Source organism: Lathyrus oleraceus, chromosome 4, assembly GCF_024323335.1.
Source record: "Lathyrus oleraceus cultivar Zhongwan6 chromosome 4, CAAS_Psat_ZW6_1.0, whole genome shotgun sequence".
Taxonomy (NCBI): domain Eukaryota; kingdom Viridiplantae; phylum Streptophyta; class Magnoliopsida; order Fabales; family Fabaceae; genus Lathyrus; species Lathyrus oleraceus.
This window is the reverse complement of record NC_066582.1, coordinates 55,356,690-55,422,039: the sequence shown is the minus strand read 5'-3', so window position 1 is coordinate 55,422,039 and position 65,350 is coordinate 55,356,690. Positions and strand designations below refer to the sequence as shown.

Below are 65,350 nucleotides of genomic sequence, written 5' to 3'. Positions count from 1 at the left end.
TAACCATTTTCACAAACAGGAGCACCACTTACACTCACTTGGTATATTTGGAGTATTTTAAAGATCTAGCCATGGTTCAAAACTACGTTTGGGAATATGTTGTATTTTCTTACTTTTATAAGGAATTGAATATTACAACGAAGACTATGATGCATGTTATATGACATTATTTAATATAAGATGCTCAGCTAATTATTTAATTAGCTATTAAAATAGGTTTAATAGTATTTTGACTATGATGCATGTTATATGACATTATTTAAGATAAGATGCTCAGATAATTATTTAATTAGCTATTAAAATAGGTTTAATAGTATTTTTTCACTACCATATGGGCAAATTTTGCTTTATCCCCCCTAAAAAAAAGAAGTTGAGATTTCAACCTTATAATTTGAAGATTACGATGCTTTAGACCTTAATGACATATGACTTAGCAAATACGCCTAGGTGGCATGTTAACCTTCATAACATGACTATTATTTAATAATTAGAAGTATTAAGTTAATACAAATTTCGTTTGCAAAACAAAGATTTTGTTATCATGGGTGTTAAACAATGGACATTGGAGCAACTACAACCAATAGTTGAAGATTAAGAAGACCCCATAGATCCTCAACCTTTAGCGTAGAGATTTGGGACACACAAGTCCCAGGAAATTTTAAACCACACTCCATGGCTATGTTTGATAACAAAAGTGATCCTCAAGAACACATCATTGATATCAACATATAAATGTCCATTATCGGGGCAACCGACTCCCTTAAATGCAAACTGATTAAAGAAATGTTGAAAGAAACAACTTTATGCTAGTATATGAGCCTCATGAGGTTCTCCATAACTAGCTACCAGGACGTGGCGAAGATGATCCACTGATTCCCGACCAACAAACATGAGAAGGTTTCCACCATAAGCCTTTTCAATGTCCTTCAAAGCTATTCTAAGTCGTTAAGAGAATATTTGACATATTTCAACAAAGAAACCCTCAAGGTCGCTCATCATAGGATAAGAAAGTAATGCATAGAAAAGAACTAATGTTGTGAAGAAGCATGGTGGTTACCTGGAGCCAACCAGACACCGGAAAAATCAGAATGCAATACTGATTTGCGAGAAAGTTACTTTCAAGCCCTCTCAGAATCTCTTTGAATGCTTCACTCATCTAAATACTGGGAGGGTGCGGATCCTACAAGAAGTCTACCACACCAAAATCAATCTTAGGCCTCACACTCTTAATTGAAATTCCATGGGGAATGATCCGAATAAATTACGCAAGTACAATATGATACGAGGTCATCATACTGACCTATGTCATCATCTAAAACGAGAGATTGAAAATCTAATTCAAGGAGGTTTCATCCCGAGGTACATACATGGAAATGCTCAGAAGTCATAGAGGAGGACCATACCATGAACATAAGTCGGTCAAAGAACTCCCCAACCTCGAAGAGGCAAGAATACAAAGGAATGACACAAACTTGGATGACCATGCCACACTTTGAACATGATTGCTGAAGACTTCGTATGAGGCGTGTAATCCCGCTTATCCAAGAAAAAGTATGTCAGACAAATGATGCAAATCTCCAAGGTACCAACCTTAGAGATAACCATTTCAACACTATAAATTATTTTCTCTAGCAGGGACATAGAAGGAATCATCCCCATGAGGTTGATCCCATAGTAACCTACCTCCAAAGTCATGATTGGTGCTAGATCCCAACAGTTCATACGGCGTTCTCTATTTGGTTGCTTTCGAAGGAAGGTTTTAAGATAAACCCCAAACTCTTCTAGCCTTTTAGAGAGTATTTTTGTCAGTTTTCCTGGAGAGCAGGCGTAGGTCATAGGGTATGTCACCGTTCGTACTACTTTTGGAAGAGAGAGAAGCACAAACGATAAAAGTTAGAGAAATGGATTAGATTTAAAATTTTGCGACAAAGAAAAAAGAGGCAAGGAGATACAACACTAAGGTGAGACCTAAAAAAATAGAGGAAGGCAATATGGTGCTAAAACAAGTAGTAAAGACAAGCTATATCTCAATTGGAAAGGATCCTACCGAGTACGTCAAAAACTATCTCATAGAGCATACAAATATGAAAACTTGGATGGCGAGGAGGTTCTAGGCACTTGTAATATTATAAATTTGAGACATTATTATAGTTTAGGCTTAGGGCTGAATAATATGTGAACATTAAATATTACCAATAAAAATAGTTTCATAAGGTAACACTTTTTTTTCTCTGCAAGCACTATAAAAAGAACTTTCGATAACGATTATTTGTGTGTTTTGTGGCAGTTTCAATTGTCGCTAACTTTGAGTTGTGACGGTTTGTAAACTATTGCAAAACCATGTGCTGCTAATCTATTCTGCGACAGTTTGAAAACCAATCGACCCTTTTATTTTTGCGACAATTCTAAAACTATCTTAGCAACATAATTGTCACGGTTTTAACAATCATCAATTTTATTTGATATGTTGTTTTTAAGATTTATTGCGAAAGTTTCTAACCGTCTCAAAATATAAAATTGTGATAGTTTTAACTTTCAATAGTCATTTTAATCATCACCACTCTTTTTAAAAATTTTAAAAATATTTTTAGCAATAATTTTAACTTTAAATAAAAATATTATGTTTTTTCTATATTTTTATATTCAATTTATTTTTTGATTTTACTGTATATCAAATATAAATAACATTTAAATAATTAAATAAAACTATTATTTATTTAAAATAATAAATATTCATACATAAAACTTAAATACAAGTTTTAAAATTTAAAAGTAAAGTATTAGTTGGATTTTTTTTTTCAAAAATAATATTAAAATAATCCATTTTTTAAATTAATTATCAATATTTTCATTTTTCAAAAAAAAAATCACCCATATAAAATATGCATCATTTGATATTATTAGAAGTATTTCATATTTATTAGTTTTACTATTTTCTTAGCCCCTAAGTTTGTTAGAGGGTATTTTAGTATTTTATTATATTCTAGTAACCCTAGTTTTAGCTTATAAATAGGGTGACAATCATTGTAACTTTTATCATGTTTTGTAGCCGTCATTCTCTTAATAGAATATTCATCTTTCATTCTACCTTTGCACCAACAATTGGTATCTAGAGCTCCGGTTCGGATTCATTGGGAAACACGGGAAACACGAGTGAACGTGAGGTCTTGTGTGTTTGATTTTGATTCTTAGATTCGTGTTGAATCTTGAACAAAATCTGATCAGAATTTTAATTCTGTGGGTTGGGAAACACTGTGTGAGAAATCTGAGTGTACTGTGCAAGGTAGAAAGATGAACGGAAACGGCAACATGAACACCAAACTTCCAGTATTTGACGGTAAAAACTGGAATCGTTGGATGATCCAAATGCGTGTACTGTTCGGTGCTCAAGATGTTCTAGATCTTGTCACTGATGGTTATGTTCCGGTAGCAGCAGATGCGACGGATGAACAGAAAAACGCGTAGAAGGAAGTAAGGAAGAAGGATCAGAAAGCATTGTTCTTCATTCATCAATGTGTTGATGTAAATGTGTTTGAGAAGATTGCAGATTCAACGACAGCAAAGGCTGCGTGGGACACACTGGTTAGATGTTATGGTGGTGACGCATCAGTGAAAAAGGTGAAGCTTCAGTCCTTGAGAAAACAATATGAGAATCTCAACATGAAGAATAATGAGAAAGTTTCTGAATACATCTCCAGAGTGATTCTGATCACTAATGAGATGAAAGCGTGTGGAGAAACTCTTTCTGAAGAAACAATCATGGAGAAGGTATTGAGATCCCTTACCTCTCAATTTGATTACATTGTGGTAGCAATAGAACATTCCAAGGATCTGAGCACAATGAGAATTGAAGAGCTGCAGAGCAGTCTAGAAGCGCAAGAGTTGTGTTTGACTGAAAGAACTTCTGAAAGGGAAGTAGAGCAGCAGGCTCTGAAAGCAACTTCTGATAGGAGGTATCAGAAGCAGTCAGAAGCCAGGAGAAGATCTGATGGTGGTCAGAAGTCAGAAAGCTCAACCTCTGATAGACAAAAGAATGCTCAGAAGGGAAAAGAGAAGTATGACAAGAAGAAAATCCAATGTTACTGCTGTAAGAAGTTTGGTCACTTTGCTAGAGACTGTTGGTTAAACAAGGAGAGAAAATCAGAAGAAGCAAATATAGCCAGAAGTTCTGATGACGAATCTGTGCTATTGATGGCCTCTGAATCTGATGATTTGGATCTGATAGACTGGTGGTATATGGACACTGGCTGTTCAAATCATCTTACTGGAAACAAGAAATGGATGGTTGACTTTGACTCTGAAAAGAGGACAAAGATCAGATGTGCTGATGACAAATATCTTAATGCAGAAGGTATGGGAAACGTCAGAGTGATTCTGAACAATGGGAAAACAGCATTGATTCAGAACGTGTGGTATGTACCTGGCATCAGAAGCAATCTGATGAGTGTGGGACAATTAATTGAGAAAGGCTTTTCAGTTACCATGAAGGACAATCTTCTGAAGCTGTATGACTGCAATCAGAAGTTGATTATGGAGTCAGAACAGGGAAGGAATAGAACATTCAAAGTGAATGTCAGAACTGCAGACTCAGAATGTCTGAGTGCAACAAGTGCTGAGAAGGAGAGTGAGCTGTGGCACAGAAGATTTGGTCATTTGAATTTCAGAAGCTTAAAACATCTGAATTCAAAGAAGTTGGTACATGGAATTCCTGCAATTAAGAAGCCTGAAAAGTCATGCAAAGTTTGCATGGAAGGAAAACAACCACGATTGCCATTTGCGTCAGAAACTGCTCCAAGAGCAAAACATGCCTTGGGAGTTGTACATTCTGATGTGTGTGGTCCATTTCCAGTAGCATCGATTGGAGGGAATAAATACTTTGTGTTATTTGTTGATGAATTCACAAGAATGACATGGGTATCCCTTATTAAGTTTAAACACGAGGTGTTTGATGAATTCAAGAAGTTCAGAATGAAGGCTGAGAATCAGAGTGGTCAGAAGTTGAAGATTCTTAGAACTGACGGTGGAGGTGAGTATAACTCCAAAGAGTTCTAGAAGTTCTGTGAGGAGAATGGAATTGAGCATGAGGTTACTGCTCCTTATACCCCTCAACACAATGGTCTTGCTGAAAGAAGAAACCGCACTTTGCTTGATATGGTGAGAAGCATGCTAAAGGAGAAGAAGCTTCCTCAGAAGCTCTGGGGAGAAGCTGTTGCCACTGCAACGTATGTACTCAACCGATGTCCTACGAAGAAGTTGAAGGAAATAGTTCCAATACAGAAGTGGACTGGAGATAAGCAAAGTGTTAGTCATCTGAAGGTGTTTGGTTCTGTTTGCTATAAACATGTTCCATAAGCCAGAAGACAGAAGCTGGATGATAGAAGCAAAGTGATGATTCTGATAGGGTACCACAGTACAGGTGCATACAAGCTCTTTTGTCCAGAAACCAATAAAATTGAATTCAGTAGAGATGTGATTGTGAAGGAATCAGAAGTTTGGAATTGGGATAAGTCTCAATCTGATTCTGATGTTAGAACTTCTGAAGAAAGGTCAGAGTTAAGAATTTCTGAAGTTGGAGTAAACTCTGACATTAATTCTGATTCTGATAGTGATTCTGACTCTGAAGAAGACTCAGAAGATGAAGGTGACTCTGATGATCCAGACTCTGATGACCCAGACTCTGATGGTAATCCAGATTCTGGTGGCAATTCAGACTCTGGAAATATGCCAGCCCCTGAAGATGGTCAAAGCTCTGGAGGAAGTCAACCATCTGAAGCTAGAAACTCTGAAGCTCAAGACTCTGGACAAGTTCAGAGACCACAAAGAATCAGAAACATCCCCAGAAGATATGCAGAATTTGACATGCTGCAAGACACTGAAGTAGACTCTGAAGGAGAAGTTATTCAGTGTGCCATGTTAGTAGACTCTGAACCCATAAGTACAGAAGAGGCTCTTAAGCAGAAGCTCTGGTTGAAGGCCATGAAAGAAGAACTTGATGCTATAGAGAGAAACAAGACTTGGAAGCTGACAAAACTTCCAAAAGACAAGAAAGCCATCAGCGTCAGATGGGTTTTCAAACAGAAGTTAAAGCCAGATGGTTCAATTGGCAAACATAAAGCAAGGTTGGTAGCCAGAGGATTTCTACAGAAACCTGGGCTGGATTACTCTGAAGTGTTTGCACCTGTAGCAAGACATGAAACAATCAGAATGGTGATTGCAATAGCTGCTAACAGGAATTGGCCTCTGATGCATTTAGATGTAAAATCTGCATTTCTGAACGGTCCATTAGAAGAAGAAGTTTACGTGTCACAACCTCCTGGATTTGTGAAAAAGAATCAGGAAGGGATGGTGTACAGATTATACAAAGCTCTATATGGATTGAAACAAGCGCCCAGAGCTTGGAATCTGAAGATTGATTCATTTTTCAAGAGGCAAGGCTTTCAGAAATGTGAGATGGAGTAGGGTGTCTATGTTCAGCATACTTCTGAAGGAAATATGACTCTGGTATGTTTATATGTTGATGATATACTGCTGACTGGAAGTTCTGAACAGGAGATAGCCAAGTTCAAGAAAGTTCTGATGAATGAATTCGAAATGACTGATCTAGGCAAAATGACATACTTTCTAGGGATGGAATTCAGATACTCTGAGAAAGGTATTATTTTGCATCAGCTCAAGTATGAATTAGAACTTCTGAAGAGATTTGAACTGGAGAATTGTAAGATTGCTGTCACACCTTCTGATACAAATCAGAAACTGGATTCTGACTCTGATGGAAAGGATGTGGACGCTACAACCTTCAAACAGTTGGTTGGTTCTCTGAGGTATTTGTGCAATACCAGACCTGATATTTGCTATTCAGTTGGGATGGTTAGTAGGTTCATGAGTAAACCTAAGTGGTCCCATTACCAAGCTGCTGTCAGGATTCTGAGGTATATCAAGGGAACTCTGAAGTATGGAGTATTATTTCCTTCTGGAAGAAAGGATGAGTCAGAACTTCTGAGTTATTCAGATTCTGATTGGTGTGGAGACAGAGTTGACAGAAGAAGTACGTCTGGGTACTTATTCAAATTTCTGGGAAGTCTCATTTCTTGGTGTTCCAAGAAGCAACCTGTTGTGGCATTGTCAACTTGTGAAGCTGAATACATTGCAGGTGCTGTTACTGCATGCCAAGCTGTGTGGATTCTGAATCTATTGCAGGATCTGAAGATTAAAGTAAACAAACCTCTGAAGCTGATGATTGACAACAAGTCTGCAATCAATCTTGCCAGAAACCCAGTGTTGCATGGGAGAAGCAAGCACATTGAGACCAAGTATCATTTTCTGAGACATCAAGTTCAGAGGGGAGTGTTAGAAGTTGTACACTGCAACACTCAGAAACAGTTGGCAGATGTTCTGACGAAAGCTATCAAGACTGATCAATTCCTCAGATTAAGGGATGGAATTGGTGTTACAAGTTTTGATGGAATATGAATTAAGGGATGGTATTAGAAGTAATTCATATTTATTAGTTTTACTATTTTCTTAGCCCCTAAGTTTGTTAGAGGGTATTTTAGTATTTTATTATATTCTACTAACCCTAGTTTTAGCTTATAAATAGGGTGACAACCATTGTAACTTTTATCATGTTTTGTAGCCGTCATTCTCTTAATAGAATATTCATCTTTCATTCTACCTTTGCACCAACAGATATAATGCATGCAGTTGATAGTTGCACTTAGGCGTTAGGCGCCATTAGTGACTCCGGTATCTATGATACAATTGACGCATGTTTTGGGATGTTCTATTATAACGTCATTGCATCGTATAATGCATGCGCCGCTCCACGTAACTACTGTTTTACTTATCATTATTTTTTTGTCACATATCTTTTTTCCTTTCATTTTTCTTCGATCTTTTTAATTTTTTTTCAAAATTCAGTGAAGTATATAAAACAATTATATGAAATTTAACCATTCTTATCCATTGAAATAATAAGAGGATGTAGTGAAATATATTAAACAATTATATGAAATTTAACAAATCTTATCCATTGAGATGATAAGAGGATTTAATATAAATGACGCATCCATGAGACATTTAGAAGTGGTACACTTTAGACCTCACCATAATATAATTAGTAAATAAAAACATGACCTATAATATTTAAATATAGATAAAAGATTTTAGGTCAACTCTTTTTTAACCTATTTACCACTCACATGCAATAAAAATAATACATGAAATTAAATAAAAAATAACTGTAGTACATTACTTCTTTTTTAGGCAACCACACTACATAATGTACTAGTATATTCATAAGGGTTAATGAGAGGCGGCGGGGGGAGACAAATGACACATTGACTCTCCGTAATGCTCTTTTTATCATCCGTTTACGAGATCAATCATATGTATATTGGAGTTGAGAAAGAACAATTTCATATTCACACATAAAATTACATACATAGATTTTTTTATCTTCATAACCGATGGATCTTTAATCTCTCGAGAATTTTTAGAATTTTTTTAAAATAATTATTATTTTCAAATTTAATTTTAAAATAATTTTTTCAAAAAAATATATATTTAAATAATCATTATTTTTCCGTTGAATTGGTCCATCCAATTCAAGTACATAAGAGACACCAAGTTCTTAGGCGCATGCGTGCAAAACTAATGCATGTAGGCGTCATATGCATTGACGCATGCATGCCTTGGTACCACATGCATTAGCGCATGCATATATTACATAGTGTAAGCGTCAATGCATATGGCGCCTGCATCTTTAAATTTTATTTTTAAAAAAAAATAAATTTAAATTTTACAAATAAATAAAAAATACTGAAAATAGAAATTATATTTATATTATAATAAAAAATATACGGAATTAACAAGAAATTCAATGATCCACCCGATTGAAACGCCCCCATGTTCCACATCCAGGTGCGTTAGTCTGCCTTCGAGGTCTCCCACGATTTTCCTGAGGTGTTTGGGGTCTTTGAGTGCTGACATGATCCAATGGTGGCTGGTGTGAAGGTCCGGTGGAAGGTCCAGCGGTATTTGATAGATATGTCATCATTTGTTCCCAATAGTTAGGGGGGATTCTCGCCAACGACGCTTTCATAACTGAGTTTGGTGTCCATATTCTCGTTGTTGGGTCGTTGTGGTTGGGTGAATTGTGGACGATATGGTTGTCCGAATTAAGATATTAAATCCGTTTGGAAATAAATCAATGGTTCCTGGGGTGTACTAAAGTCAAACAATGGTTGGGTGTTATGACGATGAGATGTTTGGGTGGTCATTGGTGGGGGGGGGGGGGGGGGGGGGGGCTACGATGGCGTGAATTGTATGAATCATTTGGGCTATAGACTGTTGTGGTGGTTGTGTATAGTTGTTGGTGGGTAGAATTTGATTCTTGGTTTTTAGGTTGGATGTGTGGCATGAATGGGTTGCGAGGTTGAGTATTTGGTTGTTGGGTGTATGTGGTAGGGTGATGATGTGAGGTTGGTCGTTGGGTTTGGGTGGTTTGACATTGTTCTTGGATTGGGACTTGTTGTTGAGCGTATGATGACGAAGCTAGTTGACGTGGATCAATCAAATACCTTGGCTCAGACACAAATTGTGGCGTTGTAACCGACCTAAACCATGCCATATACTGTTGAGTTGGTATAGCATCCTGTATGACTAGTTCGTTTAAGATGTGTTGTCGTCGATTCCTCCAATGACGACACATCTCTTTTGCGAAGTCCCTCCAATCGGAATAATCCCATTGGGCATCGACTATTTGTTGATGTCAATCTCCCAAACACGTCAGAGGTTCTGGAATTTGTTCCTGCATGCCGAACTGCAGTTTTACCTGGTCACTCTGGTGTATCTCCGCAGTAGTGAATCGGATAATTGGTGTTTTTTCTGTCCAAACTACAACATCATCATGGTTAACCTGGTGACCAAGACCTAGATATGACCTCCAGATAAACTGTACAAGAATATGACCTGATTAGATGATAAATAATTTCATAATTATTTTTTAATCAAAATAGAGTTGGGTCGGAGTATTACATCATCTGGTCCAATGTGGTCCAAAAGATTGCGATAGACTACTACAACGTGTTTCAGACACCTGTTGTAGTTCATCCCTTTAACTAACCACCTAAATCAAAAACATTTGAAAAAATATTAGTTAGAGTTAGTCCTAATATAAAGTCTAATAATTAGATGCTTCTCGTTTTAAACTTACTATGTTGCAAAGGGGAATATGAATGACTTCTCGTTTATCGGGGCGAGTGACGACATTCTTGACCAACCCCATGCTTGTAGTAAATATGCGCATGAATAAAATGTATAATTTTTTTTTTGCATTTTTACACAAACGCACTATATAGATGAGCCAAAACAGCTGAACCCCAACTATATGTGCTTACTTTATTTATATTTCGTAACAACGATAAATACATAATATTTACCGTATTACTTGTACTTTCGAGAAATAAAAAATTATCGAATAGAATCATAATATAACACAGAGCTTTAATTATTTTTTCATACTCGGTAGATTCTTCGATCAATGTTATACTCGCATAATATTGTTTGAGATATTTTAAGTTAATACCTTGACCCCTATCTTGACCAGAAGTCTCTCTTGTAGCTTGGTCGTCACACAAAGGGGCACCCAATAATTCATTGCAAATAGAGTTATCCTGGTTAACTCTACCATTTACATCCTTACCATCGATACGTAAACCCAACAACATGTAGACATCCTCAAGTGTGACGGTACACTCACCGAAAGGAAGGTGAAATGTGTGGGTCTCGGGTCTCCATCTCTCCAACAAAGCAAGAATAAATTTGTAGTCAACCGGGTACGAGACTATGTTGATGAGATTACCAAAACTGCATCCTCTAATGTATGGTTTTATCAAAGGATCGTGGGGTACATATTCATGTACACGACATCGAAATCATTTTGGGTCCTAATAAAACATAAGTAAGAAATAAAATAAGAAGAAATAATATACAATAAAAACATAAATAAGAAATAAATATGAAATAAGTAAGAAGAAGTAATAACATATAAATGTCGAGATATTATCAATTGTTCCTCGATGTTCATCATCCATAGTCAATAGAGATATAATGCTGCAGAGGTTGAGTGTTGCAGAGGTTAAGTGTGGTAAAGATGGAGTGTTGCAGAGGTTGATTGTTAGTGTTGCAAATGTGTTGAGTCTTGTAAGTAGCTACCATATTTATAGATGAGATAATGTTGTAGATGTGTTGAGTCTTGTAAGTAGCTGCCTTATTTATATATTGATTCCTTGCATTGCATTGTCTTGTCTTTGCAGATTAATTATGTGATCAGTACGTACACCGTCTCCCCTATTTAATTGCATACGAATAACAACTCAATGCATTCATCATCAGTACCCATACTGATTATTAGAAACACAAAATTTACATTTAAAAAAATGTCTTCCTCACCATATTACATGATCAGTGCCCATATCGAAGGTGAAATATTTGAGCATCAATTATTCGGTTTTTGTTTTTGCAACACAGAAGTAACTCGATTTACAATAAATCGATGATTAAATTTTTCACATCTGAAACAAGAGAATAGAAAAGAAGTTGCAGTGCAGTCCCGTTAGGCCAAATCATCTATAAAAATCCAGTGTGGTTTGTAGAAAACCAAGTAAAGTTTTATCAATTGAAGATTCGAGATGATGACGATGTTCATCATATGTTTGTCAGTCATGAACAATCTGGGTACAATGATATAGAGTTATATTATATATATTACCACCACAACAAAAAGTGTCTCAATTTGTTGATCAGTCACAAGTGTTTTGTGAAACTGATGACGACGAACAAGCTAAGGTCAATGTTGTAGATGAGGAAGAAGAAGAAGTCGAGTTATTGGTTGATTTAATGGTGAACGATGAAGAAGAAGAGGAGTCATTACCAGCTAGTCATGTATATTGTCCACCTCAACACATGACAAGCTTGAATTTGGGTGTCGATGAACCTTCATCAGATATATTTTACAATCCTTATGTGCAAATTCAAGGATCATTGAAAGAAGGAGACACATTTCGCATAAAAGAAGATTGTGTAAAAATTATTAAAAAGTATCACACGGATCTATCAGCTGATTACAGAGTTGATCGAACGAATGCAATGAGGTACACGATTTATTATCGAAATGAGCGCGACCTTTTCAGGTTGTCAGCTTCGTACCGGAAGAGGAGTGATTCTTGTCGAATGCCTTTTGATGTCCGTCATTCCATTCGAACTTCCCTTGTTTCAGGCGCAGAAGGGGAGAGAAGGCTTGAGTTCGGCCACTTAAATTCGAAATGAATCTTCTTAGGAAGTTTATCTTTCCTAATAATGATTGCAATTCTTTCTTGGTTGATGGTGCTTTGGTATCCATAATAGCCTTCGTCTTGTTCTGATTGATTTTTATCCCCTTTTTGTGGACCATAAAGCCCAAAAAATCTCCAGCCTGCACAAAGAATGCACACTTATGATTTATTTTTAAGCCATGTTTTCTCATTCTTTCGAATGATTGGCTGAGATGGGTTAGATGATCTTCATCTGACGTAGATTTTATCACAATGTCATCTATGTACACTTGCATAAACGTCTCTATATAATCATGGAATATAGAATTCATTGCTCGCTGGTATGTTGCCCCAGCGTTTTTTAGGCCAAAAGGCATAACTATTCACTCGTAAGTGCCTATTGCCCCTGGACATCGAAAAGCTGTTTTAGAAACATCCTCTTCTGCAATGAAAATTGGTTATAGCCAGAATATCCATCAAGCATGCTGAGATATTCATAGCCTGCGGCCGAGTCAACCAACATCTCTACCACATGCATTGGATACTCATCTTTAGGAGTTGCTGCATTTAGATCACGAAAATCTATACATACTCGCAAAGAGCCATTTTTCTTGATAACAGGGACTATATTTGCAATCCAATCGACATACCTTGTGGTCCTGATGAAATTGCAACGAAGAAGTCTTTCGACCTCTTTTTTTATCTTTGAGAGGATTTCTAGGGCGAATCTTCTTGGAGTCTACTTGATGGGCTTCTTGCCATCCTTGATAGGCAACTTTAATTCGACCAAGTCCCTCTTCAAACTAGGCATCTCGTCGTAATCCCAAGCGAAGCAATCTTTGTTTTTTCTTAGCAATTCAATGACTCTCACTTTCAACTTGAGGTCCAGTTTAGCGCTGATGTAGGTAATTCTTTTTGCACTTCCATTTTCGAGATCAATCTCTTCAAGAGGATCTTGCGCTAACATCTTTGCACTTGACGTTACTGGATCTTTTTCAAATCCCAGAGGCTCTTCGTCGTAGATGGCATCTAAACTCTGTTCTGTTGGTTCCACAGGTACTTGTTCGTTAAGGGGTTTTGGTTTAGAGTACTCCCCAGGTCCTGTATTATAGATTTCACCATATATGGCTTTGCTAGCCATGTTTGTTATCTCGGCTTCGAGAGCCGCTTGTCTTTTGTTCTCAACCATGTAGGCCAAAATCTTTTCGAGAAAAGAAGACTCAGTCATAATACAGGTCTTCATCCCAGCCTGTTGGTCGTATTTCAGATGATTCCCCTTCTTCTGGGTCTCCCATAATCTCTCTATCCCACTGAAAGCCATTTGGGTGGAGAGTCAAGAAGTACAAGGCATTTTTATTTGGGGCGTAGCCTTCTTCCGCTGGGTAGCATGGTCCTATGTGAGCCAAGTTCCTGTCGAAGTTTCTCTTGTCCACATGGTTTACTTCGGCCATGAAGTAACTTTGGTCAGCTTCGACATTCTCTACCACACCATCTTCTCTCCAGATGGATATTCTCTGATGCATGGTCGAAGGGACTGCCCCTATTCCATGTATCCATTCTCTCCCTAGTAGTAAGTTGTAATTTGCTTTTTCAGGTATTACCATAAACATCGTTGGTCTTGTGATTGACCCAACAGTCATGTCCACTTGTATGACGCCCATCGTCTGTCCTATCTTACCCTCATAATTTGACAATACCATGTTGTGAGGTTTGACATCAATGTCGAACATACCTATCTTTTTCAACATGAATTGGGGCATCAAATTGATTGTTGCTCCTCCGTCCACCAAGACTTTATTCACTCCCACCTGTCCAACTTTGGCCCTAATGTATAGGGGCTTAAGGTGACTCTGCATCCCCTGGTGAGGCCTTTCAAAAATAGTGTTCTGCTCTTTGACAACGCCACTGTTCAGAACATAGTAACACACTGGTTGATGCTTCGCCATCTCCGCAGTGTCCGCTTCCTCATTATCTTCAACCTTTATTTCCTGGTTATATTTGTACGGCAGGACTGAGACTATGTTGCAATTCATATTAACAGAAGACACTCTGTCGGACTCGAAGTCGTCAGTGAGCATTTCCTCCTCTCTTACTTGTTCCTTCTGAACCTTCTGACTTATGTTTTCATCTGGAAACAACTTCCTTCCTACAGGTGGTTTGGTCGAATCCATGATATTTGGGGGAACCTTGACGCTGCTAGATTCTCCAGTCTCTTTTAGATTCATCTCTCTTTCTGCCTTCCTCATCCTCTGATGTCTTCTCCACTGGGATCTTGACATAGGATTGTTTCCTTTGTAATTTTCTAGCCTGATAGCCTCTCTCTTGGACGCCTGAAATTGTTTTCTGTACGCCCAAGAGGTTCTTCCTCCATCCTCGAAACTTCTCCACTTTCCTTTCTTTGGTCCCGCCTGAGTCCATTTGTCCTCAGGGACTTCTGCTGGTAGTTTAAACATAACTCTTTTCGCCATTGGGTGAGGGCTATCCGGCCTCCTAGGCGCTCCCCTCTTGTCGAAGCTATACATGTTTGGGTTACCTCCATGTCCGTCCCAACCTTGGTCATATGGGATTCTTTTGAATGCTTCGGCTAATTCTCTGTTGTACACTGCCCCACACCTGGGACACATCAAGCATTCTGTTTCATATTTGTAGCAACGCACAATGAAACCAAGAAGGCTTTCTCCTAGTGTGGGATACACCTTCTGTAATTGGCTTTCCTTCCTCCAGTTTCTCTCGGTCTTTATTCGTTGCCATCTCTCGTAATCCTCAGCCACCCTTCGAGATATCCTGATGTTGCATCTTGGGCATAGCAACATGTCAGCATTCTTTTTGTGACATCTCCAGAGATATTCACGTAGGCTTTCGTTGGCTTTGGGATAGCCAAACTTCATCCCTTCTTGCTCTATCTTCAAACATTCCTCCACTTCCTCCATTTCTGGGGGGATTGCTTCAGATCTACCATGTTGACACCTAGACTGGCACCATCAGTGATTGAAATTTCCTCAAATTTTTTTCTTAGGCCCTCAGTAGCCTCGGTTGCTTTCCCCTTGAGACCTTCAGTGGCCCTTGGTTCGACGTTAGCAACCTGTTTACCTTTGACAGAGATTCCAAAGGAAACATCGTTACTTAGGCCATCAGTAGCCTGATTTCCATCCAGTGTATAGCCTCTAGTTCTTGTTGCTTTTACAGCATCCACTTCCCCTACGTCAATCATGTTGATTTTGACAGGTTCAGCATAGTTTGTCTCAGCAATGTTAAGGGGATCAGTATCAACCTTCATTTGGTTTTTCCCTTTGTCAGCGAACTTGAGGCGGCCATCCCTGATTGCATTCTGAATAAGATCCATGAAAAGAAAGCATTGTGAAGTTTTATGGCCTAAAAAATTGTGATATTTACAGAAGCCTCTTTTCTTTCGTTGTTCTAACGGAGGAATTTTGGTATTAGGAGGCACTATCTGTTGGTGTAAGCCCTAGAGGCCAATACATTTTGGTACTTGTATCGAATAATAAAAGGCATTCTCTTTATTATGGTTGATTAATAAAGTCCCTGGAATAGATAGTCCGTTTAATGTATTAAGTGTGACTTAATCATGAGAACACATTAAACATAAGGACATTATTCCTAAAGTATCCGTAGTCGAGCTTTAGTGTGAAGTGGGATAACATTAAAGCATTAAGACTATTATGTTTGTAGACTGATGATCACATCTCATGGATCATGGATAAAGAGTTATCAAGTCTTAAACATAGGTATGAATATTATGAGTAATATTTATACCGGATTGACCCGCTATGAGAATACTATATAGAAAGTTATGCAAGGTGTCATAAGTTATTCTCATGGTGATAATAGTGTATTCCACTCTTCGACCTGAAACCACTATGGATCCTAGATGTAGAGTTGAGTGCTTTATTGCTGATCCAACGTTATCCGTAACTGGATAACCATAAAGGCAGTTGATGGGTACTCCACAAAGCATGCTGAGGGACATGAGTGACCTAGATGGAATTTGCCCATCCTGCATAACAGGATAAATGTCTATGGGCCCAATATTGAACTGGACGAGGATGACACGGTCTATGCCTTGTGTTCAATATAGACATAAGGGCAAAAGGGTAATTATACACATAAGTATTATCACAGAAGGAATTGTCAGATCACATGACATTTTCGTGTCTTGGGTAGCAGTGATGTGTTGCTAGATACCGCTCACTGTTTATTATATTAAATGCATGATTTAATATAATTGCCAACGTCACGAAAACCTACAGGGTCACACACAAAGGACGGATTAATGAGAGATAGAGTAACTAAGGAATATCGTAAGGTACGGTGCCCTTAAGTGAGTTATAGAACATCGTAAGGTACGATGTACTTGAGTAGAATACGAAATATGGTAAGGTACCATGAGCTTAAGTGATTTTGGGCATATTATAAGATATGGGCCAAAATACACTTAAGTGGGCTTTTAGCTTGAAGCCCACACAAGTGGTTCTATAAATAGAACCCTTGTGCAGAAGCAAAAATTTGCGGTTGCATTATTTTTGTTTTCTCTCTCACTCTCTCTCTCACTCAAAGCCTTCATTCGTACCAGCTAGCACTGAGATTGAAGGAACCCGTTCGTGTGGACTGAGTAGAGACGTTGTCATCGTTCAACGTTCGTGATCGCTTCGTGGATTTGCATCAAAGGTTTCGATTGTCACAAGAGATCTGCACCAAAGGTTTCAACCGTCACAAGAGGTAAATATTCTATCACTGATCATGACCATTCGTAAGGATCTCTAAAGGAGAAATTTTAATTTCCGCTGCGTTTTGGACCGCAATTCTCCTTCACTATCATTTGGCCATCTTTTACTAATAAATCGAAGATCTCGTCACATTTGGTAACATCAAATGTGTAAGTCTTTTTGGGAAATCTATCATTCTTTTCAGTTTCGATCGGGTTTCTTCCATTCGAAGGTGTAAGCAATTTGCAGACATAGGGTGGTGCTTCTTTTAATTCAGCCAAATCTACTTCGAATTCCTCAAGACCATAAGGATCTTCAGCGATTTCAGACTCTCCGTCTTCGAATTCGACATAAGCAACCCTCTCTTTCTTATAATTCTTATCCGCTCTGGCCTTTTCAAATTTTAAGCGTTCGACCTGTCGAACCCTATCTGCTAATTGGGCCATGTCTCTTAGATGCTGGGTATCTAACTTTTTCCTGATGGAATAGTTTAAACCTCCAGCGTCCATTTCGACCAACTCGTGTTCAGGAACTATTGTAAAGCATCTAGATTTCAACAAACGGAACCTATTCAGATAATCATCTATAGGTTCGGCGAATTTTCTTTTGATGTTGGCTAATTCCTTAAGACTTATCTCAGTTTGGCCCATGTAGAATTGTTCATGAAACAATCTTTCTAACTGGGGCCAATCATCTATGGAATTTGGTGGCAAAGTTGTAAACCACGTGAAGGCGTTCTTTGTTAAAAAACTAGGGAAATATTTCATCCTTAGGTTCTCACTGTTCACCAAATCCCCTGCCTCAGTCATGTATCTGGCTATGTGCTTTATAGTGGATTCACTAGTATCCCCTGAGAATTTGGTGAACTTAGGGATTTTACAACCCCTTGGTATTCTGTTTGCAAGACATATTCTGATAAAGGAGAGGAATAATTTGGCCGTCGAAGTCCTGTATTCAGATCATTCTGGGCCATGATTCTCTCTATCATACTGGTTAAGTCATTTTCCATCATATTTTCCCGCCCGACCCTATGAATTACTTCGTCTGCATCCTGGTCTCTATTAACCATTATTACTCTCCTATGTTGTTCTTCAGGGACTTCCCGTCGAATTGGCTGTTGTTCCAATCTTGCCCCCGTGACTCTTTTGTCAGGGGCTTGCCTTTGTGGTCGAACCTGATCTATCGTTGGTTCTTCTCCCTAGATTATAACCTGGTTTGGCCTGCGTCGAACAACAAATTGTGGGGAACCTAGGAAATTTGCTATGCGTCCCATTTGCGCTGACAGTTGTTGGTATGTTTGGGCATTGTCAGTGTTCGTCCTATTCACATTATGTATTAAGGGGAAAAATGGTATTCATTTCTCTGGCCAGAACTCCTACCATATCATGGTTACTGACATCCATTTGTTGTCTAAAGGCTGCCTGATTATTCGTTGTAAGGGTAGGTAATAGGGGGAGGACTCCTTGTGATTGGTTATTTCGACTTACATGGTTCATGCCAGATCCAGAATTTTGAATTGGCGAAATAACCGTATTATATGGTTGAGTATATATGGAAGAATTGTTTTGAAGTCCTGCCATGGCAGTAGATGGCATTTCATATGGCTAATCTCTCACAAGCCTAAAGTTCTCGAATCCTGGTGGCCTAGGGGTTGAAATTGCAGGAGTATCTGCCGTGCCCGACATAATAGGCATTGCTGCCGAATTATTCAAGGCCATGGATCCAGACGTTGGTATGGCTTGTGCATTAGGGATCTCAGTGGATACATCAATCGAATTTGCTCCGATTGTGCCTGTTCCCTGGGGAGGGAATTGTTCCCCTTGACTGGTTGTATTAACCATCTTTTTTGCGTTTTTTCTGTTGGTTATAGGTTGTGAATTGTTGGCTATCCTACCACTTCTAAGGATCATACAACGCTAATTTTTAAACCAAAAGAATAACAACAATTTTGTATTGTAAAAGTAAAACAACTATTGTAATTAACAATTCTTTTGACACTGTCCCACCGGATGTGCCAATTTGTTTACCAGTGATTTCTGATAAACAACCGCTAGTCTTCCAAATTTATATATTTTTGGTAACTTACAGGATCGACTAGATTGATCCTAGGACATGTGTCTCAAGAACTATTATTACGGTGATTTGACTCATGGTTAAGTTTGTTTCTGATTTGTGGACAACGAAAAGTGTTTTGACAATAATTCTAAACGAAACATATGACTTTATGAACAACGTAAATGACGATAACTTTGTAGTAAAAGGTTTCTTAAAGATAACGAAAATACTTGGGAAGGGTAAAGATAAGTGACTCGAAGTAACTGCTTTATTAAGTTTTGAGAAAGTACTGAAAATGAAGACTTGGCGAAATGTAAATACAACAATAAAAGTGATGATAAACTACTGAAAATAAGGGCAATTCGACAGAATAAAAAGCAGTGAATAACTTTAATTTAAATATTTGGTATGAAATAGATAACATGAACGAAACTTATGGTGTTCTTCATACATACATTTTCAGCGTAAAACTATTTTCTCTCGCTCTGGTACTTTGAGTATATTTTGTAAATTTCTGTATATCTGTTTGAACACCTCTGAATACAAAATTAAGACCCCTATTTATAGAAATTCGACCCTATCAACCTCTACACATATGACTGTCACGTTCGCCATTCTCAAGCGTTGCATGTCTCAGATGTTTCCACGTGTTGGCCTGACGAAACGACTTTGTTTAAATTTCAAATGCTTCCCGCTTGAAGCTTCGACTCTGTGAACGCCTATGTCAAAGAGAGCTTTGTGGAAATCCAAAAATCTTCTAAGTCTCAGGCTTCGACAATAAAGAATTGTTCACCCACGAAAAGAATTAAACAGCTTTGACACAGCCATCTTTTATCTATTCTCCAAAACGTAACACTTTTAAAGAACTTCAGCTATCTGTCGAAATCTCCAGCTAACAGCATGCTAGAACCACTACCTTCGGGAAATAAAAACGAGTCAATTAACAACATAATGTAACACCTAGTTTTTATTATTCGAGCATCTTCAATAGAATGCTCATCTAAGTATAAACTATTATAGTACGACTTAAGGCGTGAGAGTAGTATACTGTTGAATAGTATATCTTCGACAAATATTTTTATATTGTATCCATAGAGATTGGTTGTTATTACCGTCGTTCTATAATCCAAATTGTTATAAGTTTAGAAAGTAACAAAGTTGTTTGTTTGGAAAGTTATCTTGTGAGTAAATGTCACTAAAAACAGTAAAATGGTTTTAATCAAATGTAAAAGCTTGGTAAGATTGGAGTTCACTATTCCAAATGCTTATGATTCCTTATGATAACTATATGGATTTAAGATTATTGATGATGTTCAAGTGTCCTCTCAAAGTCATTTATGTCTAAATGATATTGTGATAATCACTATATTGATCCTTAGACGATCTCTCTACCTAACTATCAATGTAGCAATCTTTAATGTTTGATACCAAAGAAGAGTAATGAATAAATCTATCTCTACAACTTATTCACTACTTGAAAATCTATTTTATGTCAAGACTCAAATAATATCTTTCAACAACTATTCAAATCTGATTTTCAACTTAGGGCAAAAACAGTATTCAATACATCAACAATCTTTTATCATATATATATCAAATGGAATACATAAACAAATGAGAATAGCTACTACCTTCAATCTTGACAAAATGGGATTTAGCTCCTCATCATCATTTTACAAAGCAAAATGCAATGGAAGAAAAACTCGGTTTTCTCTCTTACAAAATATATCTCAATGTGTGAATAATAATACTTATCTTAGAATAATATGTTCCCCTATCCTAAAAGGGTTGACATTTCCTTAATTGATCATTTTCATCCAAAGCAGAAAAGCTATTCCAAGGCAGACACCAAAATGGCAAAACAGCTGGTCATGAAAAACAGCACCCTTAGCCCAAAATCAGCTTGCTGGATTCGCAGCCTTCGCGGCGCGAACTGAAGCTATCTCAGCTTCCTTGCTTTGCAAGTTTCATCCAAAATCTTCCAATTTATGATGTTGCATTCCAAAAGCTCTCTCATCCAAAAATTCTACAAAACTAACAAATATGTGAAATAACTATTCAAAACAAAATAAATTAAACCTAATTGCATTTATACAAATTAATAAGAATAAAAGTGTGTAATTACATCAAAACTTGGTAAAAGGGACCAATAAAATGATATAAAAAGTAGTACTAATTGGTCCCTAACATATACCTTGACCTCTTGCATTATCATCTAACAAATCAGTCTCTAAGAGCTCCATGCAAATTGAATTTGCATAGTTGGTCTTACCATTAATAGCCTTACCTTCAATGGGTAGTCCCAAAAGCATGTAGACGTCTTCTAATGTCACAATACACTCACCGGTTGGAAACCAAAATGTGTGTGTCTCTGGTCTCCATCTTTCGCATAAAGCTAGAATGAATTTGTTATCTATGGACCAAGACAAAATCTTGCTTATATGACCAAAACCGGCGAGTTCAACAGAAGGTTGAATCATCGGGTCCATATGGACATATTCGTGGACCCGAGTTCGGAACCTTGATACATCCTATAAAAGAAAGAATAAAAAACTTGACTAAGTTGGTATGTTAAAATAAAAGGGGGTTGGTGAAGATGAAACTACAAGAAGTTGTTGGAGATGAAATTGTAGAAGAAGTATTGTAGAAGAAGTAGTGAGAGTGATGGTGTGGAAGAAATGTTGATGAAGTGGATGTATTTATAGGCAAATGGATGGGAGCATGAAAAGTTGTGCTTGCATGGTGTCTCCACTTGAATTGGCGACCATGTACGACCTTTAAGAGGGGTCGCCATTCAAATTGGCGCCTCCATAGGTACATGCATGCAAGACCTAGGTCTGATTGCTTGGTTTCGAGGTCTGAATGCATGGTGTCTCCACTTGAATTGGCTCCCATGTGCAAGGAATGAGTGGGGGCGCCAATTCATTTGGAGTGTGTGTCTGCATGTCTGACACGTGACTGTCTTGTCTCTTGCATGCTGAACATGTCACTTCTTAGTAGCTTGCATGGTTGACACATCATTTCGAAGTAGCTTGCATGTGCGACACGTCATTTCGGAGTAGCTTGCATGTACGACACATCACTCTGAACTAGCTAGCATGTGAGACACTTCACTCCTCTATTTAAGTGTCTTACTATCAACATCCAAGACACTTCACTCACATTCATCTGCAGTAAGAAAATAGTTTTCATCTGCACAATGTCATCTTCATCATTATACAGTGTCAACGTTCACTGCAACGGTGAAACATACGAGTCTGAGCTATATGGTTTTTATTTTCGAAACACCGATACCATTAGACTCACGATCAAGAGAAATGCAACCTTCTTGCATTTGAAAAAAAGAATACAATCCTATATAGGCTCGGGTATTGTGTCAAAGATCACATATCAAAATCCAATATTTTTTGAGAATAATCAATGCAAGTATTTCCCCCTTAAGGTACGAGACGATGAAGATGTTGAATACATGTTTGTTAGTCATGAGCATTCAGGCTGCAACTGTATTGAGTTGTACATTACTCTTCAACCATGTATACCATCTCAACAGTCTCAACTAACCGGTCAGGATGAATTTGGTGAAGATGATCGACAATGGTCAGATGACGTCAACCCAGAAGCAGAAGCAGAAGTGGACGTCGTTGATGAAGAAGAAGAGGAGACCGGGATACAGGTTGATCACATGCTGAACAACGACGATGAAGATGATGATCAACCACCACTAATACCTCCTAGTCATGTCTACAATCCGCCTCAACATATGACAAATATGGATCTTCACGACGATGAAACATCCAACAGTGTTTTCTATAATCTGTATCCGAGATCAGAAGGCGAATTAAAGGTGGGAGACATGTTTCGTACCAAAGAAGAATGTGTTCTGGCAATCAAAAAAGTCCACATGAACAACTCTGCTGACTTTATAGTGAAACACACTGATTCTAGAAGGTATGTTATCAAATGTCGTATCAATTCACTTTTATTTTTCTTTTAAGATAATTAAAATTAATTTTTGAGACCAACTAAACAATATAAAGTGTTAATTATACATTGATCGATTCAATTCAGCTAATTATGTGTTGATTAATTCAATTATAAAAGTTAACAATATTTTTAATTGAATTAACAATATTTTAGAAATTAGGGTAACGCTAACTTGTATCCTAGGGGTACAAGTTAAGAAAACCACTTGTAGAAAGTTTGTATTGGAAAAAACAATTAAAAAATTAATTTTATACTTTTATTAAAATCAATATACAATTTTCAAGATAACATTTCTTCATTTGGTTCTTAACTTGTGCCATAAGGGAACAAACTAGCATTACCCTAGAAATTATACATTGATCTTCCTTAATCAATTTTCTTCTTCATTTCCAATTTCTATTTTAATCCTTGAATTTAATTAATTATAATAAATGTACTATTAATGTATTTTTTTTTTGTTATAATTTTAAAGATTCATTATCTTAGAATGTTTTTTTTTTAAAAGATTCATTACATAACTCTGATTTTAGTTTAATTAGTGAAAAGGAAGTTTGCATCGCGACGTGGGGTGGTTGAGTTAGACATTGGAAGAGAGAAATGTCAACGCCATCTGTTCAGAAGCTTTTTGAAATAGGCACCAAGATCATCGGCGTTGGTAGAAACTACGCCGCACACGCTAAAGAACTAGGCAACGCCGTTCCCAAGGTACATCACACTCTTTTCTTTTTCGTTGCTCTTTTCACGCAATGGAAGTGAAACAATCCATTCACTCCTCAAATTTCGAAAACTGATCTGAGTAATTTTCAGTCACCGGTGTTGTTTCTGAAACCGACATCGTCTTACTTGAAAAATGGCGGAACAATCCAAATTCCACACAACGAGGGTTCTCTTCATCATGAGGTCGAACTCGCCGTCGTCATCGGTAAGAAAGCTCGTGATGTTCCTGAATCATCTGCCATGGATTACGTTGCCGGTATTTCTTTCTTTCTACTTCGTTCCTATTTGTCAAATTTGAAATTGGTCTTGTTCTGTTCTTTCTGTTGGTTGAATATATTTTCTTGATTGTTGTATATTAGGTTATGCACTCGCACTTGATATGACTGCCAGGGACCTTCAGTCTGCTGCTAAGGTATCTTTGTCTATGAGTTTTACAATTATGGATGGATTCTGTATGATATAATGGAGGGAATTGTTGAATGAAGCACTCCTTTGCTGTATTTATAGACTTGTGACAGTCAGTGTTGTCAATAGCGGTTCGTTCAAATTCTGCTAGGCAAGAGTGCTATAGCGTTGCTAGACACTATTTGACAACATTTTGTACTCGATTGAGTATGGTCGAACATTAGTGATTTGTTAAAATTCTGCTACTCTATCCCTATTCAAATTCTTAAGTGACAATTGACTAGGAATCCTCTAACGGATAAGCTAAAAACTGGAAGATGTTATTGTGGAAAGTACACCAATGTAAAATGTTTTCTCAAATAATATTTTCAAGCTGGTGCTATAAAGCTCCAGTAATTGTAGGGTTTAGAAAAGGGTTGAACTAATTGCTTATTTATTGTAAGCAATGTTACCTTGCATTTGCAAGAGTGATTAGGAAAGAGTCAGACAATTGATTTATTATAACAAATCTGTCTGACATCTGCCTACGGGAAAAGAACTGCGTAACGATTGGACTTTGAACTACTGGGATGGAAAAAGGATGAAATGGTTTCTTTCTGTCATAGTTCTCTTTTGCTTTGGCAACATATCATGTTTTTCTGCATAATAATTTTGAAGGTGATTTAGACCTGATATTTTCATGATCTAATACTTGGCATGGTTTCTTTTTCCCTTTTGTTGTTAGTCTGCAGGTCTTCCATGGACTGTGTCAAAAGGCCAGGACACTTTCACACCAATTAGTCCCATTGTAAGAAAGTGTATGCTATGATGCTTATTATATGCTTAAACTATTTTACGAATTGAATATTAAAGAAATGATTTCACTGTCTTAGATAGTTGTAAGGAGTGAAGAACTACATATAATGATAATATAAATTTGCTCCAAAAGTTGTGATGTGTATCTGATATGTATCAAGCACTTGATTTGGGACTTGAACACCCCATAATTCCCAAGTTCCTATCCGTTTTATTGCAAAATAAAATGAAATTGTTTTAGCTTCCTATGCATATAGTATTTAAGGTTTTTAATCCAATTACCCATTCTTCTTCCAATCAAAACCAAAATTTCTTCAAGCAACGAGCCATTGTCCCCCATAATTTTTTTATTGATATGAGAACAAAACCTGAGTTCAAATCCTCTTGGTTGCAAGTTTAAGGTGACCCCACTTAGTGGGATAAGGCCTAGCTGTTGTTGTTGTTGCTGTTTTTGTTGTTGTTGCTGTTTTTGTTGTTGTTGTTGCTGTTTTTGTTGTTGTTGTTGTCGTCGTCGTCTAATTATTTATAAGTTATATTCTTCTAGTGTACTGAATTTTTTAATTATATATGCAGTTGCCCAAGACTTCTGTGGCAAACCCTGATGACCTAGAATTATGGATTAAGGTTTGGGTTTTTTTTTTGTACTTCTCCTTTAATACTCAGTTCTGTTAGTATTGATCATGCATTGTTTCAGTAATGCATTTGATACTTAAACTAATTGCAGAGAGATGAATTTGCTTTGTTGTAGGTGGATGGGGAAATTAGGCAGAAGGGCTCAACTAAGGACATGATATTCAAACTTCCATTTCTAATTAGCTACATAAGCTCTTTGATGACATTGTTTGAAGGAGATGTCATTCTAACTGGTACTACTTTGATACTTCATCTACTTATTTATATTTGTGATATATTTTAGATAATGAATATCATCAGTTGTCTTGGCATACTGTCTGGTATTTAAACTATCATCTGGGCCATCAAGTGTTGGTTTAAATGATTGGATGAGTACCCTCGGTAAGAGGTCTTGGGATTCTCGACCTCTGTAACTGTTGGTAGACACTTATTTGTAGTTTATGGAGTATGTAAGTTCTGCTATGAGCCTTCAAAAGCCTTATGACTTGTGCTCTTGAAAAGGGGCAAACTCCCTTCTCCCCAAAACCATTCTTGGAAAAGAAAAATAAAGTTAGGAACTGTTTATGATTTTTTTTTTATTTCAATTAAATAACAAGGAAGAGATTGCCAGTTGCCACCTCTATTCGAGGTGATCTTGGATTTCTTTATTTGCTTCAAAGTCATGCTTGGGGATGGGGCTGGAAATGATTCAAGTTAGTTCGGATGCTTACTAGGCAGCTCATATCATTATCACTTAATCAATTGAACGAATTGAGAACAATGTCTTCTTTTTAAATATAAGCTAAACTTTAGTTTTCAAATATTTGACTTATTGTTTTACTAATTGTTTATAAAATGATTTTACTAAGAAGTTACAAATTTTACTATGAAGCTACAAATTATAGCTGAACAAAATGGAGCCAAAAATATTCAACTAATATGTGGCTTCTTATTGATTCATTAAGCTGAAAATAGCTTGTGACATAGCTAAGTTTAACTTAGAAAAGTTTTGATTTCTCAGTTAAGTTAGCAGAGCTTTAGCTAGACTTAATTTGACTTACATTGAGTTGAGCCGGCCATGTAGACCTGTTATGCAATTAATCAATTTCCTTCATAGATTAAATATAATGCATGCACTACACGATGTCTAGTTACTAACATTGATTATGATGATTTGCAGGCACTCCCCCAGGAGTTGGCCCTGTGAAAGAAGGTCAAAAAGTTACTGCAGGTATTACAGGCCTCGTGGACGTGGAGTTTAATGTTGGAAAGCGAAAAATACCCGGAAACTAATATTGGGATCTCTTGCCAAGGAGAAACAAAAGAGAGGAATGCATCATAAAAATTTCATCATTTGGAATTGATATCAGGTTGTTTTTTCATTTCCTAGAACTAGAATAGGTACTCTTAATCTCAGTGGAAGTGCCATTTTTAAGGATCATGAAAATGGTGACAAGTAATTGTATTATGCAAAATAATTACCGTGATGCGCTCAATAAGACACCACCTAATTTATGATGATGGAATATTGGAATGATAGATATATAGCCTTGGTATTATTACATAAGTAGCCATTTTTATCTTGAGAAGAGAATTATGTGAGTATTACATAATTAGAGAAGGGTTATAAAAAATGGAGGGGATCATATAATCTCAAAGTTGTAAAAAAAGCCCAAAAAATATGGTTATAAAAATGTGGAGGCTAAAAATGAGTTTTAAACAAAATTGATGGATCAAAATGCATTTAAGTACCGAAAAAATTGTGTAAATTTTAATTTTTTCTTTTTGAAGCAAGTCAACGTGCAGCTTACAAAACAATTTTTTACATTTAATTTCTTAATTGTATCTTACTGCACAAGTTAGTATTTTCTATTAGAAATTAACCATTTCAATTTTTTAAAAGTACAATTGTGTACAAAGCCCAAAGATAAACAAATACTTTGAAGCTAATTTAAAAGGAGATTTCTCAATGCATTATATATATTTCTTAAACATCATATCATATGAAAATTCTAAAATGTTTTACAGTTTTCGGAGATGTATCTATGCATACTTAATACAGACTATTCTGAGTGGCGCTTTATAAGTATGATTTTTTTAATATCGGAGATGCATCTCCGGAATATTTTAAGAAATATATTCATAATTGATCAATTCAGTAGACATTCCGGAGATGCATCTTTGGAAGCTTGAGCGAGATTTTGAAACATTCTGTCACCTTTGCATGTTAGATGGAGATGCATCTTCAAAATAATTTTATAAAAGACACAACTGTATGATCACACCACCATTGTTGTCAATGTTGTTTTGCTCTACAAACCCTAATCAAAAACCCCTCCATTATCAATCCATTTTTTCACTCCAAATCTTCAATCTTGTGATTTATCACATTAAAATGAGCAAAAGAAGTTAGAGTTTTAGATAAAGATTATTTATTTCGCACTGCATTGCTCACATTAATCATGTTCTTTGTCTGAAAAAACGTGCATTTTATCTGAAAATGTATCTCCAGAACAAGTATGAATTTTTTCGGAGATGCATTTTCGGAAGTAGTTTGTGTTCATTTTTCAATTCTTTTTTCAATTACGGCACTTATAAACTTTTATGTTGTAATTGTTTTCATTAGATATGGTGCATCCCGATGTTTTCTCCAAACAAGTTGTTTCTCCGAATGTCTAAGGTGTTGTTGTGAAAGCGGTAGATGTTGGCAACCAATTTAAAAGCGAGCAAAAGTTTGAATCTCGTGATCAAGTGCTTCAATGGATTCGTATGGGGACCTCCAAACTTGGACTTCGTGTGGTTATCAGAAGGTCTAATAATGGTTCGAATATAAGATGCGCTTTTGTGACAATGACATGTGAAAGAAGCAGGAAATATAGAACTCCTTTCCGGAATTTTAAAAGAGACGACACCAGTTCAAGAAAATGTGAGTGCCACTTTAAGGTGCGTGGTTACAAGTTGGCTAACAAAAACTGGAGATTTAATGTCATATGTGGTTTGCATAACCATGATTTGTGTGAAAAATTAGTCGGTCATCCTAGTGTGTGTCGTCTCATACCGGAAGAGAAGGAATGTGTTGCTGACATGATATTGAATTTGGTTCAACCGAAAAATATACTTGCAACATTGAAATGGAAAAGATCCGAAAATATATCAAATATCAAGCAAATTATAATATTTGGTACCAAACTAACAAGGCGCATATGAGGGATATAACAAATGTAACAACTCTTGAAACTGTTGGATGATAATAGTTACGTGTCTAGGTACCGAACGTGCGAGGATGAGGTTACTGTTAACGTTATATTTTGGATTCATCCTGATTCCATAAAGTTGTTCAATATATTTTCTATTGTGCGCATACTTGATTCAACGTACAAGACCAACAATATAGACTTCCATTATTGGAGATAGTTGGTGTTACCTTAATTGAGAAGATATATTCTGTTGGGTTTGCATTTCTAGAGAGTGAAAAAGAGGAGAATTCTACTTGAGCCTTAGAGGTGTGTCGAACACTGTTAAAAGACCAAGGTAAGATGCCTATTGTGATTATTACCGACTGCGATAACGCCTTGGTGGATTCGGTTGCAAATGTATTTCATAATTCTAATGCATTATTTTGTAGGTATCACATAACAAAGAATGTGAGAAGTCAGGTTAAATCCGCGGCAGGGGCGAAACAGATAGAGTCTGAAGATGGAAAAAGGATGAAGGGAGGTGTGGTTGTGAAATAAATAATGGATGCATAGAATCATATAGTAAATTCTTCCACAAAAGAATTATATGTCAATTCCGTTATGCATTTCAGGAAAGTGTGTGAAAAGTATCCTGATTTGTTGAAATATGTTGAAAGCACAATTCTTGACCAGGTGAAGGAGAAAATTGTTTGTGCATGGACTGATAAGGTTAGACACCATGGAAATACAACAGCTAACAAAATTGAGTTTGCCCATGCTACTTTGAAAAATAGATTGAAAAATAGTAAGGGTGATTTGTGTATAGATTAGGACTCCGTGAACCAAATGATTCAAAACCAGCATAATGAGATACAAATATCATTTGGTCGGAGCATCACTTTTTTAGAACACAAATTTAAAGACAACAATCTTTATTCTCAGTTGGTCGACAACATATCTCGAGTGGGTTTGAATTATATTTTTCACAAGGCTAAACAAGCTGATAACGTAGGCTTCGATATCGCAAAATATGGATGCACAATTGTGAAAATATATGGTCTCCCATGTGCTTGTGTTATTGCAAAAAGGTGAAACTTGGTAGCCCGATAAGAATGGATGAGGTTTGCACTCATTGGAAGAGGCTTAGGTTTGATGATGACAGTGTCATGAAAGAAGGTCAATCGAATAACTCTATTTTGATCGAATGGAAAGTGATACAAGAGAGATTTTTGAAAGCCGATAACAACATGAAACTCCACATCAAAGTACAATTGAGGAAGATTGCCCATCCGGAAACCACCGACTTGGAATTACCCTTTCAATCGGTAAAAATAAAAAGTGCTACGAAGAAAGTCAAGCCTACACTAAATGGCAATTCGACTACATGGGCTCCTTCATATTTTGAACACGTTGACAAAGTTTTTCCCATCTCACCAAGTCCAAAATATCAAAAAAAGTGTTGTCAAATGAGCTTGCATTAGCAAACCACCTCCTACGCTGCCTCCACCAAAAATTCCATTCATTGACAAGATACCCGTTTTTATGCACAAATACATCGAGCGGATCGTCAATGTTGAGGGGGACGGTAATTGCAATTATCGAACATTTTCGATTTTACTCGATAAATGAGAAGATAATCCTACACTTGTCTGCCATCAACTTATCCAAGAGTTGAGGACTCATAAAGAGTCATACACACGACTGTACGAAAAGAAAGCATATTTCGATGAGGTTTATGAGTCTCTTGTTCCTTGCCTTAGTGGACCGACACCGGAGTCAAAATGGACGCGCTTCCCTAAAATAGGTCACCTCATAGCATGTATGTATGATAGGGTGTGAGTTGATCTAACTCGATACGTTTTTTGGGAAACCTTTTTTCCATTGCGTACCGCCTCACCTCAAAATCCAAATGATCGTATTGTGTGTATTGAGTGGCTTTCAAAATCATGGTATTTTGTTCAAGTTTATTTGAAACCTGGATGTCCTATACCACTTACATCACCAGAGTGGACGACTCATTCAACAACAAAAGTCGAGACTTGGATGGACTATTTTATAGAAAGGATGTAAGAGTTCCAGAAATTGAACAACATTGAAAGAGAATCAAATGTACCAAAGTCAAAGGGGGTATCACCCATATATTTAGCCAGAGACAAATGTTTTGATTTGTTTTAATTTCGTGTTTATTCATACAAATAAGTGTATGTAACTGTGTCTCAATATTAATGAAGATTAATTTATTCAGTTTGTCATATTGTGTCTTAATACATTTTTTATCTTTCTCATATTAACATTTATTTATTTGTAAAAAAAAGGCTTTGTTTCAAAGGTTTTGTTTTCAAACATGTTTAGGAGAGGTTCCGAAGTTGCATCTCCGGAACAAGATAATTGAATGCGAAATCAAAGATATATATTTGGAATAAGCATGTCAGGTTTTGAATGGTCCACAATTGTCTACCGCTACTATAAATTAAGGTGCCTTGTTTCTTATTTCACATAAACTGAAAATGTCTAAAATGTTACAAATAAACATCAACTGGTATGTCGCAAATGTCTTCTTTTTCAACGGAACTCCCAAACAAAACTTTAAAGACAATCCATTATCTGCTATCTTACGGAGACAATCGAAAAATTGTGAAGTTCGAGTATCGTTCACCATCATTGACAATAGAGGAAAGATTGAGTTCAACAACTTTGAGCTCAAGACGAATGCCTATGTGGAATACATTTTTCCATTTCGAAATAAAAATTCCGCTCGAGTTAAATGCGACGATTCCAAGATCGATCGAAGATATTCTTAAGATGTTGAAGCGTCCTCCTAGATATTGAAGTCTAATGTTGCATTTTATGTTAAAATCATCTATATAATACTTATTTTATGTTATTAATGTTAATTTTATTTTCTCAAATCGCATGTTTTTAGTGTTTGTTTCTGGTTCTGGTGTGCAAACGTTCTGGAAATATAACTACGGAAATATTCTGAAGATTCATCTCCGGAATAAAAAAATCCAACTTATAAGGCGTCACTTAGAATGATTTAAACTAAGTGTGCATTGAATATGTCTGAAGATGCATCTTTGACAAAAATGAAAAAAATAAATTTTTTATTTAATATCTAAAAAATATATAGAATGCATTAAGAAATTTTCATTCTTCATAAAGATAAAATCAAAATATCCAAATTCAAATTTATTATTATTTTAAATTGTAAAGCAAAGTTTGAAATGTATATTTTTTTGGACCGTTTCGAACTTCTATCAACATTCTAAATGCGTGAATGCTGCATTATTGTGACCGTCAAGAATCCGGCATTATGTGACTGTCCAGAATCTTATTTACTTTTGAATATGGCAAACCAAATTGGTAGTAATAGTCCCACCACATCTGCCATTCATGTTCCCATCTTTCTTGTGTTGCCTTTGATCCACCTATTGGAATCTCAAAGAAGTTCGCCATCCAACTCAATCTTGTCATCTCCCTCCTTAGCATCATACCTAGCCCAACCATTCTGATATCAGTCCATCTCCTTACCAACCCGTTGGAGCTGTAATGGGTTTTGTTTCATTTTAAATTACATTGTGATAAAATAAATATTTTAAAGGAGAATCCACCAACACACTCTAACACTTTTTCTATACCTTCTTTTTAATTGATTGCAATTTAAATCAATTTCACTAAATTATGAACCTTACAAAAATTCAATGGTATTTATACAAATTTTAACAAATAAGAAGTGTGCTACAGAAAATCTTTGGTAACACAATTCTATTTTAGACATATGTGAACTTAAAATCATGATAACATTCATCACGGCTGGCTTTCTCATCTCTTAAAAACGACATCATTCATATGACTCTTAAATCTTATAAGTACTCGAGCATAAGAGTTCATAAACATGTACAATGACATTATTCATATCACACTTAATAAGACCCAAGCTTGAGGAATTCATAACCACAAAAGATGCAATCAGAGCAGAAACAAAGACACATCCCAAAAGCACCAAAAAAGCAAATTAGAATTTTTTGAAGAAGTCATAAATATGTTTGTTAATCTCATCAGCCCTTTCTTGATGGAGAAAGTGCCCTGCCCCTTCAATTACAACCACATCCTCAAGAAGTGGCACATCTCTCTTCAACCCACCTTTGTGAATGTAATCTTTTGCGCCCGGCGCATTATAGGTAAGGTCAAGATCACCCACAATAAACTTAACCGGAACTTTAACTTTAGCACCAGTCCATGGAGCAGTAAGCTCCCAGTTTCTACAAACACAAGAAAAACAATAAGATAGTTTTGTTAACTTCAGCTTAGAAAATCTATGAAGCACCAACAAAAAAGTTGAAGATAGTAAACATACAGATCTATATTTCTGTAGTAATTCAATGCTCCTGTAAAGCCAGTTTTGTCAAATTTGGATGCATAGTATTTACATTCTTCTTCCGATAACCATGGAGGCAACACTATAGGAGAATCATTTGGGTGTCCAAAACCTTTACCCTTAGGTAAATAAAGTGGACCAGGATTACGGTAGGTGAAAAATTCCTTCAAGACTCTTTCAGTACCAATCTCAGAAAATTCTTGTTCTATATCACCAGGCTCCTATAATATCGCAACTCACAGAAACCACTACTTAGAACAATATACCTTTTTTTTACCAAAAGAAATATATATATGATGGAACATACCTGAAATCTGTTGACATAGTAGTCATTACCATAGACAGCTCTAAGGGTATCAAGAGGCTTTCTTTTGGGGTTTCTTGGAGTAAAAGCAACACTCAAGTTAACAAGAGCTTTGATTCTTTCGGGGCGATAAAGGGAAAGATACCAAGCTGTAACTGCACCCCAATCATGAGCCACAACAAACACTTTCTCTTGATCAGCGGCGATGGTGTCGAGAAGTCCGATGATGTCGCCGACGACATGGAGGCTAGTGTATGATGTTGGCGCGGTAGGTATATCGGTGTCACCGTATCCGCGGAGGTCCAGGGCCACACAGCGGTAGCCGTGGGAAGACAGAAAAGTGATCTGGTGGCGCCATGAATACCATAGGTCGGGGAAACCATGGATGAAGAGGATTAATGGACCTTGACCCTTTTCAGCTATGTGTATGTTTATGCCATTGGCTGTTACTGTTCGGTGAAGTATAGGTTCTAGTTCCATGTTACTGTCGGAATGTGGTGAGTGGTGGAGAATGTTTATGAGCGTTTGTGTGGCTTTGTTGGATAAGAATAGTTTGCACAGCTTTGAAAATAGTGCACCCATATCATTGGAATTCTAAATAGAATTGATTTTTAGTTATTATGCGTAAAATCAATTCCTTATGAATAGTAGTAATAGAAATGGTGTAAAAGAGTTACACATAAGATAAGATGAATATTTAATGAGTACTTTCACCTTATTAAAGTATCTCCAAAAGCTTAACTCAAAATAAATTTTTTGCGGATATTATTGAAAAAATTATTTTATTTTTACTCTCTAGGAAACTCACGTTTATTCTTACAACTTTATCTTCTTGAATTTTCTTTAACAATTAATCTATAATAGGTATAGATATATGTTCAATACAAAAATTAAAAATATGACTATTTTAGTGTGGAAGTAAAAATATGAGCATAAATCTTATGATTTAAGATAGGTTGGTTTATCAAGGATTATATAAATATTTTCGATCCATCACAAATAAGTCTTTAGGTAATGATAATAATAATGATAACAATAACTGTGAAGCACACTGAAAAAGACAGACAACGAGTTTGTGAATCTTCCTGAAGGGATAACCTTAATATTCTTGAGAAGAAATAATATGTATTATATACGATATATTAGAAATCATAGTCTTTATATAGAGTGATGGTAATTATAATTCTCATTATGTTGAAATAGGTCAACTTCACATTCAATCATATTTAAAATTATATCCAACTAATTAATTAATAAATAAAGATTTAATTGATTTTTAACTTTATTTAATCACTTAATTATTTAAAGCTCTTAATTTTATAAATAGCTAATATAATTGTTCCCCGCCAACCAGAATGGTCATCTCCCAACCACTCAAAGGAAGTTACAATTCATCTAAAGTACTCACAGCGTAGGAGAACTACCATGTGGAAGAATACATGCAATCCAAATCAAAGATACATCCAATCCAACGACTCCCCACACCACCTTCAACTTCAAAACTAGAAGTATTGTCTTGTTTTCAAATATTGCGAGCCAATCTCAAAATACATGGCACAAATGAATTGTTGAACAACATGCATAACAACCAAATTTACAAGCGATATATGAGAGGTTACTTCGTCTCGAAGAAAGCCTACACAATACACCTTCACGGGGAAACACAATGCAGTAAGCCCTATCAAAGAAATAACCCCGAAGGAGAACAAGGCAACCATGGTCCTCCGAAGGAACATGTAGAGAAACCACCGACAAAGAATTCACAGAAACATCTTCTATGCGCCCACGTTTTGGACAGTAAAATACCCGAAGTCACTGGAGAAACCTCATAAGTTAGGCGAATACAATAAGAAAGGATATCCCGACGAACACGTGCAACTGTTCAACCATAAGTTGAACTATTTCCACGCCGATTAAGCTTCTAACTGTAAGATATTTACCCTAACCTTGATTGTATCGACTAGACTATGGTCCACGCTCTTCCAGACGGGAGCATTGAGTCATGGATAGACCTGTATGAACGATTATCCATTCACTTCACATCCCGAAAAAGGAAGCATATGATGGTATTCTCCTTAAGCGATATTTCACAAGAAAAGATGGAAAATCTACGATCTTACATAGACCATTTCACACAAGTGGTAGTGGAAATCAAAGGAGCCGAAGCAGGCATCAAATGCTAGATATTCGAGAATGACCTACTGTGGGATAACCCCTTTAGCCAAAATTTGGGAAGAAGAGAAACATGTACCATGAGGGAACTGTTGAACAAGGCTCAATCTTTCATCAAACTCGAGGAAAAGATGAACGCCTGGTTCGAAAATCCGATCGCTGCTGATGCCAATTCTAGCCGTCTGACGGGGAAGGATAGTCACCAGCGAAAAGATGAATCCGACCGGAGAATGCACGGTATGTATGATAACTTAAAAGTACACTCATTTTAATGCACTATAAGAAATGATTTATCAAGAGTGTGCTAACACAGAGTTCCGAAAGGGAGGAATCAAAAATCCATTTCCCACCATAAAGTCATCACGTACGGACAAAACCAAATATTTCCCACCATAAAGTCATCAAGTATGTAGATATCTAAGTCAAATGACAAACTTGATGAGTGATTTCCATGCACAAAGCAAATTTGATGATTGATGATGCATTCCATGTTGTTTAAGAGCCACACTTTAATATATTAGGGTTTTGAAGCCATCACAAAGGGAAAAGTCAAGACAACAAGGCAAACAAGAATCAAGGTTTCCTGATTAGGGTTTCATGGTGTATACCATCTAAACAAGGTCATCACACCAAGCATGAGATTCCACAGACAAACTCTCAACACATGGGCTCCTCAACTAGGGTATATAAGCCAGAATGAGACCTAGGAACAGACATGAAGCCTTACTACCCAATTATCTGCAAGTTAGGGTTTGAACCCCTCTGAAGAGTACCATGATGGAACTTTATTGAATTCAAGATTAAAAAATAAAATAATTAGGGTTTTGCATCCCCTATAACCAGATGAATATCCAAGCCAAACCTTTAGGGTTTCATCCATTTCCAAGCTCTAGCTTTGCAAGCCAAGAACTTTGAATCCACATTGATAAACCAATAGATACAAATGAATGATTAATGCATATGCATGTAGCATGAGGGTATGTAAATGATTCTGAAGTTAAGGATTGAATAAAAATATAAAAAGGGGAGGGAAAATTTTGGGGTACAACACTTGTCATGCCAAAAGTCTTCATTCAAGATAATTAGCCTAAATCTTAGTTTGGTTAGTCTATCTTATGGTACAAGATTTCATTTTTCAGTTTCAACAGGGGGAATTAACTAGCTTACTGTATGTATTGGCTTTTTAGTTTATTTTGAACTTGGGGATTCTACTTGCATCACTTTTCTTAGTAACTTTTGCTAGATGCTCCATCTTTTCACCTGATAGGATCTCACTTGTAACGAGTCTAACCTGTTACTAATGGTGAAGACATCCACTGTCTCTCCAGTTTTAGGCACAAGAACTTTATTCATCATGCTCTTTGGCATTTTCATTATTTTTGCACACTTTTTTGTCTTTCTTTTTATTTATTTACTTATAACATTTTGGTAGATGCAGTAGATCCATGTGCTAGCCTTATTTTACTAGTGTTTTCCTCCCCTAAACTAAATCCTACAATGAATCTTATCCCATACTTTAGAACAATTCAAACTTCTTAAGAGGCTAACTACTTTTCTGACTTCTTCTGGCGCGAAAAAGATTATCATTGAGTCACAAGTCTGTGCATTGATTCTTATCAAGACTTTGTTTCCAATATTTTTCAACAATCCAATGAAAAATACTCTAAGATATTTTTTTTGAAATTCCACTGATTCAAGACTTGGTTAATCATTATGTATCTCTTTTTTTAACACACATTAACACAGAAAGAAAACAAAACATTAACTCAAAGTAAATTAAAATAAAGCAACAACAAAAAGGTGTCACACCCCTAAAATTAAAGCAAGAACAAGGTTCTCACTATTAGCCTGGTGGCTTATGGCACGATAAAACAGGACAATAAATAAGAACATGAAATTAAATTTAATCATGAAATGGTTGGTAAGTTAAGGGAGAGATACATGTCAGGCTACAAGCCTACTGGTTTTCTTCATTCTAGATTTTTGGGACTTTTTCTCTTCTTCCACAGTTTCTCTACTCCCTTCATCCAAATTTGTTCAACTTCAGAAGGCATGACAAAGGTCGCCTCCTGGACAATAACATCCTTTAAGTTCAACTTCTTTTTCTTTAGTTTTAGGGAGGAAACAATGGCCTTCACATGCTCATTCTCCAGAACATAGTGTAATGAAATATTCAGAAGTGACAGAAGTGGAATCTTCTGTGTAGGTGTTATGTTAGAGGTCATCTCCAGCATTTCATACTTTTTCAACCAAATTTCATCGCGTGGCTTTAATGGAGGCCTCCTTAAGACACCTTCCTCATTGAGTTCTTCTTCTTTCATGAACATAAACACCCCAAATAGATGATCTTCCTTAGTTTTCTTTATCGTTTGAGGAAATGATGGAGGTGGTATTTCTTGAAAAAAATTTCTAAATGCTCCAGGGTCAGACACGTCATATATTGTCTCTATAGTTGCAGGTGACGTGATAGAAGAGTTCCCCTTCTGCATATCTGGATTTGATGAATCAATAGTTTCTGTGGCAGTAATGGGTTTTTCTATTTCAGCTTCTAGAGTGTCTTCTTCTGAATTAATTAATAAAGCAATGTCTCTGTTTTTAAAAATAAAAAATTCGGATTTTAACGATCGTATACCGCTTTCACACTTTTGCACTAAAATCAATATCTAATTATTTTTCGCTTTAACACAAAAACTTTAACTTTTTGAAACAAAATTCAGAACCAGCAAATATTTGAACATAAAAATACAATGATGTTTCTTATATCGAGTCCCGTCAGAATGACGGTCCTCACATTCTGGACTTTAAAAGCTTAGTCAGACATATTTATTTTGATTAAACTCATGTAATTTTCTGCATAACTTAACTAGACATAAATATAAAAAAAATGATTTAATTAACAAAGTGGTAAAAATGAATATATATATATATATATATATATATATATATATATATATATATATATATATATATATATATATATATATATGAATGTAGCAACAACAATATATAAATAGTAATAGCAGTAAAATAAAGGGATACAAATTAAACGTGGTGACAGTAAACGACTACAAAATCTGATGATGCAAAATAGTTGAAGTAAGTTCCAGAAAAAATATTCTGGTAGGATTACAATGTGAATGTTCCAAATCTTTTCGGTAAAATCTCTGATTCTAACTCTAAAGTGCAACAATTCCTCAATGTCAGAAACAACTGCTTTACAAAAGTGATGTTTCTGCTTACAATTACTCTAGAAAAACTTTGATAATGAAAAACCGAAACCTAAGCATATTTATAGAGCTAAAACTGGTAGAAAACATATGGAATTCGTGTTGGAGGAGTGGGAGAAATATATGCTGAAATGGAAAAAAAACTAAGTCTTTTTGTTGCTATTTTTGAGGCCTCCATGACGGATGCCATGGCCTCATGGCGAATGCCATGGGTACAAAATGATGAAGAACGTGGGTTAAAGATCCATGGGGAATGTCATGGCTGCATGGAGAACACCATGAGTTCAGAAACCTGGCCCATTGAATTTTTCTTGCTTGCTAGGTAGCGCTCATGGTTGCCATGTCATGGCAAGTTCCATGGTGCACGCCATGAGTACAAATCTTGGTCTCTTTTTTTCCTGTTGTTTTTGTCCCGATTTCTAGCATGAGTGCTCCTACATGGAAAATACCTGAAAAAACACAATATACCATCATAACACCCTAAAAAGGAGACAAAATAAACTAAAATGTCATGTGCATCGAGTCAGAAATGTGATGTGTTTCATGATTATCACATTTCAAACACATTGTGCTTTAGTTCTTAAGGGTGTTGAGTTTGATCTTCATAAATCAATTTATTACCTCTAAATGATCAAATTTATTATATTAATAGTAACTATATGAGTTGGTTTAGAATCAATTCTTCCTCATTCAATTTTGTTCTATAACCATATGTCATAACTCATAATTGAAATACTCTAATAATATATTGTCATAAGTCATAACTGAAATACTCTAATAATATTTGAATTTAAAATCTAAATTGAATTGTTATTTTAAAATAAAATATAAAAAATTATATTTTTAAAACTAGAAAGCGTGGTATTTTTCCCCTCAGTTGCAAATAGAATTGTGGTGAAAATATCAACTTTTCCTCTCAGTTTATCCGATTAACCGAAGTGAAGAATGTTAATAGAATGGTTTTTTTACCTTGATTGTCTGATTCAATCGAGGGGAATCCCTTGTTTTAAAAAAATTATTTTTTTTACAAAATTTTCATTTAACTTGTATTTTTTCAAAACAAAACCTAAATTGTACATTTTGTGCAACAAAACAGATGTCTCATTTGTGAAACAAGACTATATATATCTTATGTACAAAATGATATCCAAGTTGTACAAAAACTATACATTTTTGACACCAAAGTTAAAATGACATACACATTCTTTTCTTACAACAAAATTAAAACATGTGAATGATTAACTAACAAAGGCAAAAACAAAAGTTGTTTGACTTGAATGGACGTCCTTAATTCTTCTTCTATAAATGGTATCTGATTGTTAGCCACGTATAATTTGAAAGATTTTTAAAAATGATTAGGATAACACAACAACAACAATATTACCCTTTAAAAATCGATCTCAACAAGAACAAGAACAACATTCAATCTTTAATCTCAACAACAAAAATAACATTAAAATTTTAGCTAATAACAACAAAATAAACTTTTCTTACAATAACAATGATGAATATTATGTCGGCAAGCAATAAAATCTAAGTTCATTTTCAACGGGGATTGCTCTATTTCAACATTACAATTGAAATGCACTAAAATTGTTGAAACGTGAGTTTATCTTTAAAAGTTGGTTTAACATAAAATAAAGTAAAAATAATTTAAGATTACCAGAGAATAAAAGTGATAAGGTCTTATTTCGAATCCGCTGATTCTCATTATTAGTAACTACGTCTATTTCCTTAAGGTGTTTTTCTAGTTTTACGATAAATTAACTCGATCTTTATACCTAATTTCATGGTGTATACATAACTCTTTTAACAACAAATCCTTGATTCCTTATATGAGTTCGAAATAAAAATAGGCAATTACGAACATTGATTTCTAAATCACATACTTACAATTATCTATTTCTATATCAATGACTAACTATGAACGATTAATGTATTTCCAATTTCAAGAGTTACAATCAATAATTACTTTCAATCTAAGCTCAATTCTTATGCTCGTCAACACACAAAAGATTTAAGAACAAGATTAACTGAGTAACAATTAGAATTTCTAATCAAGGAAATAGTAAAATTCAATTACATGGTTAAACAGATCAAATCAACTTCATCTTACAAGACCTAACTTAAAGAGACTTAGCTACTCATATTATAACGAATCTTAGCTATGATTTTATAGAAATGATACATGAAACTTGAGGTAGAATTTTCTCTCCAACGAATCTATTTCCTTGATCTCTCTTGGCGCCAAAATTCGCTCTCCAAAAAGTTCATCCTCTGCTAAAGCTGGAATGTTGGCTTTTAAAGGGTTTGGGCACGTCAGAAGTCATGTCACAATCCCTTTCCATCGTGACATGATGTGTAAATCATGGGAAATTGTGACACAATGCTTTTCATCATGGCGCAATTTGTCAAAAGCTAGCATGATCGCGTCACGATCAGGATGAATCATGGTGTGATTTTTCCGTTGGTTAGAAGAAGGTTTTTTTCCCATTTTCTCATTTGTCTTCCGTTTGGCCAACTTTGTACACTCTTTCATAAATTGTTGATTTTTTCTTTTGATACCAATTTTTTTAATATTTGGATTGACTCATTTTTATAGGAAAAATGGAAAGCAAGATGTCACAAAAGTTATTTATCACATCTTGGAGCATTTGATTATATGTTTAATTCTAGAGGTTATTAAAAGTTTTGGTTTAGGCTTATTCATTCAAGATTATGATAAAGTTTATTTGAAAGAAATATTTGATTGGAAAATAGTGTATGCAACTTATTGAGAAAGATGTCCTGAACATGGTGTATGACATCCTGAAGCGCGTGCTACTAAGATTGGGTTCTGATTCACTTCAGATTTATTCAAGGTGATCAATCAAAATTAGCAATCAAAATTTATGAATATTGATCTTATACACTTTTGAGAGGTCAACCACATTGAATACCTAAACCCTAATGGGATTTCTAGGTAGATTGTTGCTATATAAGGAGGCAATCTCCTTTGTGAAGACTTAAAACTTAAGAGAAAATATCTACTTTATAGGAGAGTTGTATTTGAGTTTACAATTTGTGTTGTGATACTCTTTTCTTGAGTGTTATTCCTATCTTAAGAAATAAATTATTTGAGTTGTAACTTTGTTTCATCATTCTTATACTTTTGTAATTGTCCAAACACTTGAGAGAGTGTTTGAGTGAAAGTGAGAGGTGTCTCATATTCAGGGGAAGCCCTGATCGAATCTTAACAGGTAGTATTAGGAAATCGACACTAGACAAAGTGAGTTTATATAAGACCATTTGTACTTCTAACTATTAAGAGTGGATTTCTTTCTATCGGGAGTTCTTAATAATAATTACTGAGTAGTATTAGGAAAAAAACATTGAACTAGAAGGGTTCAACTAAGACCGATTTTTACTTTTGACTATTAAGAGTGAATTTACTTTCATTGAGTTAACTCTCTTCTGACGTAAATGATTTTACACCGAATGAGGTTACTAATTCATGTGTTATTTATATTTTTCTTTTATATTGTCATACACATTGTGCCAAACATTGTGTCTGAAATCTTTCTATCCAATAAAGAAAATTTCAATTGGCATCAGAGCAGACATCATGTTCTACTTGGGCGAGTTTCAGGATTCTTATTTTGTTCAAGATGGAGAATGCCAAAGAAGAAGGATCAGTTAATCGACCAATGATTCTTGAAGGTACTAAGAATCCTCCAAAGATTGTAGCTAAAGTCAATTATGATAATTATAAAGACCAAGAAGAAGATGATAGAGAAGGAGAAAAGGAAAACATTGTGTTTGCCTTCATATCTAGTGCAAGATCCAAGCCAACTATGCACGATGATGGGGAATCTAGTGATGAAGATATCCCCGATGAAGATGTTGCTAAAGCCTTCAAGCAGTTGTATCTTACATGGAAAGAAGAATGTATATCCAATGAGAAACAAAGAGTTCAAATAATTAATCTACTTCAAGACAAGGGAAATCTTGGTGAAACTATAACAAAGTTATAGAAATAAGTTAACCACTTGAAATCCAAACTTGAAGGTATGACCAAACTTGTTCTTATGTTAAATCGTGGTTCTGAAACTGTTCATGAAGTTTTAGAGGTTGGCAAGAGTGTTAGGGGTGTGAAAGAGATTGGTTTTGATTATAACTTCCATAATACTAAACACAAGTTTGTTCCTCCCATTAATAGACTGAGTTAAATATGTCAAACTACATGTCACAACATCTTGTTCAACATCATTATCACAGAAGCTCTTAGGTGTTTCACTATTATGGAGAACAAGGTGATATATGACCTTTTTGCTACAAGTTGAATGGTAGACCTTACTGCCACTATATATATTATTCCTCCAGGAACACCTCAAGAATTTGTAGTCAACAAGTTTATAAATTTAGAGAAGCATCTACATGTCATATTTCATAGACATCTCTAAGAGCTTCATCTCAAGAAGATTGGTATTTTGATAGTGGATGCTCTAAACATATGATTAGAGAAAAGAACTATTTCAAAGTGTCAAAACCTTTCTCAAATAACTATGTTGCTTTTGGCGATGGTGCTAAAGGAAAGATCATTGGAAAAGGGAAAGTGAAGTATCTAGACCTTCCTAGCCTAGATGATGTTCTTCTTGTTGAGAGTCTCACTGCAAGTCTCATAACTATCATCAAACTATGTGATAAAACCGTTCTAAATGTGTTGTCACTAACAAACATCTAGAACAAATAATGAAGGGTACCAGATCATTAGAAAATTGTTGCATGTTATCACCTTATAAGAAGAGACAACCTCACACTTGTCATATCTCTAAACGTGTTGAGAAAAAGAATAAACATGAGAAATAAATACGTAAAAAGGAAGATGGTTGTAGCTAAAACTGTAGAGCAGAATCATGAAGATCATGTTACTGACATCATGGATGAAATTGTTAATAGAGAAACTAAGCAATGGCATAAAAAGCTTGAGAGTGCGAGGAATATTATTATATAAAAAGTTATCATATGTATGTCTGATTTCAAAATTTAAGAAGGTAAATTTTATTACGATTGTTAAGTTAGGAGGCAAACCAAGATGTCACATAAGATGTTCCAACATCTTACTCATGTTCCTGAATTACATCATATGGATCTTATGGGACCAATGCAAGATGAGAGTCTTGGATAGAAGAGATGTATCTTTGTCTATGATGATGACTACTATAGGTTTGGGTGTATTCATGAGAAGTATAATACCTTCAGTATTTTTGAAGCCCTTTTCTATTACTTACAATGTGAAAAACAAGAAGAAATTGGAAAGATCACTTGTATTCAAAGAGATCATGGCAGAGGATTTGTGAGCTTTAACATTTGCTTATTCTGCACTAGTAAAGGGATTACTCATGAGTTTTATATTCCCATCTCTCCCCAACAAATTTGGATTGTTAAGTGGAAGAACCATACCCAGAGACGGAGCTAGTGTATTGAAAGGGTGGGCCCATGCCCCCACCACAATGATCACCTATTCCATATTTAATATTATAAGTAATATATTAACATGTTAAATATATTAAGAAAATTTTATTATGGCCCCCACTTAATAAATAATATTAAATAATTTAGTTCTCACACATACCTATTATTCTACTACATTTAAAATATTCAATTATTTGCTTTCCTTTTTAAAAAATGATTAGTTCTATATAATAAATAAAATAAATGCTTTAAATAAAATTAAATAAAATTAACTTTTCTTTTTCTATTCCTATTAATTCTCTTTGACTCTTTCCAAAGATAAACAAATCATTTTCCGTATTCCTCTTTCTCTTACTTCAAAATGCATGTCTGTTATCAATTTCTTCTCTATAGTTAATCTTTTAAAAGATACGTTTTTTAATTTTAATCTTTATGAATTTATAATTTATTATTATTATTATAATAAGAGTACAAATATATTATTACCTTATTGAGCTTGAGATTGGATTAACGGTAGAACATTTATTTTTAGAGTTTTGTAGTGTTTGTTTTGCGTTTGTATCAAATTTATAGTATTGGTATGGACTTTCTAAATATGATTTTAATTGTGATTTTTTATTTTGTTTATAGCAATAAGCAATGGAAAAATATTTCAAAAGAAAATCAACAAAAAACATGTAGTGTATCCATGGGTATATTTGCTTTTAAAGTTACCTCTGATATTACTAGTGACAACTGCAATAGCTGAAAGAGATTTCTCTACTATGAATATTATCAAGAATCAAATGTGAAATTGCATGGGTGATGAATGGTTAAATGATTGCTTAGTGACTTACATTGAGAGATTTTTTTTATGTTGAAAATTAGAAAATCATTCAATATTTTCATAACATAAAAAACCGTCGAGAATAATTATAATGTGTATTTACATTTTTGAAAAATAAAATGTTATATTTATATTGACCCCACTACTCAAATTTTCTGGCTCCGTCCCTGACCATACCTTGAAAGTAATGACGAAAGTCATGCTCTATGCCATGCCACTTCATATTGGGGTTCCTTATAAGATTTATGGAATTTTGTTTATTAAAAAATATGATATTATTCCTAGTGAAGATAAAATTGGTGTTCCTCTTAGTCTGTTGAATTTTAGTTATAAACTATTTATCGACAAATATGTCCTAGACATTATTCTCCCTCATATTCCATATTTTGACGAGTATGATATGGTTGTTTGTGGAAATGTTCTTGATGTCCCGCTCATATATAGGCCTATAAGAAGCCGTTCTCTCAAGGTTACCAGGAGTGAATCTAATACTTTATAGGAAATAATTATTATTAAAAAGAAAATGCATGAAAATGATGTTGTAGTTATGAAGGTCATAAGGATTAGAGGAAAGTTCAATGGCAAGTTTGGAGGTGTTTTTTCTCTCGTAAAGTCTAAGGATGCTCAAGGTAAAATCTCTAAAATGTACATATTGTGTGATATTATTGTTATTGACGTGCCACACAACCTGTCTGACATGTTGGAGACTGAGTTTCTAACTCAGAAGAAGGACGAGCAAGTTGACCCTGTTAATTCTGAAGTGAACGATTTTGTGAATAAGAAATTTTCCAAAAAAAGGAAAGAAGACTTCTCCCAGCATTAAAGAGCACGATGTTGAAGAACTGGTCACCCACATATTGCATGACATTATTGATAATGTAAAGATTAATGAGCATGCTATAAAATGTGTTTATGAGAGTCTTATGATAAGTCTGCAATCAGATGTAATTTGTTGATGCATCACTGGTTTTATCTATCGGGTAGGAACTCATGCCACCTTAGAATGTGGAGAGTGTTGTCTTTATAAAATTGTTAAACATGCTGAGTCTCATGCCATCCAGCCACCTATTGGCATTCCCTCTTTAATCTCTAATATTTTGAGCGGTAAAAAGAAATACATTGTTAGTTGTGTGTTTACCGTGAAACTTAGTAAACAAAAACAAGTTTTAATTTACTTAAGGGATTAAACTTCAAATTATCAAGACATATTTGTGTGAATCATAAACTTTAAATGATCTTGACATAAATGTCAAAATTTGTAGTTTGAAAATAATAACTGAAAAATCGAGATGTAAAGTTTAAAAGTATTGATTGGAATTTAAACTGAAATCGAAATACAAAAGAAATAAAGTGATTGAAAATGCAGAAAATGATTTGAATAAAAAAAGCTTTAATTTGTAAAAAGTGGAACACATACTTACATTCTAGAACTCTTCTCTAAATCACACACATACTTTGAGTTATGTAGAATTGCGTACAACTGCTGACACCTAAAACTCAAAGTTAACGCTACTTATATACTAATCCTAAGGTAACATTCTACAACGGCTGACCACACATAACATGCCACGTCTTCAATTCCATGCAACATTCATCTTCGACAAACTTCCACGTGTTTTCAGTAATTGTTTGATCTCATCCATTTACACCTCATTCGACTGCATAGAGAACATCTTGAAAACTCTAAAATTTACAAAGTCCCAAACTCCTTAGTCCTTGTCTGGCTGCAATTTCGACCACAGTGACATTCCTGGTCGACAAGTCAAATTTTACGAAATACTTATGGCCATTATTCACTATTTGACTTTACACCAAAATTATTATTACATGATTCTTATTACATTCTTGTAATTAAATACTGGTGTCGGAAATCTGAGATGACATTATGATGAGGAGATTGGTGTTGCCCTAGGTGTTTGACTTTAAATTACATGATGATTGTTGAGAAAGATGTTGCTGACATTATGATACGCATCATTGGACCTATTGATAAAACTGATATAGTTTTTGATGGAGAAATGATGTATGGGCCTATGAGAAGTCATATTCTCAAAGTCTTTGATTTGTAAGATAAATAGTCCCGTCTTATATGCAAAAAAATGATATGTGGTGTATGTGTTATTATCCTTTAGTACTTATGCCCATTATAGGTTGGATTTTTCTGTTACCCCTTTCCCATTTTGAAGAAATTAGGAGGAGATGATGACATGATGATATTCAAGAAAGACTATTATTTCTATATGGCGTTCGTCGGAAGTTATGGGTGCAACTGTTATCTGTTAGGTCATGCTTATGGATGTGACTTAATTAACATGTTTTTGGTTTTGCTGCATTGTTATAACTTGATAAATAATATTGTCCCGAAGAATGTTTGGAAGAATGTGTGCAACATATTTCCTGTTGGTAGGATCTGGTGATTGTTTGTTGGTTCCAACAAAGTTTTTTATGTATGTTCTTGCTCACTTTGTTGGTTTCTCTACTTAATGATGCTTATATGTCCTTTGTCTCTTTTGACGCAAATAAAGGGAGAAAAAATCACACTTTTCTTTGAGGATATTTTTTGTGTACTATATATGGTGGGTTCTTTGAAGAAGTGTCTAATATGTGATTTTCCTAAAAAATATCCATAAGGGGGTTGTTATTACATTTGAATTGACTTATTTTTATATGTAAAATGGAAAGCAAGATGTCACGAAAGTTGTTGAGCACATCTTATCACATTTAATTTTGTGTTTGATTCTAGAGGTTATTATAAGATTTGGTCCAGGCTTGTTCAATCCAAGATTATACTGAAGTTTCTTTGATAGAAAGATTTGATTCGCAAATAGTGTAAGCAACTTGTTAAGAAAGGTGTCCTAAATATATTGTGTGACATTCTGGCGCGCATGTTACTCTGAATGGGTTCTGATCTGGTTCATATTTATTTAAGTGATCAATCAAGATTGGAAATCAATATTTATGAAGATTGATCTCATATAGTTTTAAGAGGTTAGCCTCCTTCAAGACCTAAACCCTAATGGATTTTCTAGCTGGATCGATATTGCTATATAAAGAGGCAATCTCCTTTGTGAAGACTTATAACATTAGAGAAAATATCTACTATATAGGAGAGTTTTATTTGAGTCTTGTGTTTGTTTATAATACTCTATTCTAGAGTCTTTATTTCTATGTTAAGGAATAAAATATTTGAGTTGTAACTTTGTTTCATCATTCTTATACTTTTGTAATTGTCCAAACACTTGAGAGAGTGTTTGAGTAAAAATGAGAAGTGTCTCATATTTAGGGGGAACCCTGATTGAATCTTCACGGGTAGTATTAGGAAGGAGACATTGAACACAATGAGTACAACTAATACCAATATGTACTTCTAACTATTAATAATGAATTTCCTTTCATTGGGTTAATACCCTCCAGACCTAAGTGATTTTGCACCAAATTGGGTTATCATTTCCTGTATTATTATATTATGCTTTTATTCAGTCTGCTACGTAATTATCTTGTCATACACATTGTGCCAGACAATGTGCCTGGCATCTTTCCATCCGACGAACATAATTTCACAGGTATTTCTTGACTAAAAACAAAGATAAACACGTGCAATTTCTCCTAACACGACAATAATAACAAATTGATAAAATCATTAATCATTCAATATCAATAAATGAATCTCACAAATAAATTTATTTACCACTTATTTTAGGGCTAGTAAATCTTGACCTTTTACTTCTAAAACGGTGCAATATATGATATCCCTCGAAAGCTCTACATATTAAATAAAATTAATAAAAAATATTCAATAGTAAAGTGATTATTTTTGTTTTATAAATATATATTTCTAAGTCATATAAAATATTTACTTGTTAGTTTTTTCATATCCTTTCTTGATGATCATAACGAGTAAAATGCACATTATCTGAATCATTTTCTTCATATGAGGTATGCATGTGTATTGCGAAAGAAAGGGGTCTCATAAATATTAAGAATTAAATATTGATTTTCATCACTAGCATGAATATGTTTTCCTTGTATAATAATTGACCATCCACTATGTAACCTACCTTACAAAGGCCAACTCATGTGAATCCTTATTCATCGGTTTGTACACCAGTGTAACTGTCAATATATTTGCACTTAAATAAATATTTTTAAATATAATATTATCAATATCCAAAATCTCCTCAAGCACCCTAAATTACGACCTAAATGCCATTATAAGATTTTTATCTTTTAAACTAGAGAAATACATGGATCCATTGTTAACCATAACCCCACAATTTTGCATGGTACTACTATCATCGTTTGATTTTTTATAGATTAAAAATTTACTAATGTCATATATTATCCAAGTTATTATATTAAACTTATGTATACTTGAAATCAATTTAATTGACATCCATTTAATTTACTAATGTCAAGACTTTGGTAAGTTAACATGACAACAAAAATAATGAACATTTGATCTCAACAACAACAATAAATTAATCTTCAATCTCAACAATAACAACAACAACAATAAAACCACAATCTCAACAAGAAAAATAAAATTAAAGCTTAAATATCTCAATAAAAATAACAACAACAACAACATTACTAGTACATGCATGTGGAACGTATTTACATACCGAAAATGTTATGAGAGATTCAAATAAATGAGTTGGTTTAAGTTTTGAATTTCCTTATTCGAGTTCTGCTTGATTTTTGTTTTATTTTCCTCTCTAATTTCCTTACTTCGTTTGACTTGGAAGATGAATTTTTGTTTGGTTTAATGGAGAAGATGAAGAATGTTGTTTTCGAGTTTATGGAAGATGTTGTTTCGTTCTTTAGGTGGAGAAGATGAAAAAAATGATTTGTTCTCTAGGGCTAAATAAGTTTAAGAGAAATGCAAAAGTGAATAAGAGCAAACACTGTGTTTTGGAAAACGATATTGCCGAGAGTTTTCCCCTCGGTTGTAAAGTATAACCGAGAGAATATGTGGGAGTTTTCCTCTTGGATAGTTAGTACGACCGAGGGAATATATGATATATTTTTTAATTAAAAAATAGAATAATATAAGCCCATGATTTTAAAAGAAATAAAAACATAAACATAATTTGTTTGGATTCGAAACGTGTACCTGAAGGGACTCTTTCCCTTGCTTTTTAGCCCAACCGAAGGAATAAATACTTTCATTAAAAATCAATAAAAAATGACGAACAATAAGAAATTTCACTTACAACTTCTTACCATTCACCATTATATTTTTTATTGCAATATCTTCAAAGTATGACTAGGAATAGGTTTCTAAAAATTGTAAACCCAGGAAAACAATAAAATTTTGAATTTTTGCCTCAATGACAACATTCATAAATTATTCGTAAAAACAACAACTATAACAACACAACAGCAACAACAAAACAACAAAAACAACAACAACAACAACAACAAAATCAATAACAATCAGTACAACTATAAATAGAGTTTGGTTTAGGTGAGAAATATGAATTCGTAAATGGAAAATGAGGTTTGGAGGCCTAAAGATGAATTAGATTTATGGCAAAAGTGAAAGAACATGATCCTTTATACATAAGACTGAAGTAACTTTCCCCCGGTTTTACCAAATAAATAAGGGGAAAAGTTATTTATTTTTAATTTTAAAATAAAAAATAATGCGCAATTTTAATTACAAATATAACACAAAATTGATGGTGTTGGGAATCAAAACTTATCATGAGGGACTTTTCCCCTCAATTTTTATGACAATCGAGAGAATATGAGAGATATTTTTTAATTAAAAATTAAAATAATATAAATGTGCCTTATGGAATAGATTTTACCTGAGTCGTTTAGTTTTTTTGAGGTAAATCTTTGTAAGGAAGTATACTGTTTGTTGCAGTGCTACTAGAGTGCAACAATATCCTTAGATATTGCCTAATGATTCTATTATTTCTTATTGATGATATTTGTTAGATATGTTGTAAGGTAGTATGAATACCTGTGGAGAGTACCCAATTTAATGTAAGGAGCTTCTATGTTTCAAATATAAACATAATTTTGTTAGGGATATCCTTGTTGATTATTTAGGTGACTGGGAGTATTTGTGAAGCGAGAGGTAAATTTTTTGGTTGACCCACAAGAAGAAAGGTCGACACTTAGACCATTAGATATTCTAGTGTACACGTGGATATGAGAGAAACATGCATTTGTTGGATATACATATATGTATTTTTAACTAAGATACAAAAGGGAAGGTCGACATTTAGACCAATAAATGTTCTAGTATACGAGTGTGTAGAAGAAAAATATATGCGAACTTAACCAGGGTATCCCCACTTATGGGGATGAAGACTGAATGCTTTGTTATAGGACAAATAGCTCTCAAAGTCGTTTCAAGCAAAGTGATCTAACATTAGAAAACATACTTTAACAATTAATATGCTTTTATATCATTTGCATCTTACATTTTTGACTTTCTAGCATTCACTCCAACAAATAAGACATTTCACGACAAAACTTTCGCCTCGAACATTTTAAAACTGAGGGGACATATCCTGGGAGCGCCATGATCTATTTTTTTAAAAATAAAACATATTCCCTCATTTTTTTTTAAATTGAGCGAATACAATTATAAGGGAGATCGCTTCGAATATCAATTACTGTATTTTATGTTTAATCTTTTTTTCAGTTGGCGCCTTTCCAACTTCCCTTTTTTTCTTTGTTAATCTTTGTTTTCTTCATTTTTTATAAGTATTAATCTCGATTACATAATCCAATTGAGAGGTAATATATTTTGCATTAATATTTCAAAATAATATTTTCAAAAGCCCATTTTTAATTTTTAATTTTATATAATCAAATCCCTCGCTTTTTTCAAAAAAACCGTCGTGATAGATATTTTAAATGTATTATGAGAATATGACGTTATGGTGCTTTTTATATTTTTAAATTTTTAGTTAAAATATACACGTAGGTTTTTTATGGAAGACCAGTCAATTTAAAATGCTCAATTGTGCATTCATAATAAAGTTATGGGTGGTGCAAGCACGAAATAAAGTTATTCTGTCCACCAGGACAATATTGAAATCACACCACAACAACTAGGTAACACTAAGAGACTTTCAATGACATTAGATAGTATTTCAGACATCTTCTAGGATATTAAATTAAGTCATGATCCATATCAGTTTTTTGTAGTTCCTAAGACTTCTATTATGGAATTTTTGATGGGGGATGAATGACTAGACAATACCATATTATAATTGTGGTGCTCATAAGTATAATTTTTACGTTGATTTCTATTTATATTCATACGTTCTCGTACTTTAACATAAAGATTTGACTCTTGCAGGTTCTTGCATGATATGTGTGTTGAAAAGAATTTAAGAAAGTATAATTTCATAGATCCAGGGCACATTAGCCTTCATGGTGGTGTGGTAGTAAACAACATAACGCTTTGCGTACAAGACAAGTTGTTAAACGAGGACAAAGAATGTTATTTGGCCCCGTTTTCCGCCCGTAAGTATATATTAATTTGTGTTTTCATTTATAAATCAATTTTATACATATTATTAACTATTCTGAATATTTAGTAGTAGTCATTGACAACTAATCATTATATATCCGAAGTAAAATGTTGTAGTTATGTTTTGCTCGTTGCACAAGAAACTTGAAGAAGTTATGATTAAAGATTTGAGTGAGTAAGTGGTATTATTTTTAGTAGTAAAATGTTACCTTTAGTTTTGAATAGTTTTTATTCATGTTTAATTTTAACCGATATGTGTAGAGCGGTGGAGAGATACAATGCAATTAAACGTAATGTACTTGGTAGAAAGCCAAGATTCTATTGCCTAAAAGTAAGTATATTACTTGTACTTTTTGACATTCTTTTATTTGTGTGTATTAGTGATATAAATATATGAAAATTATTTGTAGTGGAGAAAACAACCCGACAACCATTCTTGTGGATACCATGTTATGAGATAAATGTTTTATATTATCTCTGAAGGCATAACGAGTGGATGGACTTAACATAAGATATTAACTTAATCCATATACATGTAATTTATGTATATTTTTGAAGTTAATATTTTTGTTGTTAACTTATCATAATTCAAATTTTGTTCTAATTATAGGAGTTTAACGACAGATCACCATATTTAGAAGAAGACATATATGAGATCCGATCACGTTTGGACGATGTCTTCTTATCTTGTTATGAACCTCAACAATAATAGTTTTTCTTGATTGTGCAAATATGTAAATTTTGTATTTTGTGTTGATGAGAATAATGTAAATCTTTACATTTGATTTTGAACATAATGTAAATCTTGAATACTGTGTTAATGAGAACAATGCAAATTTTTACATTTCATTTTAAAAGCAATATAAATCTCATATTATGCGTTGATGAGAATGTTGTACCCCAAAATTTGTCCTCTATTTTCGCTTCTCATCTGACTTATGGCTTGAGACTCATTCATATTTCATTCATGTGCATCATTCATTCATGATTAACACTTGTTAGCAAACATCATAGATTCAAGGTTTATGGTTGGTAAGAACAAGGGCTTTGTTTGAAGATTGTGGTATTGCACACCTTATGGGCTGAAACCCTAATTCTTAACTTCGCTCCTATGGGATCTTGTGTTTGACCTTCTGTGTAGTTAACCTGACTTCTGAACCCTAATTGTGGGTCCATGGTTTGAGGTGTTGCCTGTGGAGCTTTGGGATTTATTTGAAACCCTGATCAGGGATAGGTGGTATTCAGGTGCTTTACTGGTTTGGCTTTCTGATATACGGTTCATCAAAACTCTAGTCTTTGGATTTGAGGTTTGTGAACCTTAGGGTTTGTATTGAGTTAGTGAAACCCTGGTTGTGTGGTTCATGGCATTGATGCACCACTTGAGTTGACTTCTCACCTGGCTTGAGATTCTTGATTTGATACATAACTTTGAACTTTGACCTAATAAACCCTAATTCATGGTGTTATATGATTGAATCAAGGCATGTTTGCACTCATGTTTCATTGACCTCATGGTCTCATGATCCATTTGATCATAGTCTTATGTCATTCCCACTTCATCCATTACTTTCATGGTTTTACTAAAATGTCAAGATTCATTCATGTTTTGATTTATAGTCCAATTGATACAAATTCATTGTCCATTTGATCAAGTCATTCCATGACCCATTAATTCCATTTCATTCATTCATTCAAACATGTTCAAAAATGCATTGAAAGCTTTTGTTTCAAGTTGATTTCATATTGAACAAGAAAGAAAGCCAAGCCATTATGCCTCACACATGAGCCCATGCATAAAAAAATAAGGAAAAAAACATTTTTATGTGATGTTAATCGATTGCCATGTTTTGGATAATCGATTACCTTGCTTCCAGTAGCCAAAAAACCATTTTTTCATGATGGTAATCGATTACCATGTTTTGGGTAATCGATTACCCTGCTTCCAGCAGCCAAAAAACCATTTTTTCATGATGGTAATCGATTACCATGTCTAGGGTAATCGATTACACCTGGGACAGTATCCAAAATACTGCATTTTCAGCAATAATGCAGTTTCCTTTGCACTCCAAACCAGTTCCAATGCATACATCAATACACATAGCAATTTTCACTCATTTATGCAACAACTGACAATAACATTCATACATTAAACCAAGTTTCCCCAACACTTCAAATCATCAACTTTAAGTTATTCTAACATCCCTTAACTGTCATAACAGTCTCAACTAACATTTAACAGAAAATCTAACAATGTTAACATCACTAACCAACGTGTTCATTGGATCACTTAACCATAATGGCTGCCCTAACTTCCAACTTTCGCCTCCCGAAAAATTGACCGAAACTGTTGGAATTTGCATCTATATAAACTCATCACTCTCATCAAATCAGGGGGCAATGACCAAAATCAGAATCACTCTCAAATTACTCATTGCAAATTCAACTTTTCTCCTCTCACTTCATTTTTCCAATTCCTCTCCCTACACCAGCTTAAACCACCATTGAAGCAAGCTTCACATTGAAGTTTGTTATTAATTGAGCTAAACCTATTGCCTTCAACATTATTCATACATTCATATAATCAACAACAACAATTCGATTCAGAATTTTTCAGAGTCGATTCTTGAAGAGGAGAAGTTCATAGTAGAAGTAGAGGATTAAAGGTTTGAAGTAACATATCTCTGGTTTTCACTTCATCTTCTTCATCTCCAACACCAAATTCCAAGAACAAATCTCCGTTCTTGCAGGTCGGTGAATTTTCATCCTTGTTTGTTTGCTGAATTTTTGATACCACAATATAGCTTATGTAGTGGAGAATCAAAACCCCAAGGTTTCAGGGTTTGATTCTCCTCCATCCCCATTTAATTTCTGATTTTATGCTTAGGGTTCTTGACTTTAATGGATTAATTTTCATAATTGATTAATTTGCAGTTAGAATAGATGAGAGACTAGGATATAAGAGGTTGAGAGGAGTAAGAAAATGGTGTTTTTTTCTTGATTCCGACCAACTCCGCCGCCTCTGGCGCGGTGGTGCCGGAGCTCCGGTGGTGGTTCCTTTTTTGAATTAAAAATTGGAAGATGATGTGTAGAGAAGACAAAGTGAGTTTGCTGATTTTTCTACATTTCCCTTTGCAAATTATGTTGGGCTTAGCCATTAAGCCCAATATTTTGCTTTCCACACCTTTGTTTCACTAGATGCTAGCCTTGTTGAATCCAACAACATTTATTTGTATTTGGGTTTATTCTGTTGGGCCCAAATCCCCTATTCCTGAATTCTGCACTCTATGTTCAGGTTCTGCACCTCTTTCCTTGGGCTTGTTTATGATCTTAGGATTATTAGATTAGATTTTTTTAGAAATTTTGAGCTTGGATTAGTAATAGAATTTTCAGAAATGTTGATAATTAGTTTTAATTAGATTTTTAGGAAATTAGAACTAATTAGATTTATTTGATTTTCATTAGGATTTCATGATTAGGATTTAATTCAATATTAATGATTTTATGTAATGACCATTTTGCCCTTAAGGCTTAAAATCTTGACTTTTGTATATGTTCTCTTAAGTTTAAGGCCTTAATTAAATTATCTGATTTTATTTAGTTGATTAATTCAGTAGATTATTATTGTACATAGTTTCAACTATATTTTTAATCCCATTGATTAGTGTTGGCTAAAGGACACTTTGGTCAATCAAATCCTTTGTAATTGTGCTGTAAGCCCCAAGCCTATTTCAAGTGATCAAAAGACCCTTGATCACTTGATATGGCAAGTCCATTGCATGCAAGTTATTGTGGATATGATGAAGCTCAAGAGCTCAAGATCTCAAGGTTCAAATACAAGATCAAGACTTCAAATCAACATCAATCAAGCATAGCAAAATGGACTACTTCTCAAGCACTACAAAGGTATCAACACTTGTCGATCATAATTCAAAGTGTGTGGTACAATCCTTAATCAATAGAGAAGGAATAAGATTGGAGAATTCCATTAACTCAGTCTGAATATATATGGGTACGGGACGCTTGACCCAGTTGATCATTATATTCACCTCTATTCATAGACTTTAGCACAATTTAAATTACGTGATGGTCAAGTCTTTTTCTACAACAAGTGGCACTACATCAAGGATCTCCTGTTAGTAACTTGTTAATTTTGACTCAAGTTACGCGTTATGAGCCTTAAGAAACGAATAATGATGAGGTTGGAGAATTCCTATCCTAGTCTAGAATATCCTTGGGTACGGGACGCATGACCCAGTTGCTCAAGGTATTCGCCTTTGTTCATAGACTTTGGTGCAATTTGAGTCACTCAATTGATAAGTCTTCTTTTTCAAACAAGTATCAACTTTTCAACACTTCAATAATGAAGCATCTTTTGCTATTAGCAACTTGTGGTTGTACATCCTCATTCAATTCAGTCCTTTACCTTGAGAGGTTATAAACCTTGGTAATTCAGTTCCTTGCCTTGTAAGATGATAAACCTTGGCATTGTTCTTCGCCCTGTAAGGTGATAAACCTTGACGCTTGTTCCTAGCCTTGTAAGGTGATAAACCTTGGCACTTGCTTTATAAGATGTTAAACCTTGGCTATCCGATTCAGTTCTTTTCCCTGAGAGTCATAGACCCTGGCATATGTTTCTCTTTGCCTTGTAAGGTGATAAACCTTGTCTATTCATCTCTTTTCCCTGAGAGTCATGGGCTCTGGCATCTGTCTCTTCTTGCCCTATAAGGTGGTGAACCTTGGCATTTGATCTTTTCCTTTAGAGTCATGGACTCTAGCATTGTTCCTTGCTTTGTAAGGTGCTAAACATTGGTTGTTCGATTCAGTTCTTTGCCTTGACATCATCAGTTTTAAACTCTGGTAGTGATACCTTGCCTAGAAGGTTGTGAACCTTGGCACTCCTTTTTCAGCCTTGAAGGGTAGTGTACTCTAGAAAATCAATCTCGTCCCCTTTTGTTTCAGCCGTAGTAGGCTGAACTACAAAAGCTATGATTTTTTTATTGCACTATAAGGATACGTAGGCAGGAGAACTCATATTCTTCGCGAGCTACCCTATTTATTAATCAATCATTCTTTATTCCTTCAATCAAGACCATCTTTTTAAGATCAAGTATACTTCTCCTTGGACTCCATGTACACCTTTTTAGGACAATATAGCGGCAGTCCACCTCATGAACTAAGACTTGTTTGGATCGTCCCAATTTTTTTTAAATTCTTTTTCGGCTAAGACGTTTGTTTACTCTTCGGTTCAGAGTTTATCTCCTTCATGGATCCAAGATACTATTCTTTTTTGATCTCGAACTGTTTATTCCCCAGCCAGTGATATACTGTTCCTTGTATCCAATAATACTTTCTTTGGGATTCCGTATACACTCTTTTAGGACGTTATAGCGGCAGTCCATCTTGTGAATCAGGAGTTGTTTGGATCGTACCCAGACATTTAATTCACCTTGTTTTTGGCTATACCATATAGTGGCAGCCCTGCTAGTCCACATATCGGTTAATGCCAGTTTACTCTTGGGTTCATATTTTCATCTCTGTTAGAGTTCGAATCATACAATCCTTTGGTTCATACCATACCTTTATCACACTTCTTTTCATCTCCTACCACTAGTTCTTTGAACTACGGAGCTCTGAATTTCTCTCATTGCACTATGAGGATACATAGGCACGAGGGCCCCAATCCTCATCGAGCACTTTATCTATTTCTTTCCTCTTCCCCCATTCTTTTGCGAGTAATCTTTAGATACAACACCCATTCGAGCGAGAACAATCAAAACGGTTCTCATGGAGTATCATGAATGTAAGGGGTGGTAATATCTTCCCCTTGTATAACTGACTTCCTTACCCAACATATCTCTTTCCCCGGAGTTTTATCGATGTTTTCCCTTTCCTTCAGGAATAAATAAAGTTTGATGACGACTTTGTTGTATGTTCAAGCGTGCGATGCATTCAGGTATATTTTCGCTAGCTTCAGAGAACAATGTTAATTTGTGCATTTAAAATGAGTTGTTTCTGTCAATATTTTGTTTTTGTGTAACAAGTGATACATGTCAGTCAAAATAAGCTTTAAAAGAAATTATATATGGAAATAAATAAGATTTAACCCCTCGTTTATTAAGTAAAGTTGAGGTACCAACATAACTTATTACCTCAGATTTTAAATAAAACTGAGAGGTAAAGTGGCACGCGCTTCACAGTTATGAAAATAAAAATATGTTGTTGTTAGGGATCGGACAAATGAAATTTTCCATTAGAACCTCTGATCGGTCACCATTTTACTTGATTTTCATCATGTTTTCGGTCCAAATTCATCAATGTGGTAACACTTTATTTTGAGTTTTAAGTATTTCATATTTGAGTATTTCTATGCTTATTATGCTTTTGGTGTTAATTTAAGTTTTAAGATGCGTTTGATGTCGTTTCCGTGGTATTGTGCATGTTTCAGAAGTAGTTGAAGAGTCGGAAGTGCCAAGGCAACAATGGAAGAGGATGGAAGAGTTAAAGAAAAAATAAAATAAAATAAAAGAAAAAGCAAAATCCTGGAGCCAAACACGGCCCGTGTCTCCTGACACGGCCCGTGCTACAAGATCAACATCATCTCATACAAAAACCAGAGAGCCAACACGGCCGGCCGTGTTGCTTGGCACGACCCGTGTTGGCAGGTGCGCTGAATTTTCTGTTTTCTTGTTTTCACTCATGTAAGTGATCCCGGAGGGCATTTTTGACTTTTTAGCTTGGCTGTAATGTGTACTGTGCTATTTAGACCTAATGAAAAGAAGAAGAGGAGAGGACGAAGAGAAAGAAGGGAATCAAGGTTTTTGGAGAATGGAGATCATCAAGCGCGGAAGCAATTGAAGATCAAAGCTATCCAATCTCTTGTAATGTTTAATCTTAATTTTGTACCTTCTTTGAATAGTATGACGAGCTAAACCCCCCAATGCTAGGGGGTGTCCCTGAATTGCATTTGTAATGAACCTTCTTCCTACAATTTTATGAATATTTATGTTTTTATGAATTCAATTTGTTATACACGAGTGTAATGCTTTCCGTATTGGAAAGTTAGGTATCGATATGGAGGTAAAGGAGGTCGGACAAATCCCTTTATCACTATGTGTATAATAACATCGCTAATTTCTCTTAGGAATGAGGATCTAATAGTGATGATGGGAAATTCTTGATATTCATACATGGGATTAATATTCTTTTGAATGGCTAAGGAATTAGGATATAAAATTGAATGTTAATGGTTTCTGGCTAAGGAATTAGGGGAAACTACTCTTGAGAATCATATTGAATCATTCTAACATAGATGTTATAAAATAAGGATTAAGTTTATTTCAAAGCAATTCATACACCCCGGACCTAGCATGCTTAACTATACTGTGTTACAAATTCTCTACTTTTCCTTTATATTTTACAGAGCTAATTTATTCTTCACTTAACCAACCAAAGGCTCTTTTGTTTAATTGAATCGTTATCAACACCGATAGTTCCTACGCAGTCCTCGAGATCGATACTCAGGATAATTCCTTTTCATTACTACATCGGTAAAAATAGTACACTTGCTATTTTCCCGATCAAGTTTTTGGCGCCGTTGCCGGGGACTGCCAAACTATCTGTTAATAATTATTCAATTGGAATTTTGTTGCTCTGCAACTAAAATTTTACTTTATTTTATTTTATTTGTTTATTTCACTTGGCTTATCCTAACAATTGTTTAATATTTTTATGCGAGGTAAGGCCTCAGTTGAATTTCTTTTTGACGCAGAACCAGAACGATCGTTGCGAGCACGAATAAGAAAAGCCAGACACGACAGACTGGAAGCGACAGAAGAACCGCTGATAGTTTCTGATTTTGAGAAAGAGGGAACCGTTTCAATTCATTTGGAACACTCTGATTCTGAAAATTCGGATACCGAGTCTGAAACTATGGCAGCTGTCATACGGTGAACTGACTTTATGTGTTTTTGCTTTGGAAAGCAAATGTCGCGGATAGCAAGAGTCGCCACCGACTTTTCTTTTATCCAATAAGGAAAGATGGAAAAGAACAGGAAAGACCTTAATTAGATTTTGGGTTCGGGGAGTACATTATACAAAGGGAAGGTGTTAGCACCCTTTGTATCCATGGTTATCCATGGGCTCTTAATTGCTGGATCACTTATGTTTTTCTTGTCTGAAAAAGTGTTTGTGAACTGCTCAGAAAATGTTTTGAAAAGAGAGTTTAACTTTGTAATGATTCTTGTATGAGTGTATACAAAGTATTTATCTCGTTTAATTTTGAAAGCTGTTTAGAAAAATATAACTTGGCAATGATTCTAGCACGAATGTATACCAAGTGGTGATTTTCTAATAGATGTTTTGCAAAGTGTGAGGTGTGAAAAATATTTTAAGTTGTGATTCAGCATTTAGGAGTTATACCTACCCCAAGGTCTTTATGGGTATTTCCTATCCTTATGAGGGTAAAACTGTCCTTACTATTGAGGAGTAAGTAGTCTTATCCTTTGGATGTAAAGGGTCATCGTAGGGTCATCGATTGGTCATTGAAGGCAACATTTGTAAGGATACCTTATCATTCGAAGGGGCGATCATCATTTAACCGTAGGCTACAACGACGGGTCATCGAGGGACAAAATCATATATTCGCGGGCGACATCCGAGGGACTATGATTTATTTTATAGGGACATGATGATTTAACCGAAGGGTCTTTGCTAAGTGTATCCCCACATTCGCGGGACGTGACCGTAATACCGTAATACCGTAATACCATAAGGCAACAAAGAGAGGTCCAAGATCACATATTCAAAGGCAATATTTTATAATCAATTAGGTCATCAGGATGAATCTCCACATTAAAATCAATTAGGTAATTAGGATGAATCTCCACAAGGGTATCCCACAAATAAAGTGGAATACCTAGCAAGCTACTTTTTCCGGGAATATGTGAACCCTTACAAAATTCAGCAAACAGGTCAGAATACCAAATCAGGGTGCAATCGAGAGTTGCACCAAACAAAAGGCATCATAACAGAAATAGTGTCAGGTAAACAATGCATGGTTATAATAAAACATGTCAGATAAGCAAAATTCAGAACGGAAAAATCAGCGACTGTCATGCTCGCTGCTGCCTCGCCTAGCGAGGGCTTGGCGAACACTCGCTACATGTTCGCTTAGCGACGTGCTAGCGAACGGCTGTGGGTTTTGAATTTTAGAACGGTACGATTTCAGCAAGCTTCAAACTATATGACATCCATTATAGAAATTATATGGGGAAACATTCAAGATATTCGGGCATATTTGAATCGACAGGCAAAACCTCAAATATATTTATGAATTCGATTATGATATCACATGTAAATTAAGAACATAAAGCGGTAATAGTAATGCAAACCTGTTTGCAATTGAATTGCAACCTTGAATTGGCAAGTCACTCTTAGGGTTGGCGCCGGATTGAGTTGGGCGGAGGTAACCTTTGTTCAGATGAGTTTTCCTTCAGGGTTTCCTTTATGGTTGCTCTGAATTCTCTGGGTTAGCCTCCAGGGTTTGCTGTCTGTGGGTGTTTGCCTTTCTCCCTCCTCTTTTTTTTTCTCCCCCTTTTCCTGACTGAAGTGCTGGTATTTATAATGCTTTTTGTGACCTATTGGGCTCAGAATGAAGCCCAAAATTTCTGGTATTCGCACGCTTCGCTAGGCGAGTGGTGTAGCGAAGGGTTCGCTAGGCGAAGGATTTGCTCGCCTAGCGAGCAAGCCAGTTTAGGCCCTTTTCTGGATTTGGCCACCTGTATGCTGGGTCTTTGTTCCCCTAAGATCAATGTCTTAAAAATAAGTTGGAGTGCCTTGAAAAATGCCTTGAAATATTAACGGGCAAATTTTGGGGTATGACAGCTGCCCCTGTTCAATATTCTTGAACCGAGAGAGTCTGAATGGTATGCACGCCATTCGTGGTCTGGAGGTGGAAGATTATTGAACACTTAGAATGCCCCAAAAATTTGCACTTGTCAATTAGTCTTGATGGAGATGGGCTTAAAGATGCCATCCAGAGTGTGTCGTACATCAGGCCAATTTGAGGACATGGGTGCCACACCGGGTCGTACGCTAGACCGTATAGTGAGTCATTCGTTAGGCAGTATTAGGGTGAGCTGAACCTGATGAGATAAGGATCCGAATGAGTCATACCCTGCTGGGGATAAAGGATCAGAATGGATCATACGCTAGATCGTATCTGAATAGTAGAATGAGTTGTCCATTAGGCGGGTGACTTCACTGAGGATGAAAGATCAGAATGGATCGTACGCTAGATCGTATCTGAGTTGCAGAATGAGCCGTCCATCAGGCTGTATCTGAGGATGAAAGATCAGAATGGATCGTACGCTAGATCGTATCTGAGTTGCAGAATGAGCCATCCATCAGGCTGTATCTGAGGATGAAAGGGTAGTCGTACACTAGACCACGTTTCAGAATGTACCGTACGCTAGGTAGTATCGGAGGAATAAAGATCAGAAGGGATCATACGCTAGATCGTATCTGAGGGGATGAACATCCAAATGGGTCGTATGCTAGACCGTATTGGAACAGTTGGAGGAACCATATGTTAGGCTGAATCAGAATGAATCGTACGTTAGGCTGTATCTGACAATATTTGTATATGTTGTATTTGCATTAAATGTCTGGGATGGGCTTAAAGAAGCCATCATTAGGAGGATATCAGAGTGCTTGTCGGAATGGATGTTCATGTGGATTATATCTGAAAGATGTAAATGTAATCGATAAAGATGTCTGTCTGAATGGATCTTTATTTTGACCGTATCCGGAGGATAATTAACCTGCAAACTAAAGTTAGCTTCATGCCATGTCATGATGCATGAGATGTTTTATGCTTCTGAAAATAAATGCGAACAATGTATGCATGCGTATGCTGTGGAATGATGTAATGAATGAATTATGCGTCTGAAAAGTTCTTCTAGGGGAAAATAAATCCCAATATTCTGGTTGGAGATACTTGTATTGATGACCCTTTCTTAGCTGGGGATGGGAGAGATGACCAGTCTGTCTGGTGATGCCAACCTCTTCTGGGAAATAACTGGTTTTTGCTGGGGAAAGGATTTGCAACCGGACTTGTTGGAAAGCATGGTTAGACCTTATCCTCGACCCTAAAGTCTTTTAGTAACTGTTATTGCTATTTTATGCACGTATTTTCGGTAAACATCAGTCATATTCAAATGCATATATCAATTCAAACTAAATCAATGGACGTTTATGCAAACAAAACAGAGGAAGTAAAACAACAGTATTTTTTGGAAATAAAATTGTATTGATTTTGAAAGAGGGCCTATAAACAGGCGATTTGTGTACAAGGAGACAGAAATTGTCAAGAAAACAAAGAGAAAGCTATGCAGAAAAAGTCCTATTGATTTTAATTCCACTACTGTCATTATGTCTTTAAGCCTCTCATCTCCTGCTGTCGGATGAAAGTGATTGGCTTGTTCAGTCCCTTTGACTTGGGTGAAGCTGACCGAGAACGGGACATAGTCATACGCTTTAATCCCTAATTTTTGCCTGGACCGCCTTTTCAGGTTTTCAGTCCACCAGGATACCCTTTTTTGCCCAAGCCGCCTTTTCAGGTTTTCGACTTGCCGGGTGTACATTTTTATATGTTTATCCCTAATTTTTGCCCGAACCCTTTTGGTTCGCCGGGATGCCCTTACTTTTGCCTAGATACGTCAACCTAGCGGGTCTCTTTTATGCGTAGTATTTTTTAACTATGTCTGCGTTCACGGGATGTGGGAAATCTTCGCCATCCATTATAGCAAGTATCATGGCTCCACCAGAGAATACCTTCTTAACTACAAATGGCCCTTCGTATGTGGGAGTCCATTTGCCTCTGGGATCACCTTGTGGTAGAATGATACACTTTATTACCAAGTCGCCAGTTTGATACACCCGTCTCTTGACCTTTTTGTTAAATGCGTGGGTCATGCGCTTCTGATATATCTGTCTGTGACAAACAGCCGCAAGTCTCTTCTCATCAATCAAATTTATCTGATCGAGTCGAGTCTGAATCCATTCATCTTCATCTAAGCCCGCCTCTTTCATGATTCTTAGAGAGGGAATCTGAACTTCCACTGGTAAAACGGCTTCCATTCCGTAGACTAAAGAGAACGGAGTTGCCCCTGTCGAAGTGCGCACTGAAGTGCGATAACCATGGAGAGCAAAGGGTAACATCTCATGCCAGTCTTTGTACGTTACTGTCATCTTTTGTATGATCTTCTTGATATTCTTATTAGCAGCCTCCACGGCGCCGTTCATCTTTGGCCGGTACGGAGAAGAGTTATGGTGTTTTATTTTGAACTGCGTGCAGAGTTCCGTAATCATCTTGTTGTTCAAATTGGTGCCATTGTCCGTGATAACTCTTTCAGGGATGCCATATCGACAAATAAGACTACTCTTAATGAACAGTGCCACCACGTTCTTGGTGACAGAAGCAAATGAGGTTGCCTCTACCCACTATGTAAAGTAATCAATAGCAACAAGGATGAAACGGTGTCCATTAGAAGCAGTAGGTTTAATCTCTCCAATCATATCAATGCCCCACATTGCAAAGGGCCAAGGGGCTGTCAACACGTTTAATGGAGCAGGAGGCACATGTACTTTATCCGCATAGATCTGGCACTTGTGACAGGTTCTGGAGTGATGGTGGCAATCAGCTTCCATGGTA

At 35.5% G+C, this 65,350-nt stretch overlaps 3 protein-coding genes across 3 annotated transcripts; 2 read left to right on the top strand and 1 right to left on the bottom strand.

Annotated features, from left to right (window-relative positions):
* Positions 1-23,587: 23,587 nt before the first annotated feature.
* On the top strand, positions 23,588-27,142 carry LOC127073280 (probable acylpyruvase FAHD1, mitochondrial). The gene is made up of 7 exons (XM_051014428.1): positions 23,588-23,779; positions 23,882-24,047; positions 24,151-24,203; positions 24,921-24,983; positions 25,565-25,615; positions 25,740-25,857; positions 26,784-27,142. The coding sequence occupies exons 1-7, from the start codon at positions 23,672-23,674 to the stop codon at positions 26,894-26,896; spliced, it is 672 nt and encodes a 223-aa protein (XP_050870385.1). The 5' UTR covers positions 23,588-23,671; the 3' UTR covers positions 26,897-27,142.
* Positions 27,143-28,372: 1,230 nt separating this feature from the next.
* On the top strand, positions 28,373-29,610 carry LOC127135989 (uncharacterized). The gene is made up of 4 exons (XM_051062602.1): positions 28,373-28,767; positions 28,858-28,977; positions 29,229-29,325; positions 29,473-29,610. The coding sequence occupies exons 1-4, from the start codon at positions 28,373-28,375 to the stop codon at positions 29,608-29,610; spliced, it is 750 nt and encodes a 249-aa protein (XP_050918559.1).
* A 2,950-nt stretch (positions 29,611-32,560) lies between these two features.
* LOC127073279 (uncharacterized) lies at positions 32,561-34,147 on the bottom strand. Its single transcript, XM_051014427.1, has 3 exons — positions 33,465-34,147; positions 33,137-33,378; positions 32,561-33,041 (listed from the first exon to the last, which is right to left on the bottom strand). Exons 1-3 carry the CDS (start codon positions 34,041-34,043, stop codon positions 32,795-32,797), a joined length of 1,068 nt encoding a protein of 355 aa, XP_050870384.1. The 5' UTR covers positions 34,044-34,147; the 3' UTR covers positions 32,561-32,794.
* Between the last annotated feature and the right edge of the window lie 31,203 nt (positions 34,148-65,350).

Coding starts and splice junctions, on each gene's coding strand:
- LOC127073280 (XM_051014428.1), top strand. CDS start 23,672: ATGTCAACGCCATCTGTTCAGAAGCTTTTTGAAATAGGCACCAAGATC. Junction 24,048..24,150: donor TGCCATGGATTACGTTGCCG/GTATTTCTTTCT, acceptor GTTGTATATTAG/GTTATGCACTCGCACTTGAT. Junction 24,984..25,564: donor TCACACCAATTAGTCCCATT/GTAAGAAAGTGT, acceptor TTATATATGCAG/TTGCCCAAGACTTCTGTGGC.
- LOC127135989 (XM_051062602.1), top strand. CDS start 28,373: ATGGGGACCTCCAAACTTGGACTTCGTGTGGTTATCAGAAGGTCTAAT. Junction 28,978..29,228: donor GTGCGCATACTTGATTCAAC/GTACAAGACCAA, acceptor ATTATTTTGTAG/GTATCACATAACAAAGAATG. Junction 29,326..29,472: donor AAAGGATGAAGGGAGGTGTG/GTTGTGAAATAA, acceptor ATTCTTGACCAG/GTGAAGGAGAAAATTGTTTG.
- LOC127073279 (XM_051014427.1), bottom strand. CDS start 34,043: ATGGGTGCACTATTTTCAAAGCTGTGCAAACTATTCTTATCCAACAAA. Junction 33,379..33,464: donor ACTATGTCAACAGATTTCAG/GTATGTTCCATC, acceptor GCGATATTATAG/GAGCCTGGTGATATAGAACA. Junction 33,042..33,136: donor TACTACAGAAATATAGATCT/GTATGTTTACTA, acceptor TTGTGTTTGTAG/AAACTGGGAGCTTACTGCTC.